The sequence below is a fragment of the Aedes aegypti genome, chromosome 2 (assembly GCF_002204515.2).
Source record: "Aedes aegypti strain LVP_AGWG chromosome 2, AaegL5.0 Primary Assembly, whole genome shotgun sequence".
NCBI lineage: Eukaryota > Metazoa > Arthropoda > Insecta > Diptera > Culicidae > Aedes > Aedes aegypti.
Genome location: NC_035108.1, coordinates 66065319 through 66126266, shown reverse-complemented (window position 1 = coordinate 66126266; position 60948 = coordinate 66065319). Strand labels below are relative to the sequence as shown.

General features: G+C 37.8%; 1 protein-coding gene across 4 annotated transcripts; it reads left to right on the top strand.

Annotated features, from left to right (window-relative positions):
• The first annotated feature begins 204 nt into the window (after positions 1-204).
• LOC5567141 lies at positions 205-20315 on the top strand. Of its 4 annotated transcripts, none has more exons than XM_001651492.2 (9): positions 205-330; positions 2294-4128; positions 4195-4319; positions 4380-4591; positions 4652-4911; positions 4969-5372; positions 18381-18488; positions 18572-18874; positions 18931-20315. In XM_001651492.2, the coding sequence occupies exons 2-9, from the start codon at positions 2664-2666 to the stop codon at positions 20050-20052; spliced, it is 3999 nt and encodes a 1332-aa protein (XP_001651542.2). In that variant the 5' UTR covers positions 205-330; positions 2294-2663; the 3' UTR covers positions 20053-20315. The 4 variants fall into 4 exon arrangements, with proteins under 4 accessions (XP_001651542.2, XP_021696787.1, XP_021696788.1 ...); XM_021841095.1 differs by lacking the exon at positions 205-330 and adding an exon at positions 822-1238; XM_021841096.1 differs by lacking the exon at positions 205-330 and adding an exon at positions 1280-1562.
• The last annotated feature ends 40633 nt before the right edge of the window (positions 20316-60948 follow it).

Genomic DNA, 60948 nt, shown 5'->3' with positions numbered 1-60948 from the left:
ATATCTTTTCTGTCGGAAACAAGCCCGAAAGTCCAATCATTCAACCTTCCCGCAACGACCGTTCGAACGGTTCGAACGCGTTCGAGCTCGCGCACCAATTTGTTTTGATGGGTTGCACCCACCGCCACACGGTTTGACAGTCGAGCACTGGCCCCGCATAATCGGGCTCGATTCGAGCGGCCATGAGCCATGAGTGCGGTGGCCCAGCGACGGCAGCGCCACCGTTGAGGAATGCAGCAAGCTCATTCTAATGTGCCAAGAGAAAAGTGGAAGTCGGACAGTGTTTTGTACCGGAGTGATTTCCGTCGAAAATCCGCATTCCAGTCGAGTGTAAGTGGTGGAAAACTATCGGAAAAGTTGTGGGAAGGGGTTTGGATGTGGGAACAGATGAAATCCTTTGGGTTTCGGTTGGGGAAGTGACAAAAATTCCGACTTAAAGTGGGCGGGAGTAATCGCTTTTGCGAGTGCTGAGATTGTGACTCGAAGATGGGTTTGGAGTGGAATTTTATGTGTTTGGAGTGCGTTTCGATGGTGCAGCATACGGGAATCAAGAGGTCAAATTGATCAAGAAGTGATTTTCAAGGTGCTCTTGAGGAATATGCGTTGCTGAAAATGTCAATGAGAATTGCAAATCGCACATTCCATTCATAGTATTTTTTCCTCTTCTCATAAATATCGTCGTTCGGTTCGCTGTTGTACACACACACACTGTGAAGTGGATTCGAAGGAACTGCGGTACACGCGTACACATACAGATGGAGCGGAGCGCAACTGGTTGCGGGCGCCGTTAAACGGATTGAATGTTTGTGGAAGGCGAAGTGAGGTCGGTGGCGGACGGTGCGATTTCGTTTCGAGAGGTTGTGGAATGCCGTTTGTGCGCTGGACTGAATTGCGGTGGTTTATTTTTTATTTTGCGAACCGAAGGACAGTGGATGGCGCGCGGCGGTTTTGGAGGCCAGAGGTTCGAAGAATCTACAAAGTGGCATGCAAAAGCTGTGCGGCGCTGGACTGCAGTGTGGTTGAGAATGCAGTAATCGAGCAGTTATTTGATTGCGCTCGAAGGTGAGGGGCGAGCGAAGAGCAGCGGTGAGAGAAGGAAGGAATGCAGAGCAAATAAGAATAAGAAGACGCAAGATGACGAAGAACACCCGTCGCATTCCACGTATTCTTTCGTTATTACAATCTATCCACATTCCTTTCCTTTTGGAGGTGAAACGATGAAGCAGGGGGTAGAGTTGGTAGGTAGCTGTTAACTGCACACCTATACTAGACGGTGCGAATTGAAACGGGCGACGGGCGACGAGTGCTTAATCATTTATGTGTAGGTAGCTACACGTTTACGTACGGAGAAAGAAAATAAACAACCCTTTTGCACAAGGAGACGCAAATGGAATGTATAGTGTAGTAGGATATGGATTGACGAGTGCAAGCATTTTGCAGCTTGCAGTGAAAGTAATTCAAATCTCGGACGACTCGGAGCGTCTCAGCACGTTGTTCAGGAGAATTAATTCAATACAGCGATTATCGTTGACGAGTACCCAAGTGAACGGGCATTGTAATTAGTAAGTGATTAGTGGCGTTATGCAATCATTTCATTCGAGTATGAAGAGGAATGTGGCGAGGCCATGATTGATTGCAGCAAACACGCAAAGCGGCGCCCGGCTTACTATCTTGCAACAGGTTCCGATAGAGTTGCTTTGTTCGGCGATATCAGTGCAACGGCGAATAAAGGTGATAGAGGATAGTGCTCCCAGGGGAATGTTGAAAGAATGTCGTACATCAACGGATTACCATAGAGTGAAGGAAGTGTGAAGCGTTGTGAGGTGAGAAAGCGACGATAATGGTCATGAACTTTGCGCCCTCACATGGGAATGGCGCCGAGATTGAGTGGAGGTAGGGCTCGCATTCTTGAGATGGAACTGGCGCGACGAAAGAGGTGATTGGTCGCCAGACAAAGACGGCGCTTAGTCAGCAGGAGGCTCGAGCCACTTTTTGCGGATGAGTCATTTGTTCTGCGGAGGTGGTCGGATTGGATAAGCATTGAGTAATGCTGAAGAAAGCCGTACTTTGTAATCTAGTTGGATACTTAGGGTTTTGATCAATTGAGCTAAAAGTTGAATTTTAGGCTATAGATATAATTATGAATTCTAATACATATTTGCCCATGCCTTTCATACGAAAAGATTGCCGTTTGTTAATGCAGCCAAACATAAGTGGTTGAACTTGTGCTAAGCATATATAATTTGAATGATTCATATTGTCCTCTATACAATGTATTTTTATTTCTTTTCAGATGGAAACGTAACTTTCGATTGGAACAATAAAAGCAGCACTTAGAGATGCCTCACATGTTACAGTAACTTGCAGTCAAGTGGAATAACATCAAGTGCATACATATCTTAGTTGTATGAACAAGGTGGAATATTATCAAGTGATCACAAACAATTTAATGTGAACGAATCGAAAAAATCGCGAACCCAACCAACAGAAATTAAGCCAACAATAAATCAAACGAATGTGAATTAAATTCCAAGTGAAATAACAAATCGACGAAAATAGACGTGCCTTATCACTCCAAGCATCGAACCTTAATTCCACGAACCGAATCCCAAAAATCAAGTGAATGCCCATAGAGAACAAACGCCGTTTCCGTCATCGCCATCATGTCTCACTCCCACGGTCTTGTCCGGTACTCGCAGTACTCGTCTTCCGGAGGGGCGGGTCCCCAGACGAGCAACAGCTCTGCGTCCAAACCGATGCCATCGTCGAGCGCTAGCAGCGGAAGACCCTCATCGGCTGCTGCTCAGCCCCCTCCAGGTCAACCGCAAATTCCTCCACCGCCGGCGGTGCGGCCTCCTATGCTGGTAACCTCGTCTGGGTGCTCGATGCTTCCGCCGAGTCCACCATTGCCACCGTCGGCCCAATCCGGTTCCGGATCTAGCAGCCCTCAACAAGCTCAACAGCAGTGCCAAACCACGCAAACCTCGGTTCCTTCGAGTCCCAAGTACTCCGCTATGGCCAGCAGCCTGTCCGGATCAGATACTGATGTGTCAACTTCCACGGAGAACCTTACCCGCGAGGAACGCTACGTACTGCGTCATGCCCGCGTTGAACCGCAAGGCGAAGAGAACATGCAAGGAAGTGTTACCCCCGTGAACGAAATCCAGGGTCGTTATATCCCTGATAAGTTCTCATCGAATACTTCCTCGGATTCGACGCGTTATGCTACTCCAAACAGCAGCCGAAGCATTTCTGAAAGCCGTAACGGCATGCATACCTACGCTAACACCGTAAACGATGGTTCTAACCGAAACTCGATCATCAGTACCGGCTCGAATCGTAACTCGCTGAAGGAACCTAACTCCAACCGGTCTTCCATGGACGTGTCGCAATCGTCCTACAACACCCTCATCATCCATGACGAAGGCATCTACTCGTTGAACCGAGAATACTCCAGTCCTCCCCCGTACATGAAGAAAGATAGACCGCGATCGTACGGTGAATCGCAACCTCCGATTCAGGAGCTGTCCGAAATCCCGGAAAAGTATCTTAGCCAAAGTCACGTACTGAAACACCTTGCTAAGGAAGTGAAACTGCCGGCACGGACTCGCAGTGACTCCAACACCCGTGACTCGGGCGTTTCGGAGAATACGGACTCTAGAGATCCACCAAAGTACGGCCAACACTGGGTTGAAGCACAGAGCGCATTCACTGATGAGTCGGCCGCTACGCAAGCAAATGCCAAACTAAAGAGTAAGAGTCAACCGGACTTGACGCGGCTGTTGGACATCGATCCGGAAGAGGTGGAAGCTATGTACAAAGAAAATCAACACCTCAAGCAACAGTTGAACAACTGTTTCCTAAAGGTTGCCAAAAGCCAAAAGCTGGAGCAGGAAATATCCAATATCTACCGGGTGCACGAGGAATTGGTGCAATCCTGTGAGCGACGCGAGCGACTGGAGAAAGCCGCCCGGACTCGTCTGCAGCAGGACTGCCGCAGACTTCAGGAGCTGAACCGAGCCTTCCGCGATCAGGTCGAAGTTCTGCAGAATCAACTACTTTCGTCGTCGGATCATCAGCTCGGACGAACGCAGCAGGACGTGCTCATCTCGCAACTGGTGACGCAAAGTAAGTACTATCACTAATGAATGATCTGACGTTGGGAATACTGATTGATGCTGTACTACTTCGCAGATAAATCACTAGTTGACGCAAATCGACGTCAATGCATTGAACTGCAGGCGCAGAACGCGACGCTGGAGGAGCAGCGAATTCACATCAACGTGCTTGATACGGCCCTGAAACGGCTGGAAGAAGAAGTATGGTGATTTGAAACCCCTAAGCAGGTGGTTTGCTAAATTCTTGATCTTTTGTTACAGTGCCGTCAGAAGCAGGTCTACGTGGAACGCTGCGCACAACTACAACACGCTTTACAGTCACTCCAGAATGCCAGTGAACGAAGAGAGCAGGCGGAACGAAAACTTCGCATGGACTACGAGAATGATCTACCGAACCGCAGCGGTAGCAGCACCAACAGCGAAACGGACAACCTCAAGTGGCAGCTACGCGAAAAGGAAGCACAGATTATGAGGTTAGTAGAAAGCTATAAAACTCTGGAAACATAAACTTAATCAACTTTTTTTTTCTGCAGACTTGAAGCCGAATGTGCCAAACTGGAGCAGCGCAACTTGGAGGAGTCGAATGTACGAAATGTCGCCAAGCTGGCGATGGAGCGCAACTCGCAGGAAACGGAGCGAATCATTGCCGAAGCGAAGCAGGAGAAGATCCGCTACCTGGATGAGGCGCATGCAGCGAACCGTAAGGTGACGGAGCTGCAAACACGACTTAAACTGGTGGAGAATCGATTGGCCGAAAAAGAGGCCATGATCCGAGCTTATCAGGGACAAAAAAGTAAGTTGTGCGGAGATGCATGTGCGAGATCTGTTTAAACCTTGTGTTCAATTGCAGTCTATGGTTCAACAAACTCCTACGGATCGTACAACCTATCGAACGATAGCTTCGCACTGAATTCACTAGGAGCATACAACTCGCAGGCGTCGTACGATGTGTCGAACAACTCGTTCGACGTGACCACTACGGCCTCTCTGCTGGACACGACCGGCTACTGTCCGAACGTGTCGTCCAGCTTTACCTCGAACTATGGACAGACCAACCCGAGTTTCAACCAAAGCTCGATCAATCTGCAGACGGCGGGCGGCAATAGCTACAGCTCGCCAAGCAGCAGCTCTAACTACAGTACCAACTACGGAGCCAGCGAGCACGCCACTATCTACGACTCGAAGAACTTTGACGCCCAACGTAAATCAATAGACGATCAGCTCAAGCAGCTGGACGAACAGCTGCTCAGCAAGGTGAGTGAACTGATGGTAGAGAAGCAAAGTAACCTGCTGTTAAAGGCTCGTGCTGCGGCGGTAGCAGCCGCCAACAAGGGCAGTACCAGCTCGATAGCTGCTTCGTCGCGTGCATCCGCTAGTGGAGCCACATCCAGCTCAAGCTCAGTGGACTCCAATGGTAACCTACTAACCGACCACAGTGTGCTTGCTAACAGCAGTGCTTCTAACAATCCCGCCAGCAAGGTAAGCACCGAACGGAAGCAAATATCCAAAACCATCTCGACACCGGCAATCAATGCTTCTGTCGGCGGCAGTGTGGCGCCCAACGTTCCCAAACTTCCTAAGAAAGCAACTTCCGTAAGTAGCGTTAAGAAGCTGATTGCTTCGTCCTGTAAGAATATTTCCTCGCCATCTTCATCGTCGGAACAGGAGACGTTCTATTAGGTGGTTTTACGGGTTTGGGGTTGGGGATCTAAGTAGGTTCCTTGTGGGAGCGGATGTATGTTAAGTGTTGCCAGAAGAGCATGCAAGGTGCTTGACAAGGAGTGGCGGGATTGTTAGTTACTATAGCCAAATAGATTTGAAACATTTATTTTAGATGCAACATGAATTATTTAAACATGAATGGAAGACTCCCAGTGAAAAACACAACTTCAAATATTCGAATGTGTTGAATTGATTTATTTATGCTGGACTTGTTATAATGATACTGACCTTGGAGTTGACGTACAAAAATGTTTTAAAATCTACTTAGTTTGTCGAGTAGCTTGCTATGGACAAATGCACGAATTCACTAATCTGACATTTGAGCGGTGCCGAATTCACTAGTTTCCATAGTATCATAAATAACACGGCACCGCTAAAACGTCAGAGAATGAACGCGTACATTGATCCATGGACCAATGCACGAGTTCACTGATTTGACGTTTGAGCGGTGTCGAATTCGCTCGTTGCCATGGTCACGTAAATAACACGGCACCGCTCAAAAGTCAGATAGTGAACTCGTGCATCGGTCCATATCCGGTTGAAGATGTTTCATGGTGACACAACTGTTTGTGAAGATCTGGCAACACTGACCATTCACACTAGTACTCCATATGTTTCCTTTTTCTCTTTAATAATTTTACATGTGACACTTATTTGAGCCACGTGAACGACTAATAATCTTTCTAAAGATACAAAAAATTGCAATCTGAGAGACTGATAGAGACTATTGTGTATAAATCTTTGTTTATGTCAAAACACATTCAAACAATACAAAAAGCCTTCAACTAAAGATCTGATTTGCAATCTAAAGCCATCAGAAAAAAATACACCGAAATAAACATTGAATGTCGAATCTTCTTTCATTTTCCACAACCACCTCAAGTAACTTGTAATGCCTGTAGACCATAAAGAGTCATATAAGTGTTTGTTGACGCTACCGTAGGTAATACTTACACGTTGATACAATCGATATCAAACGAGAAGAAATTAATTAAAATACCAAATACCAAAGATTAAATAAGACTCTTGCCTACCTGGCCAAGTAACTCATTCTCACGCGAAACAACATGGCCTACTCATTCACACATACATGCACACCTAAATCCGATGGTTTCGCATATCTCTACTAAAATGATTCAAATTGATAATAATTCGTGTGTGTTAATGATTGTGTGTATGAGTTGGCTCGCCAGTTTCTCACCTCCATTTTATTTTCCTACAAGACAGTTTATTTCCACGTGTGTCAGATCAGATTTTCTCGAAAAACCTAACACAATAACAGTCCCCATTGTTTCTCTTTCCCTCAAACGTGTAATAATAGCACCAGAAAGCTAGCGCATATCATTGTACCATATCGCTTTTCTGTTAGTTTTAAGCAAAACTAATTTATTTGTATAAAATATAAACTCTGCGAGTCTGTTAGCAAAACAAATACACTAAGCAGTGTATGTAAGCATAAACCACACTACTAGAGTTGCCTTGCAAAACACAAATCAATAATCCTAATTGACAATCGAATGTAAGCAGGATAAGCATAAGTGCCTTTTACCCCGATGCGTAATCAATAAATGACTAATCCTTATAGCTGAATCAAAAATCGATGATAGCCGCTAAGGGGGCATAAGGGTTTTTATCCGACGTTAATCATAGTAGACTTTTTCACAGATTACAAAAAAAAATGGACACGTTGTGGTCTTATTTACAGTGTTAGCAGATTGTACTAGATAGATTCCAAAAATCGTATTCTTATAAATACATATATTTTATATTTACTTAATATGCAAAACAAAAAACAAAGAAAAGGTGAAAAATTTCTGACAGTATCAATAAATATTGTTGAAATGAGTAAAACTAACTGTGTGTTTTGTTTTTCTTTTGTTTGTTAATACAGCGTTTTAAGCGAATCCCTTGCTTCACATTATCCCCTGCCTTTATCCAAATCTGCGTTTGAATTTTTGTCGTTATTTGGCTGATTGGTCTGCTTCGTGTGCCTTCAAAGTTATATCCTCGTGTTACTGCATTGACTCCTCCCCAATTGGCTTACAAATCTATCATTTGAAAGAAATCGTGAGTGATTGCATGGACTTAACAAATGTTTATAGATTGGGAGTATTGCTTTTGTTTTTGGACAACGTGGGCCTAGTGATCCTGATATTACATGAAGATTTGTCCGTGACTTTTTGGTAAAGCAAAATTTACAAATCTTTCGCCGATTTTTTTTCCTCGCCTCCCAGACAACTCAAAGACCGTATCACTCAAGATTTATTATTGTTTAGGAACTTCTCTAAGGTGTTTTCCTTATATGTTCTTTCGTAAAACTCCATACATTTCTTAAGCAGAATCTTACAAAATTTAGCACAGTAGTCTGGCGGCGATTAAAAAAAAACAATAATGAGGAAGGCGTGGTTATTATTTTTGTTGGACAGAGAGGTAAATTCTTCTTCGAAATTTTTTCTTTACGTTTTGAGCATTTGAGTATTTTCTCGGATTCAAATTTATGTGTCGCAGATAATTATTATACGTTTATGTGAATGACATCAAACTAGATATTGATGATCAGATGCTCCTGAAGTATACATTAGATTGGAAGGTCTTGGAACTCAATTAGAATTGACTGCCATTTCCTTTTTATTTGATGACATATTTCGGCGAAAATTTCACTCAAATTGTCATACAAAAACCGAGTATTTGGAGTGTCAGTCTGTTCGGAATTTGAGACAAAACGGTATCCGTTAAACATGATTGTGCTACTTTTCCCCAAATATCGTTCCTCCGAACGTCAGTTCCTCGAATGACCCTTTTCCGCTAATACCAGTTCCCCGAATGACCATTTTCCCCGAAAAGTGATGCATTTGAAATAGATTCTATAATAGTTTTCAGTGGCAGGATGGTGAACTAGAAAGAACAATGAGCAATCAAAAGAAGAACGTATTTGGTAATTCTCAACTATACACATTTTGCCAACTATGATGAGGACGGGGAAACTCCAAAGAATTGCCAATCAAATAAAGTAGGGTGCATATCAAAAGATCAGTACGTTCACTACCCTGAAATATAGTGACTATGGTGAATGCCAAACATTAGTCGGGGAAGTGGGCTATTCGAGGAAATGGGATATTTGAGGAACTGGTATTCGGAGAAATGGCGTTTGGGGAAACAGCCAATCAAATCGTACTACTAATATAATTACTTTGATTGTTAGTTATTTCAACCCGTTTTGGAATTTTTCCAGACATCATTTATCAGGTTCTTTCAGGAATTATCTTTTCTTACTAGTGATACTTCCCAAAAAAGACAAAGTCTGCTTCGCAGTTTAGTTACCCTCATGAGCAAAATAAGAGCTCTTTACGTCTATATGACACTTAATTGCTTTAGATATTTGAATAGATTTTTTGTCTTTGAATTGTTCCAGGGACTGCTGAAGGAATTTTAAAGAAAATTCTCAGGAAATTAATTCTAAAATTGAAATCAAAAAAAATCGAATAAATCAACAGAAACAACAGAAATCGTCTACCTGTTAAAAGATTGTCTAAACATTTGTTTTCAAAGGGGAATATCTGAAGGAACTTCTTGAAGAATCTTTAGAGAAATTCTTAGGAGTAATGTACGTGGAATTCTTAGAAAAAAGTTTGACCTTCAAAATGATCTTGCTTTACCGCTACGACTATTTGAGCTTCATTCTTTCAGGACTTACTTCAGCCACAACAACATTTTTTCTTTTCATATTTAATTAGAAACTTTTCCAAGAATTTTTCCGGGGACTGCTTGAGAATTTTCAAGAAAATTCGCAAGAAATTCATTGTAGAATTTAAAAAAAAAAACATCCTGATTTATTCAAGAATCCCTCAAGAAATGGTCCACCAACTGAAAGGTTCTCTGGGAATTTGATTTCAAAAGGGAACATTCGAAGGTATTTCTTGAAAAACCTTTAAAAAAATCGTAGAGATAATTTTAGTGGAATTCTTAGACAAATATATAAAATAGAGTAAGGTGGGGCAAAAGTTCGACCTTAGTGGTATAATCAAAGTTTCCAGGAAAATAATAACAGATGAAACAAAACAAATACCATACAGCGAACCTTCATCATATTGGCTATAACTTTGCTGAACAAACTTGTGTCAAAATATTTACCCATTTTTAGTTATAACAGTTTCAAAATTGATTGTCTTATTCGAACTTTTGCCCCACCGGTGGGGCAAAAGTTCGAATCTAGTGTGGGGCAAAAGTTCGTTGGCTAAAACACAAAATATCAATACTTTTATGCCAGGCATACTTTCTACCAGCCGTAAACTTATGTTTGCCAAAAGAATACACACTAAATTTTCATCAAAAAATGCCCAAAACAGGGTTAATTGTAATACACCCAAAAAATAGCAGTTTTTTGCAAAACTAAGGGAAATTTAAAATTTTTGTGACATTTTTCACACGATCAGGCAAATTTCGCTAAATTTGAAGATAATATGTAGATTTCAGAAAATTTGAAAAATTTTCCGTGGGTTTATACATGGGTCGAACTTTAGCCCCACAGATTCGAACTTTTGCCCCGCTATGGGCCAAAAATTGATTCCAACTATTTATGGATAAACTAATCCACGTCAAAGCATCCTTATGATAGGCCTTGAAACGCCCTTACATAAAATATTGAAAAATATTTTATCTTTATTTGGTTCCATGCATCGAAAGTTTGACCAAATATTACAATATTTACGTCGAAAAACAACAAATAGCCATAACTTTTCCAAATCTCAATCGATTTTTATGATATTTGGAGTGAAAGTCTCTTACTTGAATAGCATTCAAACCACCATGACATTTCTAAGTTTTGATTTGATTTGAGCTAGAAATCTTAAAAAGAAACTCTTGCCCCACTCGAACTTTTGCCCCACTTTACTCTACTATTATAAAAACCATTGAACAAACAAATGAATGAGCAGTTCTTGCTGAAACCAGGCCGCCATCGGCACCCATCGTTAGAATTCCAATTTTATGTCACTGATCGCTAGTTTTCGATAAATCTTAAGGGTGGTCCTTTCTGTTTTCTCAAATTGGTGGACCCCTCGTATGCCAGATAGCTGAACAGTTTGCGAAAAAGCCCATTTTTCGATAAATCTTGGGTACTTCTTCACGGGATATGTCTCATATTTCGCTTGGAACACATAGCAAACTTAGTGGCATCGTATAGAGAACAGATATAGCTTTCATTTAAACTTGAAAAAATTTTGGCGGCCATCTCGAATTTGGCCGCCATCTTGAATTTTGTTAGAAAAATCGATTTTTCACCATAAGCGCACCGCTAGTTTTAAATTCTGAGATCACCATCAGAAAGCTGAGGAAAAATTGCGTAAGATAGGCTACAGAAACTAGGTGAGCAATGGTATTTACCCTATCAAATGAACGATTTTCTAAATCATGTTCTACTATTTTGACGTATATGGCGAGTGCAATCAATACAAACATCATTTTTTGTACAACAAAGAAACAAGTTTTCAACCTTTGGTGTTTTATTCGAGTCGAGTAAAGAATAAGAATATTATTTTTAGTGAAAAAATCTGGCGGCCATCTTGGATTTTGACGCCATCTTGATTTTAGGTAGTAGAATTAATTTTTCAACTTGATAGCACTCAGCATGTCGAATTTAGAGGCTACCAATAAAAAGGTTACGTATACTCTTCTTCTTATTATTCTTAACTTTACTGACGTTACGTCCCTACTGGAACCGAGCCCAATACTCAGCTTTATTAGTCATAAATCCAGGTTATTAAACAGGAATTTTCTTTTTTAATGCGATTTCTGACAACAGAATAATTCTTCGACATATCTTTGAATTCAGTAATAATAAATAAATAAATTCAATAAATGAAAACCGTCAAAAAACATTGATTGTATTAAACAAACATTGTTTTACCCTATGCATTGTTGTTCATTGTATGAAGTTTATAGATTGCGTGTCGGGACATTAGTAAGCCTTGTGGTAATATCTGTAGTTCTAACGTAAAACATTGACAAAAGTGCATTAATTTATAATGAAAGTCTTAAATTTTGAAGCAAAAAACATCCTTGATTTTCTAAGTCATAAAGTATCGTTTTTAGTACCGCCCAACATGCATGTGAAAAATAGCGAAATTGAATGATGAGAAGCAGGTTTTGTTCTAATGTGGACGTAATGCCGAAAAGCAGGTGTATAATTTCGAGGTTAGAAAAACTGGCGGCCATCTTGGCTTTCGACGCCATCTTGGGTTTTAGCAGTTGCATGCAGGGATGCCAAGTCAATTTTTCAAAAATCTGGAAGATTTTGAAAATTTTTCTGGAAAAGTCTGGATCTCTAATGCCGTATATGGAGAACCTTACAAATTATTTACAAAACCTTATAAATTCAATACAAAATTTATCTGGATCTTCCAGATTTTTGTTAAATGGAGCCTCAAAAATCTGGAATATTCCAGACAAATCTGGAAGGTTGGCAACGCAGGTTGCATGATTTTTTACCACCTCAGTGCCCATCATGTTAAATTTTAAGGCATCCGTTAAAAAAAAACTATCAGATTCTATCTTTCTTATCTTATCTCAGCTGTTCAACTGATTGTTCATTTGTATCAATGGTTTTAGACCAAATAAATGAAAGAAATAATGCTATTTTACAACTCGAAGGTATGCAGAAGAATCATTCAGGTAGCAAATAAGCGTTAAAAATCCTATTTGATAATTTGTTTTTGAAACTAGTTGAGCTGAAGGGCTGGCTCTGTTCCAGTAGGGACGTAACGTGAGGAAAAAGAGGAACAAGAAGTTGAATAAGTGTAACGAAAGCATTGAAATTCAGCATGTTGAGTGCTAACAAGGTGAAAACTCATTCTACTACTTTAAACCAAGATGGCGTCAGAATCCAAGATGGCCGCCAGATTTTTTCACTCAAATTAATACTCCTATTCTTCATCTGTCTCAAATAATACACCAACGATTGAAAACTTGTTTCTTTGTTGTACAAAAAATTATGTTGGCATTGATTGCACTCGCCATATACGTTAGAATAGCAGAACATGATTTAGAAAATCGTTCATATGATAGGGTAAATACCTTTGCTCACCTAGTTTCTGTAGCCTATCTTACGAAATTTTTCCTCAGCTTTCTGATGGTGATCTCAGAATTCAAAACTAGCGGTGCGCTAATGGTGAAAAATTGATTTTTCTAACAAAATTCAAGATGGCGCCAAATTTTTTTCAAGTTTAAATGAAAGCTTTATCTTTTCTCTATACGATGCCACTAAGTTTGCTATGTGTTCCAAGCGAAATATGAGACATATCCCATGAAGAAATACCCAACTTTTTTCTAAAAACGGGCTTTTTCGCAAACTGTTCAGCTAGCTGGCGTACGAGGGGTCCACCAATTTGAGAAAACAGAAACTACCCTTAAGTTTTATCGAAAACTAGCGATCAGTGACAAAAAATTGGAATTCTAACGATGGGTGCCGATGGCGGCCTGGTTTCAGCGAGAATTGCTCAATGCAAACTGAATTTAGTACTATACCATTTAGTACCAATATAGTTTGTTTTCTTATGACAGATATAGTAATTTCTCGATTATATCACGGACCCAAAAATTTTTGGCGTGATATACCGAAGCGTGATATAATGAAAATGTATTTTCTGCCATATAATTTTCATCAAAATTTGAGATTTGTACTGCAGAAATAAAGCTAATGAAATGAAAAGCACGTAAGGCATGGGCCAAATGAATACATGTTGCTTGTTTGTAGTTGTTTTTCAATGTAAAATGTATGAATTTCATATACTTAGGCTGATACAAATATTAATTTTCTTTTATGTCAACCCCCCCCCCCCCCCTTCAAAAATCCGAAAATTTTGAAGGGGAGAAAAAAAAAATTATCATATTTTTGACATCAGTTAGGGTTTTTCATTTTTTAACGTAAAAACAATTAAAATAATGATCCAGAGGATGATTGAAAAAAGTTTAACAACTATCGTTAAAAATAAAAATTTGAAAAAATAACTATTTTTTTCATTTTTATATTTTTGTTCCTTATTTATTTTTATCCCCCCCCTCGTACCTTCCAAGTGGTCTCGGACATAAAAGAAATTTAATATTTGTATCAGCCTTATTGTGGCGTGATAAAATTGAATAGAAAACCGTGCTAAAATCGAGAGTGATATAATGAAGCGTTATTAAAACGAGCAGTGATAAAATCGAGAAACTACTGTACTCGTATTTCGACCTGAACTGTAACGCTGTCTTGAATGTCTTAGAGAAGATTCAACTATGACGTACATCGTTTTTCGGTATTTCTAGACCCCACTCCCTTATCACGATTTTTTTTTCAATGGCTTATACACTTGAACTTTGAAAAGAAAATTTGAAAGGCAATATCAAACAGTACATCGAATTTCTTTTAAAAATCCAAAAAGAATTTTCATCATTACAAGAGATTTACTACCAAGAATATCTCGAACCGATGTAGGTACAGAATGATTTAATTTTTGAAAATTTTCAATATACCCAACTGAGAGAGAGGGGACAGCTCATTGGCAGCTGGCATGTTTTCTAGCCTTCTTTGACTTCTTTTTTCAAATTATGGGTAGTGCACAACGGTCAAATGTACTTATTTTGGTCAAAATCATATATACTTCTTTTTGTACTCTATAAAAAAGGATATTGATACAAAAAATCGATGGCAGTTCGCCAACACACAACTACATTTAGGTATTCTACTTTTTAAAATGTGAAAACATCGAATATTACCTAGAAATATTATTTAGGTTTACTTGAATTTGGACGCTTTTTCACATTCTGCCCTCCGAATGTGTTGGTTTTCCAGTGATAGTTGATGACAGGTTTCCTTGATTTCGGGAGTCAGTGACAATAGTTAGTAACTAGATGCTGTTTTTCCATACAAGATATCCAAGTTTGAGGCTCTATGTCTCAGCTCCTAAATCCTGGTGGTCCGAATTGGCAGAAATATAATGAGCTTATTATATTTCAGTCATTTACCAAAGAGTATGAAAGGGTTATTTAAAGACAAAAGTAAGAAACTAAGAGATTTTTCAATTTAATTTTGAAACGGTAAGATGTGTTGTTCACTTTTGAATGCTGTACAAACTTGCAGAACACAGCAACCACTTACAACTTATCGGTTTTCATTTAGTCAAAAATCTCTCAGTTACTTACTTTTGTCTTTGAACAACCCTCTGAAACTCTTTGGAAAATTAATGAAATATAATGAGCTCATTACACAAAACTTCAGGTTCCCAGACAACCAGAATGTACATATTACGAAATCACCTTTTGCGTAATGCGATGCTTAGAGTAAGGTGGGGCAAAAGTTCGACCTTAGTGGTATAATCAAAGCTTTCAGGAAAACAATAGCAGTTAAAACAAAACAAATACCATACAGTGAACCTTCAACATATTGGCTATAATTTTGATGAACAAACTTGAGTCCAAATATTTACCCATTTTTGGTTATAACAGTTTCAAAATATATTGTCTTATTCGAACTTTTGCCCCACCGGTGGGGCAAGAGTTCGAATCTAGTGTGGGGCAAAAGTTCGCTCGCTAAAACACTAAATATCGATCCTTTTATGACAGGCATACTTTACACCAGCCGTAAACTTAAGTTTGCCGAAAAATGCACACTAAATTTTCATCAAAAAATTGCCCAAAACCGGGTTAATTGTAATATACTGAAAAAATAGCAGTTTTTCGCAAATCTAAGTGGAAATGTAAAATTTTGGTGACAGTTTTCACACGGTCAGACAAATTTAACTAAATTTGAAGATTATATGGATTTTTTACAATTTGAAAATTTTTCCGTGATTTTATACATGGGTCGAACTTTTGCCCCGCTGATTCGAACTTTTGCCCCACTATGGGCCAAAAATTGTTTTCAAGCATTTATGCAAAACCTAATACACGTCAAAGCAACCTTATGATAGGCCTAGAAACGCCCTTACATAAAATATTGAAAAAGATTTTATCTTCATCTGGTTCCATGCAACGAAAGTTTGACCAAAAATTACAATATTCACGTCAAAAAACAACAAATAGCCATAACTTTTCCAAATCTCAATCGATTTTTATGACATTTGGAGTAAAAGTCTCTTACTTGAATAGCATTCGAACCACAATGACATTTATAAGATTTGTTTTGAATTGAGCTAGAAATCTTAAAAAGAAACTCTTACTCCACTCGAACTTTTGCCCCATTTTACTCTATATGCGCAAAGCTTCACGTATAAGATGTTGCGAAAAGGCCTTATACGTACAAAAGTGGAGGCGATATACGTGCATATTTTATATGATGAAAAATAACATGCAATGCGAGTGTGTAAATTTTCTTGCGAACTAGTCTGTACTCTTATGCGACTTAATTTATCATAACAAAATTGATTTGACAGCTGCTACGGATTGATCCGACCTACTTTGTACAAGTATACGGGACGAAACGAAATAGGCAAATGAACTCAGAAAATAGCATTTTATGCGAGGAAACTCATCGATCAAATGATACCATCCACCATGTAGTCCGGGTGTGATGTAATTTGTGTAAATAAACGACTTTGTTCGTAAACTGTTATGCGACTTCTGGTTGTCTGGGTTATTTTGTAGTTCATCCAAGTTTCAGCCAATAGACCAATCCAATTGCCTGCGTAGTAGTGCAATGTTGACGAAATTTTCTTTGTTTGCTGTGAGAACTGTCACAACATTGCTTTTGTTTGCTGTGAGAAAGCAAACATAAAAAGAATTGCTGCCGAGCATTCACTTTCTTGTTGGACCAACGTTGACCGAAAGCTCAGATGACGTCAAACAAACACCGATTCTTTTTCATTCTGAGGAAATCGACTTGTGTAAGATTGATCGTGCGTTGGTGTTCGTGGCAGTTTGCTTGGAGACCTCTATTCATACAAGCAGAAACTTAAATACGGATATTCAAACAATGTAGCATCTTGTAAGCGAAAATCATCAAAAACTCGTGTTTTTTTCGATAAATAAAGTTATGTTGAAAACACCACGGTGCATCTTGCCTCCTTGTTGTGGTGCATGATGCCCCTCTGTTTATGAGCGCTTTGCCTCAATTTTTTTTTTTTTCTTTCTTTATTAACGAGATTTTTAGCCCTGGGCTAGTTCATCTCGGGACCAACGGCTTTACTTCCCTTCCGAAGGAAGTCGTCACTGAAAATTTTTTTTTTTTAGTGACTATCTCGGGGATGGGATTCGATCTCAGGTCCTCGGCGTGAGAGGCGTGTGTTCTAACCACTACACCAGGTCCGTCCTCAACTTTGCCTCAATGTTGTGATGCGTTTTGCTCCAAAAAGCGGTGCATCGTGCCCCACATCAATAATAATTCACGCGAATGAAGTGTTTGAAAAAGTTGAATTTTCCAATAATCTAGTAAAATTAGAACGAAAACTCGTTCAACACCATGTAGGATGAAAACAAACCAACTAGATTAGTGTATTGAAACACTACATAAGGTAACGTATATAACTTGGACATGCATATAATTTGGACAGGCTAGCCATTCTATGCTCATTTCCAATGAGATGGTGAGGAATATATGTACGGGAAATCATGTATTGCATTATTAATACACTATGCTACTTAATACTGACGACAATTTTCAAAACAATTACAAATTAGCTTCAAAAATATCGAAATTGTAAATTGTATCAATAGAACATCTGTGAAACCTACGAATGCAAGAGGACGTGCATTTCAAGAACATACATTAAATGCAATAATAGAGCACAGAATTGGCATTCATAAAAAGTTTAAAATTGGCAATATGATAAAATATGTCTAAAATTGAAGCTAAGTTCATCTAAAATCTTAACATGAGTATATAGGGCATAAATCAGGTGATGTCCAAAATAGATTATAGTTTTTGTTCTGTTGATATAATTTGGCCATCTGATGAAATACACTGGAATGTCGTGTGCATGCATACTTGCAGGCGTTTTATCGTGGATTTACCCTATTTACATGTTGTTTAGTCTTAATTTCGACACATTTTCCTTAAATGGTGCATATTACCCCAGGTACACCGACGTATCTCCGAACCATTACGTAAAAATAGGAAAAATGGTCTAGTACCGTATAAGGATTTGTGCGAGTAGATATTCCGAATGAATCCTCAGCGTTAATTTGGATTTCAAGAAAGTGGACCCATAACTAAGATGACGACGACTCTTGTTTTGTGTTTGTTAATCGATGAAAATCTATAACATATGTAGGTACTCAACATGTGACTTCAAGACTGTGTTACAAATCTGCATTAGAATAACCTTACAACGGCTCGTTTACTTTTTGAGCGAAATATTGTATAGAAATTAATGAAATTACGGTCATACTTTTTTGCTGTTATACTGAAATAGCTTGGGGCCGAACAAAGGGGTGAAGACCTCAAGAAACTTTGAGCAGTAAGTATAATTTGTTGTGTTTGTTGTTTAATTAAAGATTGACTATATAAATATACAAGTTGGATAAATTTCATATTCAATAACCTTCATACTTATTCTCTTCCATATACAGCGAGGACTCTGTTGCTTTCCGAGTCTAACCACGAAGAAACCCATTCAGCCGTTACTTTCCGATGAAGTATCCGTCTTATCGACGAACAACAGCGAAGCTTTCCTGCAGGTAAACTAGCTCATCTTGAGAAAACTCTCGTTGAATAATTCTCGTCAAACATCCATTCATTCTTTTTTCTTTCCAAACAACAGAATCTTACTCACATCGATCCGCGTGATCGAGAGAGACAAGATCGCCGGGATCAGGAAAGCATCACTGGTGGCACAGGTGGTTCGAATGGCAGTGGCAATGGTGGTGGCACTAGCGGAAACAGTGCCAGCGGGCCCAATTCAAGTGGAGCAGGGAGTTCTACCAAACCGGAGGACATGATGCTCCTGGAGAAACAGGGACGCTGCTCACAGAAGCTACGCAGCAATCAGTTGAGTAACCTAGCGCACGTCACCCAAACGGTTGGGCAAAATATGACCGATATAAGTAACATAGGAGGGAATAAGGTAAATTACTGAAGAAATTATTGCTTATGATGTGTTTATCAAATCCCACATTGCAGGTTCCTAAAATTCTATCCAACATTGCCCAACAGGCGGGAGGTATCCTTCCCCCACGGAAGGATCGTGGTGCATCGCTACCACCAAGCGCACTGCCAAGACCACCGCGAAGTTTGAAACCACCACGCAAAATTGAATACGGAAGGCTCAGCGATTCCGAGGGTAAGAAACGTGCCGAGACACCTCCTGCAACAGACCCGCAAAAGGAGTACGAAATGAAGGCGTCCAGTCTGAAACGGATGAACGCTGGGCCGTTTAACAAACGAGAATTTTCGCCCGGGAAAAGTTACATCGAGATGAAGGATCCCATTCAACTCGCAGCCAAAGACTACGGAACGCTCAAATCCAAAAACTTCGGCTCGCTCGGAAATACCTCAATTCCATCACCAAGCAAAAATGAGAGTAAATTTGGCTTCGGGACAAAAACTTCCGCTTCCGCAGTCAATAGCGGAGAATTTTCCAAGCCAGAATACACCTCCACAAAGAACTATCATCGATTGGAGGAACCGAGCTTACAGTCCCGCAAGAGCTCCCTAGACTCGGCCGGTATGAAACGTTCCCTGTTGCCTAACGTGCGCAAACTAAGTTCAACCACTGTCAAGGGATCTCGGGACTCTCTGAACTCCGCCTCCAGTGGATCCAACAATTCCAACAACTCCAATCACATCTCCAGAACGAGTCCGATGCACTCTCCACAAACTCCACATCCACCAACCTCGCTGGTCTACCACCTACATCACGGTCGAACACCTCCACGGTTCATCCACCATCAACAGTCAACGTCGGCTGAGTCGACCAAGTCTTCACTTCCGTCGCCACAATCTCCAACGGGAGCGCTGCAAAATTCTCCGTTTTTCAACAAACTGGCACCCAAACCGTCACAGCAGCAGTCTCATAAGACTAGCAGCAGCACATTGCCCAGCGCGAGTATTCTTCACGCGGCCGTTACGGCTTCGGCTACTTCGGCCATTGGGCAGCAGACTACGGCTTCGCTTCCACCGAAACCTGCCACGGATGGTGCGGGGAAGAATGGAAGCGGTGGAGGAAGTAGTAGTGGTTCGGGCGGTCAACGAAGAGGGAGCAGTTTGACCCGAAGCGAGAACAAGTACAGGATACAGTTTTAGGCGAGTGGTGGGTCTCACGAGGAAGCGGAAGTATTCATTGTATTAAAGGGGAAATTTTTGTAAGAAGGATAACTTTTTTCGATGTGAATAGTTGTAGGCATAAAGTAGTATTGGAAAGTATTCTTTTTCGATGGGTCAAATTTGTACACTTTGGAGTTGAAGAGAGATTTTGGATCTGATTCTGGTTGTTCAAAATTGTTCTAGTTTAGTTCCGCAGAAGAGAGGTCAGCTGTGGTAATATATTGAGACAGCAATATTTGAAATATGTGATGCCATTGTAACGAAAATCCGAATTCCAGTATCGATTATAACACAACGGAACAGAAATAACATTTTCGCATGTCGCTAAGATAAAGTTGTATGTGTCCAGTAAATTTGGGGCTGCTGAATTCTTTGCCGCTTTCAGGAATGGTCCATCACGTCATATATTTTTTTTTGCAGCAGGTTCAACCTTCCTTAATCCCTAACAAAAAGTAACAAATTGTGATTTAGGGTCGTTTTAGACACGAAAATTCAAACGTCTCGCAAAAATAACATGTCTAGTTTTAGAAATTCTCCAAGAGATCATGAAAGATCGCATTCATACCCGCCTCTGGAAATCCGGAAGATCCGATACCTATTCAAAATCATGAAAATTGAGCCGCCGCATGGCTAGTTTTGGTACAAAAACTGAAATATCTCCCAACACAGGTTTCTTCGGTTATCATTCTTTGATTATTTCGGCGACCACAATGAAGCAGAGTGGCCATTCACTCATTATTGTATGAGATGGATCACATGAACATTTTTTGTTGGTTAAGACTGGTTGAGCCGATAAAACCAAGAAAGAAAGATGCTCAAAAACCAGAAAATTGAACCGTAAAATGCCTAGATTTGATACAAAAACTGAAATGTCTCGCAATACGGGTATCTCCGGTGGTGATTCCTGTATTATTTTGGTGGTCAAAAAGAACCAAAGTGGTGGTGGTAGTGATCGAAAAATTTACCTGGTGGATCGGTAAGTAGATCGACTGGACGGATTGGGCGGTATGCGGGTTTCACTGGCGTATTCCCTCTTGGACTGGCATCGACAGGCTCCCGGACAAGGCCGGAACGACTTTGCCGAGAGGGTTTCTCCCGTTAGAACACTCTAGGAGCCCGAGGAATTGCTCGTTACCGTTTATGGCCTTGCAAGACCAGGGTGGTACTAATATTTTTCTTTCATGCGTAACGATCAACTAGGGACTACTAGGCTGAATCGTTTGCTTCACCAACTTTCGTTGGCATACAAAATGGTAGAGTAAGGTACCACAAAAAGTTCTGTAAGGGTTCCACCCACCCTCCAATTTCTTCTCGGATCCATGAGGTCGAGGACAAAACCTGGACAAAGGACAAAAGGTTCTTATAAAAAAGTAATTCTAATAACCTGCGGTGGTTAACACCGTCAAAGCTCAACCTGTGAAATTCAAACACCAAGTCATCTTTCGAAGAAACCCATCGATAAAAAACGACAGATTCACCAGACTTCCAATAGTTATAGGTCGAGCACTGATCCAGGTGGGATTGATCATCGAACGACTAGCACTCTGCTAGTTACCGACCGACCACGGAGCCACGTCGTACTATTGTTCCGGTCTTCATCACCGTCAGCGGCCGTTATCATCCAGATTATACCGAGAATCTAGAATCCATCCTCAAGACACATTACTTCGAGTACTCAGCTATCCAATCGTCTTACAGGAAATATCGCCTACGTCAAGTAGAGTCCACGTTCCGTTTCCACCAGGTGATTATGAGACCCATCTGAAGCAGGCCCAGGTATAGCCGCAACTAACTAATTTTCATAACATGGAAGAAAAAAAAAAATAGTAAAATGTAAAGTTGCATTAGAATACTATCTGATGCATGCCATTTGGTTGATGTGGTACAGTTCCATTTTCTTTGCTGCATTGTTAAGTGCGTGTCCGATCAGGTTAAGCCGACCTTGAGAAAATGAACCCGATTGTGCTAGTCAAATGTCGCAAGCTAGATGAGCAGACGATCAGAATCAACGTTTTTGGAGATGCCAATAGCCTGTTGGGCCCAATCTACAAAGCTCTGACCGCAACGGCGCGGTCAGTGATTGTCATTGGTCAACGACGAAGACGGAACAACTGGTTCGATGCAGGGTGCCAGAGAGTGACAGACATAAAGAATGTCGCCAGAAACCGTATGCTTGTGGCAGGTAACCAACGGTACAGAGCAGCGAGAGCCGAATGAAAGCAAATCCACCGCAAAAAGAAAAATGATCTAGAAGGGAATTTGCTGACCGATAAAACGGCGGAGGCTGCCAGGTGGAAGGAGCACTTTCAGCAGTTGTTCAATGGTGAAAATGGAAATGTAGCGTGAAAGAGGATGAACATTGATGATGACGATCAAGCTGTGTACCCGCCAACCATAGTAGGTTAAAAAGGCAATCAGCGAGCTAAAGAACTGTAAGTCTGCCGGGAAGCACGAGATCCCGGTCGAGCTTCTCAAGCGCTGATAAATCGATCCATCGAGTACTTTTGAAGGTATGGGAGGGCGAAGAAATGCCCACCGGTTGGTTGGATGGCCTCCTACTGGAGTGCGCCAATTACAGAACAAATACCGTAATTTCGGGTGAAATTGATCATTTTTCACTGTTTTCTTGATATGCTTTCTAAACTGTTATCAATACCATACAAGTAAATGCAGGAAAACAAGTACGACGGTGAACCTCATTGGCTCATGTACCGAAATTTTTCAACAAATGTGATGTTAGTGCCAAAAATCTGGTCTAAAATTAAAAATCGGGGAATCCCATTTCAGGGTAAAATTGATCACTTGTCAATGTTATTATTGTTAGTTTCGAAATCAACTTTACATACTTAATTTGGGCCTCCTGAATCCAAATCTGCTTGGCAAATTCTTAACAAGACAATATTTATGGAAATAATCAATAATCAAATTTCAAGAATACCGCGAAAAACGCCTAAATGTAGGCAATTTCCAAAGGATTTCCCTACTTTGTTGCAGAAAATTGAATTTTTCAACAAAACGAGCAAATTGGTAAGAGTTTTGATAGTAAAATCTGTTTTGGAGATATATTGTAAGCATCCTTACAAACTTTCAGATTTACACCATGTCCAAATCCTTGTTTAGAACTAGAAGTTTATAGATGACGATCAATTTCACACTAAACTTGATTCTAGAATTTTACATTATTTTCATAGAAATAAACATTCTGTGGCACAAAAAAACTTCACTATACACAATTAGACATTATTTAAGACAAACAACGTTCATTTACTAAAAGTTGCAATGAGCTTGGTGCACTATTAGTAAGAAATAAAATCGCGTGACACGGTGATCAATTTCACCCTACTGATCAATTACACCCGAATTTACGGTACCCTGCTGAATTTGGCGTACAAAATACTATCACGCATCCTGGTTAACGGATTGGGACTGCTCGAGGAGTCCTTCGTCGGTGAAAACCAGGCTGGTTTTCGCGTGGGCCGCTTGGCTTTGCGGACAATGTATCATGTCAGTGCAATAAAATAGTTTATATTATTCCTGTTCGGGCCCGCTACTCCAATTAGTTTTTAGGTCTATTGTGACATTGCCACTATCCTTTGTGGGTAGTGCATGTCGTTTATTCAATTGAGGGTCAATAAAGCATTGATTTCGATACCTACAGTTCTAGTTTTGTTCCCTCGAACAAATCTGAACGTAACATTAATTGTTAAATGGTAATAATAACTTTATTATTAGGTTAAATAGTTCCGCATTCCAGATCCTTCACAGAGAACTAACTATACGAGAGCACGTTTCTTATCAATCATAACTGATTCATTTTTCGTGAAAAAAAAAAAATAGTTTTAGTAGATATTTGGCCAAGCAAACTTCCCTCATCCTCGCACTGCTGTTAACCCGTATAGGCCTGAGTGAAAGCAAAAATACTGAAACCCTCACCGCTCAGAGAATTCTTAACGGATTCAAATTATTTTTTGTCAGTTCACTGGCCTACATATCTTGTTTCTAGAAGTGACCAGAGGAACTCGGAAATATTCCTGTGGCCGGAGTTATTCCGGTGGGTCACTGGGTCAAGTCGGATAGAAAAGGGCTATTTTTTGGGACATGCCAAGATACCTTTCTTTATTTGCAATGACAATCGTTTTAATTTGCATAAATCATTAAGATCTGACATTCAACATTATAAATGAAGAGTTTTGCACCGTTTAAAATATACCGGATGTAGTCATTCGGACGTAATTCCCGGAAGAACCGGCTATCGATTTGTTGGATACTAATTCGTTTCAATTCACGAAAAGTAGAAATCAAACATAATTGTGCACTAAAATACATTCCCATATGCTTGGCACAGATGTTCAGATACAATTTGGCCACTTTATCGTAAGTTTGAGGTGTCCCGGGACCTGAAAATGGTCATTTGTAGGATTAATCAAATGCAATACTCATAGTTATCCAATTCAAACGTTTCTCAAAAGGTGTACACTGATCCAATTTTCTTAAAATTCCGTCATGTAGTGGCCACATTATAACCTACTCCGGAAATTATCTGTGACTTGAAATTTGACTACCTTCAGGGGCACAAACGCACAGTACCCTTCTCACCCGACCTGACCCAGTGATCCACCGGAATAACTCCGACCACGGGAATATTTCCGCGTTCCTCTGTCCACTTCTAGAAACTAGATATGTGTGCCAGTATACTGACAAAAAATCATTTGAATCCATTAAGAATTCACTGAACGGTGAGAGTTTTAGAATTTTGCTTTCACTCAGGCCTATATGGGTTAAATATCCCCAGAAGATAACGAAAACCCGAGACTTCTTACTAACAAAACAAAAAGTATTTAAAAAGAGGAGGTTTGATCAGTAATGAGAATTCTCGCATATCACTTGAACGCCGGCAAGGATCTATCTTTAAAGAGGTTACATTTAGAAATCCCTAACCCATTTTGATCATTAGTGTTTAGTTCAGCCTTGGTTGACTCCAAGTGTTTCAACCCAATTTTTTTAGATAATTTCCAAAAGGGCATAGAGCCTGGGTCCAATTGACAAATCTTATTTTCAAAATTTTTGTTCCTTAATTGTGAAAAACGTTTTTTGATTTCTTTCTGCATATCCTGTCATATAATTTTCATAGCAGGATCGCGAGTGTGTTGAAATTGCCCTCTTCTCGGGTTTTTAAGACTTCAAATTTTATTTCACATTTTGGAATAGTAATTTGGCTTTAACAATGGAATTTGTCAAAGTTTAAAGAGCATTGTCAATATCAAGTTTTGTTTATAAAGAAATGAGTCTATATATGTTTCATATATATTCCAGTCGACTCGAAATAATTGAAAGTGGAGCTGATAGGATTAAGAATCGCTTCATGTGATATTTGAAACGTAACAGGGACATGATCAGACTCAAAATCAGCATGAGTAACTAATTGGCTACAAAGATGACAAGAGTCGGTTAAGGTTAAGACCAAATCAAATCGTAGTCTAGAAGAGGAGAAACACGTAGGGCTATCAGGGTATTGAATTGAGAAATATCCTGAAGAGCACTCATCAAATAAAATTCTGCCGTTGGAATTACTTTGCGAATGATTCCATGAGTGACAATGACAAAAAAAAAATGACAATTAACTTGCTGCCCAGACATAGAAAAGGATTGGTTAGGATGGTATTGGAGCTGAACTCAGGCCCGTATAAGCTTACTAGATATTGGCTTTACAGGCTGATAGGCACTACCGGAGTACTGAAGAAGTGGTAGAAAAAAGAAATAGGGGAAGATACGTATTCTCGGCAGTCTTAGCTGATGCTGTGCTTCATTTGTAATTTTCTCGGACATCAGCAGACAAATTACGTGTTTGTCTGTATACATTTGTGCGCTGTTCAATCCTCTATCGATTCTCACCGACGGACTTGTTAAAATGTTTGTGGAAACGTTTTTACAACGCTGCGAACATCTCTTGTCAGTGTGACTATTATCGGCAGCCTCATTTTCTTCGGCAGCTTTCCCATAAGAACCGCTGGTGAATCTTTTCGGCACCTCCAAATCAGTCGCCTTTTGAGGCGTGTTCATATGAATTGATGACATCTCTGGCGATATTGTTAGTTCATTCTCGGAAATTTCGGAAAAGCCGACGGAACAAATAATCATCTGAATGTTTTCATTGGTGTGTTTATTTGATAGACAAATACTGTGTAATTTGCCTTTTAAGGTGAAGATAAATCGAAGCCAAACTTCAAATTTTCAAGAGCATGGATCTGGAGAACCAAACATCAGTTTAAGCTGAAAACCTATTCGATTGGTCACTAGCTGGTGGTGACCAATCGATTAAGTTTTCAACTTAAACTGATGTTTGGTTCTCCAGATCCGTGCTCTTGAAAATTTGAAGTTTGGCTTCGATTCATCTTCACCTTAAATTTGGTTGCTGATAAACGTCGAATGGTGCCGAAGCCGTAAGTCTCCCTACGTCCCATTTACAAGTAAAGCGACAAGTTGGATTGTCCTTACCAGCGACCATAATTGTAAATACGTCCTTATAAATTACATATCTATAATCATCCGTCATCTATTGTAAACTTCCCTGGGAAGTTTTCAAGCATTCACGTGAAGCTCAAACGCTCAAAAGAACGTTCTCGAAAACGTGAACTGTCAAAAATACACCATGAACTACCATCATGTTTACATGAACTTTCTCGGAACTAGGCAACGCGTTCATATATACAAGATCTAGTTCACGGTGTATTTTTGCTTGTTGACGAGTTCACGACTGCTGTTCACGGATACAAGAACGGATTTTTTTTCTGTGCACAAGACTGATAAGAGACGGACGTACCTTCAAGATGGAAGGATATGTGGTCAAGTGTTAAGTGATTTTTGATCAAACGTTCTGCTGTCGAGATTTCGAAAAAAAAAAATAATTCCGAAAACTTGCGAAACAATCAATTTTCAATATAAATACAGTCAACTTTCTCTTACTCGATATTCCCTTACGCGTTATCGAGTTAGAGAACCATAGTAAAATTAGGTTTTCATGGCTACCTCGATGAGCCCTTGGATCTCATTCGCACTTGTTTTGTGTATTGTTACTCGATACCTCCCCATCTCGATGGTCCCTTTAATACTGAGTTATGGAAAGTTGACTGTAATTGCAGAAAAAGTGTCCTTCACTCCTTTTTCAGCAATCCTCCAAATGTTAATTTCATGATCACGAACAAATCGTGTTGGTGGCTTCTCCCAAGGTCTGTCTCATCAACTTGATCTATTCCCTCCAGGTTAACCCAAGTCTCGTCTTGTCGATCACAATCGTGCAGCTTGAAGTCCACAGCACTGTCGCAACGAAAAGCAGAAAAATAGGAGAATCACGCTCTGCTCCTTCGCGTCAAGGTAATTTGGGTCATTGAATGGAGTGCGCCTCGCACTATCACCATCACCGATCACCATCGTCATCATCATCACTACCACCAGAGTGCGCCATCTGGCCTAGCTGTTCCTCAAGACTCAATTTGCATTCCCCGTTCGCGTCTTCATCGCCATCGAAGGCAACAAAACGGGCAGTGACTGATGATGATCGCAGGAGAAATATTATCAGACCATGTGAAAAAGATAACCATCACTAGTACATTCGAAATCAGCCCAAGGAATAATTCGTAACGAGCAATAATTGAGTATAAATTAACCATTGAAATTCCAAAATAGCAATTAAAAATAAACTTTTCACCGAAAAAATCGCAAAGAATAGAAAACAAAAATCAAAAATTACACTGCACTTTTGTTTCAAAAATTAAAATACCGCAATTTACATAATTTAGGATTCCTGAATCCATTGCCGTTTTCAAAAATACCATATCATCACGTCTAGTGTTTGTGATACTGGCTGTTGAAAATGCATTATTTAATGATTTTAGGCAACTTACATGCACCTTTTTCTTCTATATGGACATAAAGATCATACATATTACTTTATTTACAGTTTTGATTGGCAACTTTTAATTGCTTAGTTTCAACTTGTCATTGAACTTTTTGGTGCTGATCACCTGCTGGAATGCTCTAAATGTTTTTGTGGCTAATTTTTTAATGCTGATTTTAAATTTCTTATTGCCTTTTTACATTTACTCATAGGTATATCGGTTATTTTTTATTGCTAGTTTCCATTGCTTATTTTTATCGATTAATCGGTAAAAATATATTGTTTAAACACTCGTGAATTTGGCTGTCGTTGATCGCTTGCCGCGGTTTGCTATTTACTGAGGGGTTGGCCGTGAATACATATTGTTGCTGATCATAGAGTTACACGATCAAGGAGGAGGAATCATGCTACACAACACATACATTCACGCCTAGATGCTTCTCCCCTTTAAACAATAATTTATCGCTTGACGGTGGCGATGATTATGATGATGATGATGACGAAGATGTTGCAAAATAATGCATTAGCGAGACTTGAATCCAATTTACAGCGGTTGATGCACAAGGAATGCTTGTACCTTTCAGAGACACGCGATCAAGTTATACTTTACTACCCAGAAGCGGCTGCTCAAGCTGGCATCTGGCATTTACAATTCAATTGACTCGTTTTGCGGTGTGAATTGCTCACGGTGAAGGCTAAGGTCAATGAAAGAAGAGCTGTGACATCGCTTCTATGCAATTCGAGGATGTTACCGGTACATCCCTACTAATCTTGTCAACTAAATTAGATATTCATATGGAATGTGTGACAAACACCTCTTTTCATATTGTTTAGAGCTGTTAAATCCATTACCGCTGTCAAAAATATTTAAGCAATTCTAGTTTTCACAATATTGACTGTTAAAAATACATTATTTAACTATTTCAACCAATTTGTTTTACAGCTTGTATGGCTTTTTGTTTGCTAAATTAACAACAAAAAGTTATTACTTTATGTGTTCAAGAAGATTTATCAACAAAGTTCACAAGACTTTCGATGCTCAAAAGATATTTGTTGATGCTCATAAAAGTATTATACCTTGCCATTTGAGAGAAATTGATGACCAAACCACAAAAAGCTTCAACTACACCCCCAAATTTGTTCATTCGGACATCTAGAAGCTACTGTGCAAGTTTTAGGAGAATACGTCTACTCTGAAGGGAGGCTAAACCAGTTTTAAATTTATATGAAAAAAATTGAACAAATATATGGGAGTCAAAGTTGATGGATTCTGCTCAAACTTTCCCAGTAGCTTCTTGAGGTCCCAAACTTTTGTAAGATGACTTCAATGGGTTTTTTATTGAAAACTTTTTAAAGTTTTTCTTGCAAAATTTCGCAGGTGCTTCTCAAAGAATATAAGATTACGCATGTAAAGCCGCATTGATTTGTTATATTGGTCGAGTTAATGCTGAGAAAATCCGCCATGTTTGTTTTCAATGTAATTTTTGAAAAATGTCACAGTTTTAAGTAAAAACTTAACAAACAGGAGCAAAAAAAGTCATAAATAGTTTCAATTGGATGAGTAATGACAGAGATATGGGCAAAACATTTTGTGTGTTTTTAAGGGCGCAGGAGTGTCAATATTACGAAATATGCAATCATCAAACCGTATAAACTTAATCAGGTCAAACCATTACAATTACTGCTACAGCAACGTCTTACTTCTTCAGTGCGAGCAAACGAAATATCTGGGTTATCCGGTCAAGGTGATTTATCTCACCGCCACCGACCTCGTACCGGTCTGCTCAAACCTTTTGGTATATCTAGGATCCAACTTGAACGGCAAGCGGCATGCTACAGCATTCCTACTGTGCCTTATGCTCCGACTGCATAGCTCTTAACTAGAAGCCAGCCGGTTTTGCTTTTCATCGTCATTCTTTGGGGGGTGGTTATTCCAGTCTTGCCCCATCATCGAATGCTTGTCTTGAAACGCGAGAGGAAAATTCCGGCAAAAAAACTTTTTGGCAGCTCGACCGGTTTGCCGATGCTTCAATTGTTGTTTGTTCCATTATTCGTGAGGCTGTTATTGAGTGGTTGATAGGGTGGAAACATTGCATGTAATACCAACGAGGTTTCATCATTTTCGAAACTGAACCGTCTTACTAGTCGCTTGGCATTTTTATTGTCAATTACTTCAAACTATCCTCATAGTCGTGCTGGTAGTGATGAGGAATATCAAATTATAAATCTATTGACTTAATTCGCACACATCTTTAACCCTCTAATACCCAACCCCGCCTTTAGACGGGGTACACTTTGGAATTTTGTGTATTTTTTCGTAGCTCGCAAATCAAAATGATTTTATTTTTGGCTTATAGTTTGACTCATAACACGCATATAAAAAAAGTTTTTTATGACTTTTGAAACTTTTTTGTATTTTTAGAAATTGTTTGAAAAATTGCATTCTTATATAACCTACAAATGCCTGAGCTTCATTTAACGTGTAATATAAAAAATCATACCTTTTATATTTTTCTACGATTAACCTATCACAAACGAAGAGCCTGGTGGTATTAAAATCATTTCAAACCTGTTTTTCCGTTAGTTACACGGAAAATAAAATACGCTCCGAAAAAAAATTAAAAATTTAATATTTTTAAAAATACCGTAACAATTTAAATTTTTATTATTGCCAAAAATCAACAACTAGAAAAGGCTTCAAGAAAAAAAGAAAAATGCTAGGGATGTTCAAAAATAAAAATTATAAAAATCAAAAACCAAAATTTCAAAATTTGCGAATAAAAATAAATAAATGCCCAAAACGTGTTTAGAACGATTTTAGATAACGAAAAATAATACTTAAATCGAAAATAAAAATTTGGGTATTAGAGGGTTAATCTTATCGTGAACTGTGATCATTTGAGATCGGGCGTAACCATTCTTAAGTTAACCCGATTGAGGCTAGCTTAAGATTTGTTTTTCAAATTGTTATTGTGAACGTTGTATTCAAATAATTTACACCCGATTTTCATGACATGCAAGCCAAAGCCAGAAGTTGGCATTTTTTCGCCATTGCCAAAGTTATTCTGGTATTTTGGTCGGTTTAAAATTTGAACACTTCAATCGTAGTAAATGATGTTTCAACCGATATCGGTCTAAGTTACATTACGATTCTATGGAAGATCCAAAACATCCATTAAAGTCTTAAAAGAAAAGTCTTGAAGAAACACTGTATTTAAAAGAAATGCGCTCGGCAACATGGTCTCAAAATGTTTACGGGAACAATTATGGTATTTTAGTTCAGAAAAAAAACTACGTTTTGTAGTGTCCGGAGGGAGGAATCGACACTTTCAAAGTTAATGGCTCAATCAACCGAATTTTTGTTGTACATGACAACCAATAATGGTACAAACAGACGCATTCCGAGAAGACAAGGTGGACAGACGAAAACCAAAGGGAGGACGAGGTGAACTGAACAACCAAAATAGAAAATGATCAACTGAATTGCAACAGAAGCAATTCCAGCGCAACTTTATCGCTCGAAACACTTTACAAGACTGACGTGTCATTCCTTTCTTCCCGTTGCTTGTTATTGAAACTATATGCCCTTCTGCCTAGTGTATATATTCTCTAGTACCCCTCTACAAGTCTACCTACGTTGATTTGTAGGTTAAGTCCACTTTCTGTAAATGTTCCAGCTCTACCTGAGAAGCAAAATTGGTCATTCAGGATCAATGGATAGCGATGATTCGATACAATTCTGAATGCAAATCGTTTAAAAAGAAATCACAGCTCTTTCAGAAAATGTTCTGTATCTTCCGGAGGACATCGTAGTGGTTAATCAGGATCAGACGATAGCGATGACATTGATGCAAATTGTTTGGAAAAAATCGCTGTTCTCTAGATCAAATGTACACTTATCTCTTACAGATATTCTGAATTTCCCGGTGGACCAATGAGAATATATACTAAGGTGTGGAAGAAGAAGCAATGGCTACGTATTAGTAAAGAGAAAAAAAACGTAAACAAAAATAACTACGTCACTAATTTACCCGGCCTCTTATGGGAGCTCGCTTGCTTGTAGTTGTGAAGCATTTTGCACCGTACACGGATGTCACGCACACTAAATGTCGTCTTCCTCACCTCGGTATATATTCTCATTGCCGGTGGACCATAAAGTGTTCATTAAGGATCAGATAATGGCGATGACTCTGCCGTCACGAATGCAAATTGTTTAAAAACTCGCAGCTCTTTGTGTCTATTTTCAGGATGTCCATTTTTTACGGTTGTCCTGGATTTTCCGGAGGGTCAAGAAATGACCATCCCAAGTAACATTTTTAGTTTTTTCATTTACTACAAGCTGTTGTTACCACCATATCGTTAAAACTCATTTTAGAACTTATTAGTCTTAATAACCTTAATAAACCTTTGATAAAACTCCGTTAAGCCCGAAAAGGCCCACACTACAGGAGGTTGTTAAGACTATACCTTAAAACCGTTTCTAAACTTCTTAGTTTTGTATCGTATGAATATTTCTACCCTTGTAGTATGCTATAAAACATTCATAAGAGCTATTGTACAGCCTTATTGAGCTCAACTAGCGGTATTAAATCTTTTACGATATCCTAATACACAGAATAAAACCAATGTTAAGAGCATATGATTGAACAAACATCAACCAATAATTTGTTTATAAACCATAACCTTTTTTTGATATTGAAACCATCATGATGTCTGCCGAATCATAATAATAAATTAAAATAATCATTTTTTGCGTGGCAGAAAATTTCCTTACTATCGCGTGAAATTCCTGCCAACAAAAATTTACTGGTGGAATAACATAAAATTTTTCGATTTACAGCAACGCGCCACAATTACGACATCATTATTGGCTATCCAATATTTTATTCCATTCCATTTTCAGAATGATTTCATGCTCATCTCAATCATAAATTGGAGTTTCCCACGCATATTGTAATTATCAATCCGAAATGGCGACAATAAAAATGGATTCCATCCAGTTAAATCTTGCTGGTCTTGTCTGAAATAATAATAATAATAATCATTCATAAACGCATTTGATCTTAAGAACCCGTGCGCAAAACCCTCACTGGCTAAAATATTCCTAAATCAGAATATTTGTTCTGCACTAAGACAAATTGGTTTTTTGGGAGCCTTGACTTAAACTTAATGCACTCAGGAAAGCTAGTGCTGTCAAAAAGGTAAATAAATCGGAAGATTCAATTTTGTGATGTAATTCATTTTATTAAATTTGTGCCGTTATGTATCTAACTGTTTTATTGGAATGAATTGTTATTATAAAGCCCGTCGTGCTTGATCGGTTGTATTGATGCAGAAAAGTGATAAGTGCCTGAAAAATGAAAGCTTTTATCGTCTAGCTCAGCTGTTGTGTGCAGCATAGTTGTCCCACTAGAACGGAAAGTTCAGGCAAGTATGGGAAAAATATGCGATATTCTGTTAATTCTTCGAGAAGAATATTTGTCATTTCTATGTTTGCGTTCTGAATAATCCATAATTAACTACGTAATTATCATTATCAACATTATGATATTGATAACCACACGCAGACTGCAATCCAATAACATGCATCAGACAGTTGAGATTTAAGAAGGCTTTAATATGACTTAGCGTAGTCTTAGGAGTTTTACTAATGCCTTGACAAGACAAGCAAGATAAGGTTTTAAGTATAGGTTTTAATAGACATCATTTTAAAGTGGGTTTTACCGAAAAGAACGTTTGGCACTTTGCAATGCTTTCTTAAATCTGTTAGGAATGGATACATCTTTAACAAAACCTCCATAAATAACATCTAAGATCAAAAAGCACTGAAATTGTTACTTGGGATATAAGTTCATTGGAGACAACGATGTAGAACAACTCGGAGCCCATTCCTCTTACTTAGTCGTTTGGATAAAATCGCTGCACTCTAGGCAAATTATCAGGAAATGACATTAATTCGAATTTGAAACCACAAATGCATTTTATTTTAAATATCAGCTTTTTACGTCAACTTTTAGGATATGTCAATTTATATGCATGTTCCAAATTTCCGTAAGACCAAGAAATGGAAATTAAAGAACAAACAGAGACAACATTGCACATTGGGCAAGACCGCAAAATTAGGAGGAAAACATTATTTTAACTGTGAAGATGATTTTTAGAACAAAAGTGTCTTCGGCAAAAGTGTTACACATGATGAGGACTACATTTTGAGATTTAGTGACATTAGGGTGGTCCAATAAAATACGGAAATATTTTTGCCAACTTTTATGCTTTTCATGTTAGCGCTTTGACGTGTTCTAGGAAGTTGTTCTTTGTTTAATTTTTAACAACTTTGCCGTAGACGCCAACCTTTCTATGACGTTTTTCGTAATGTAGAGTAGGGTGGTCCATGAAAAATTGATATTTTGCCCATAATTTTTTATTTCAAATTCTATCAAAATTACGACTACTACAAAGTTTTATAACTAATTGAAACGCGCATTTTGATAAAAAAAATTAAGTGATTCTATTCATTCGTTCATGAGATATGACCATTTTTATTCAAAAAAATCATGTTTTTCAAACGTCAATATCTCAAAAAGAGGGAAAAACGGGGATGCAATTTGCGCAGGATCTGAAAGGTATTACTTAGAGGTTCAAATGGTATATTATATCTCTGGAGGATATTAGAGGATTTGCAGTATAACTCTGATGTGAAAACGAGCATTTTATTTTTTACTGAAAATTCATGATTTTAGTTGAAATATTGAACATTACGGTAAAATTCTATATAAAATTTGTTTAAAAACTGCTCAACTGAATATTTTTCTGCATATTATTCTTATTTATGTTATGTTTAGATTTATATTCCGAACACTTGCGGCTTACACTGACTTGAAATGCAACTAACAGGCAAAAATCAGCCGATATATGTATGAAATATTAAATTTCTTTGCATAATTTAACCGTGAACCGTGAAGTTTCTCCTGAATTGATAATAAAAATATTAATATATCTGCTTAAATTGTAAGTTTTTCGCAAAAGTATGGAACAAGATTTTGTTCCATTGCCGAACGCTGTGATTATTCCGCCACATATTCCGATCAGTGTGATTCAAATTCCGAACAGCACTAATAAATCCTATTCATATAAATAATTTTGCAAATAAATTAATCTTAGCTGGTTTATCTAACATCGAGCTAGAAAATCATTACTACTCTCAGGGTATAAAGTAGGTTCAAACACATTAAATTTGAATTGCAATTCACATCACGCCATACAGAATCCGCGTGTTCGGAATTTGTGTATGATTGTTTTATGTTTTAAATCATTAACGAAAAAATGTTTTGATTCGATGTACATTTTCAATAAACAGGCTGTGTATGGTTGAAAGTGATTAAATTAAATTTTAAAAAAATTACACTATGCAATTGGCATTGCTTTTTGGATTTGTATAACATTTACTTTGAACATTGATAAGCATAAGCTTGAGCTTGGATCAGTTTACATTACAAAAAATAAACATTCAGCTTCATTGAACAGCATGTGTAAATGCTTGTAGAAGTCATTTTATAGTGGCATAACGACGCCATTGATATATACTTTGATAATCTCGCTTATTCTATTTAATACATTTCATACATATTATTACTGATGCATTAAAACAACTGTTGTGAATATAAAGTTGTCATCGATCCCTATAACAAAAGGTTTGTATTCATTTTAGAACAATATAAAAAGAAATATTCGATTGAGAAGATTTCCGATGGTTTTGACTTTGTTTTAACAGCACACATCAATATTTCAGCTAAAAACATGAATTTTCAGTAAAAAAAATGCTCATTTTTCACATCAAAAAGATACAGTAAATCCTCTCATATCCTCCAGAGATATAATATACCATTTGAACCTCTAAGTTATACCTTTCAGATCCTGCGCATATTGTATCCCCGTTTTTCCCCCTTTTTGAGATATTGACGTTTGAAAAACATGATTTTTTGAATAAAAATGGTCATATCTCATGAAAAAATGAATAAAATCACTTAATTTTTACACCAAAATGCGAGTTTCAATTAGTTATAAAACTGTGTAGAAGACGTAATTTTGATAGAATTTGAAATAAAAAAGTTATGGGCAAAATATCAATTTTTCATGGAATACCCTACCCTTTTTTTTTTTTTGTTTTTTACAAGGAGGAAATCTGCAAACAGATCCCCTGAGAAGATAACTCAGGGAATGCGGGGATGACGCACCAACGACGACCCGCTAAAACCAGCCTATGCACTGTGCATGAGCAATTCATTTAGAATTGCTCAAGTGGTGAACAGTGCATCGACATGACCCTTGGACTCAGACCCTCATCTCCCCGGAACCACCTTACGGTATTTCTTCGGGAAGGGACCAGTGCATATAGCACAACACGTGTAGCAGAAGTAGCCTAGGCAAACTGCTTCTCCTAGCCGACTTAAACAATGTTACAAGGGACCAGCCTCAGCAGGGCTAATCCTCTGCAGCCAACTCTTGGTCGGCGCGCCATAGACGCTGCAATTCTAACATAATGTGAGTGACAGCCGTAGTTACTGCATTCCAGCACTCGGCATCCGCACACATTCTCTCAATAATATTGTCGGGGGACGTGTCCTTTCCGCATGTAGTGAGCATGCGACCTCTCACAACAATGAAACGGGGGCAATCGAAGACGACATGCTCCGCTGTTTCCTCTACACCAGCACAATTGGGGCACGCAGGAGATTCTGAGTGCCCGAACCTATGCAGGTACTGTCTATAGCAACCATGTCCTGACATAAACTGCGTCAGGTGGAAGTTCACTTCCCCATGGCTTCTACCATACCAATCTGACACATTTGGTATTAGTCGATGGGTCCATCTACCCTTAGTGGAATTATCCCATTCCTGCTGCCAGCTTCTGAGCGTTTCCTCTTTACACGTGTCGCGGACTCCTCTGGTACCCCTTTGGTTGAAGCATTGAACATCTTCCTTGATGATGAGCCCGATGGGCGTCATCCCGGCTATGATGCACACGGCCTCTTTAGATACCGTCCGGTATGCACTTGCTACTCTTAAGCACATTATCCTGTACGTGCTTTCCAACCGCTTTAGGTTTCTATTCGTTCTAAGCGCTTTTGACCAGATTGGTCCCCCATACCTTAGTATGGATAGCGCCACGCTTGCCAGCAGCTTGCGTTTGCTGGCAATTACAGCAGAGCTGTTAGACATCATCCTCGAAAGCGCCGCTATAGCCGTAGATGCCCTTTTACAGGCATATTCAACGTGGCTAGCGAAGCTCAGCTTGTCATCGATCATTACCCCAAGATGCCTAAGGGATCGCTTCGACTCTATGGTGCAATCACCTACCGAGATAAGCGCCCGTTGCTCGGACCTGCGGTTGTTGACCACCACCACCTCAGTCTTGTGACGGGCCAGTCCTAGTTTCCTAGACTTCATCCATTCCTCAACCAGGGAAATAGAGTGCGCTGCTGTCAACTCTACTTCCTCCATCGATTCACCATAGACCACTAGGGTGATATCGTCGGCGAAGCCAACAATCTTAACACCCGTCGGAAAGGGCAGCCTCAGTACGTCATCGTACATCGCATTCCATAACAGCGGGCCCAGGATTGAACCTTGAGGTACTCCCGCGGTAATTCGAACGCTTTTCTGCCCCTCCTCTGTGTCATACAGTAGAATCCTACCATCAAAATAGCTTTCTAGAAGCTTACACAACTGCACCGGTACCTTGAGGCGATGAAGCGCGTATGCTATTGCTTCCCAGCTTGCGCTGTTGAACGCATTCTTCACATCCAGAGTGACAACCGCGCAGTAACGGATGCCGCTCCTTTTATGCTCGATTGCCACCTCAGCTGTTTGAACGACCGACTGGATTGCGTCCAGAGTAGATTTACCTTTTCTGAATCCAAACTGGTTGTTGGACAGGCCGTCCGCACTCTCCGTATACGGTACTAGTCTGTTGAGAATCAACCTCTCCAATAACTTGCCCGTCGTATCTAGTAGACAGATAGGTCTATACGCCGACGGGTCACCTGGAATACCCTACCCTGCATAATTGAAAACGTCATAGCAAGGGCTACAGTAGACTTACAAGGTTGGCGTCTTCGGCAAAGTTGTTCAAAATTAAACAAAGAACAACTTCCTACAACACGTCAAAGCGCTAACTTGAAAAGCACAAAAGTTGGCAAAAATATTTCCGTATTTTATTGGACCATCCTAATGTCACTTAATGTCAAAATGTAGTCCTCATCATATGTAACAATTTTACCGAAGATATTTTTGTTCTAAAAATCATATTCACAGTTAAAATAATGTTTTCCTCCTAATTTTGCGGTCTGGTCTGGTATAAAAACGCGGAGCTCGTAACTGCAAGTTGTTTGAAATAAAAATCGCAGTTTTCTTGGTAATTTTTTGTACGAGTATTCCGAATCCTCCTGGAAGACCCCAAAGCGGCTATACATAATCAGACAATGACGATAATATAGATGCAATTCAGAGATCTCAAATACTATGTCCATTTGAGGTCTCTGAATTGCATCAATGTTATCGTCATTGTCTGATTATGTATCGCCGCTTTAGAGTCTTCCGGAAGATTTGGAATACTCGTACAAAAATTTACCTAGAAAAAAAAATGATAGGTTCTCAATAAGCGTGGTGTTCGTTCAGGGATTTTCCAAGCTCAGAATTTCAAAAAATGTTGTGACTAATGTAATGCTCTCTCTAAATAAAACTTGTGACGAGTCTTTACATCTCAGAACATAGAGTATCTTTGAGCTTGTTGCAATATACATATTTGAAAACAGAAAATTGGCAAAGAAAGTTCGCAGTTATTCATCAAGGGAGCGCTCATAGAATATTTCGCTGCAGATCAAGCTCTGTCCCGGTTTGGACGTAACACTTGATGAAAATTACTTGATAAAAGAATGGATTTTTTGCAAAATATCAAAAGCTCGAATCCAATGTGACTTAATGCAAAAATAGCCTATATACGAGAGCAGATTACTTTTCGTTTGATATGTTTAAGGCTCTAACGCAAAAAAAATCTGTTCACAGCATAGCTCAAATGAACAACACATCTTCAAAAGAAAATATTTGTGGCAAAACTTTTCAACGGTTCAAGGAAGATCACACGTTTGCCCCAAAAAAAAGTATATGTTGAATATTGGCAGGTTCTAAAGTAATTATCATTCTAACAACACATCTGGTAAGAATTGATAAAACAGCAAAATATAAAAATGGTTAACATTTAGCTTTACTTAATAATAAAATTTAAAACAGTATGAACATAAAGAACAGCTTATTTTTAAAAGAAGGTAAAATTTATAATTAAACTAATAGAAGAATGGACGCCAAAAAATATTGCGGCATAATAGAACGAAAAGACATAAAAAGTGCGTTCAGAATCATTGAAGTGATTGTGCTACTTTTCTCCGAATGACTGGTGGTGATTTTTCCCCGAAAAGTGGTGACGAGAAAGAACGATCAACAGTCAAAAGAAGGAAGTATTCTGTCATTCTCGGCTATATACATGGTGGCAAAAGTGCTGAGGACGGTAAAACTCGAAAGAACCGCCTATTAAGTAAGGAAGGGTGCATATTAGATGGTCAGTTCATCCACCACCCTGAAATGTATAAAGTTACGACAATTATGAGTGCTAAAAACCTTTCGGGGAAGTGGACTAGTCGGAGAAACGGGGTATTCGGGGATCCGACATTCGGGGAAAAGTAGCACAACCCATCGAAGTAACTGCAGTAATCGATTTCTCTTTTCGCTGATAATTTGAGCAGATCAATATTATCGATTACCGCCCTTTTGTCAGTTGGAGACAAAAAAAAAAAAAAATACCTAAAAATATAGCTCCAAAGAACAGCCTATGCATAAAAGAAGGACAATTTTATTGAAATTTGAAATCAACAGTTTTCATACTTATAATTATGGTTGCATCATATATAGAAAAAAAAACAATTAAAAGAAGGGTAAATTTGTGCTTAAAATATAAAAATATTCAGTGCAAAAATTTGTTCCTTGTTCCAATAGAGTAACTCAAAAGAAGAATTAATATTTGAAAGAAGGATAATTTATGGATAAATAAAAAATTCTATTGGCAATAACTTTCCTAATATGCATAAATTTATTCAAGAGCGAATAAAGTGTTATTTTGTATCAATTGACTCCAAAACAAGCCTGATGTCATCAGAAAGATACAATAGAAACGTAAAAACAATAAATTGAGAAATTCTTGGTTTCAAACTCATTATGCCAAACGACCATTATGCCAAACGACTTTATGCCAAACGGCTTTATGCCAAACGACCTACAGGTTGGACTCGATTATCCAGAGTACCGATTTTTTTTTTCATTCCGGATGATCGAATCCTCCGGATAATCGAATCACTTAAATACCGTAAAATCGGGTGTAATTGATCAGTAGGGTGAAATTGATCATCGTATCACACGATTTTATTTATGCGTAATGGAGCACAAATATTAATGTGAACAGCAGTAAATGAACGTTGTTTGTCGTAACTATTGTCGAATTGTATGTTGTGAATTTTTTTTTGCGTTGAAGAATGTTTATTACTATGACAATAATGTAAAATTTCAAAATCATGCACGGTACAGTATTGACAAACACCGATTAACTTCTATTTCTAAGCAAGGATTTGAGCATAGTATAAACCTGAAAGTTTGTGAGGAAGCTTGAGATATATCCGCAAACTAGATTTCATCACCAAAACTCGTACCAATAAGCTCAAATGGTTGAAATAATTGAATTTCTGTTAGATATCATTGATTTCCTTAGGAAATTGCATACATTTAGGCGTTTTCCGCGTAATTCTTTAAATTTAACTATTCGTTATTTATATAAATATTGCATTGTTAAGATATTGACAAGCATATTCGGATTAAGGGAGCTCAAATTTATCATGTAGAGTTGTTTTGAAAACTAACAATAATGGCATTGACAAGTGATCAATTTCACCCCGAAATGAGATCCCCTGATTTTTTATTTAAGAGATATTTTTTAACACTAAAATGACATTTGTTAGAAAATTTCGGTACATGAGTCGATGAGGATCACCTTCGTACTTGTTTTCCTGCATTTAGTTGTTTGGTATTGTTAACATTATAGAAAACAGACTAGAAAAACCGTGAAAAATGATCAATTTCACCAGAAATTACGGTATCTAGTCTCCGGATTAATGGAGTCCGACCTATATAACTATTCGGAGCTCATCACTACAAGTTGTTTGGAGAAAATCGCAGCTCGCTAGACCAATTATCAGGAAAGGTCCACTTTTCCTGACGTTTTGGATTTTCCGGAGGACCACGATCATATTGATGCGATTTGAAACCACGAAAGCAAATTAGTTGGAGGAAATTGTGGCTCTCTAGATTAAGTGTCCTCATCTTCGTTGAATAACTCCATCAGAGCTTCAAAACTTTATATGATTGATAACAATTGAGAGCATATTGTAATGTTTTTATTGGATTTATGCTTATACCTACTATTGGACATTAAAACAATAAATATGTAATATAAACCGTTTCATTATATGCTATAATACATTTATCGAAAATATCATTTAACGCGAACAGTAGTATGGTGAGTTACATTATGACTCACTCTCACAACTTCAAAGGAATTCCCGGCAGTGCTCCGAAGGAATTCTCGGTGGTGCTCCGGAGACCTTTCTGGAAGAACTGCTGAGAAATTCCTAGGGGAGCTCCAGAGAAACTTCGGAGGAATTGTTTCCTAAGAAATGTATAGAGGAATCCCTGGAAGGAGTGTGAAGGATTTCCTGTAGAAACTCTGGAGGAATTCCTGGAGAAACTCTGGCCCAGAATTTCCGGAGGAATCCCAGAAGAATTTCTGGAGGAGTTCTGAAGGAATTGCTGAACTCATGAGGAATTGCAGGAGGAACCATGAAGGACTTCCGGTGGAGCTCCGAAAGACTTGCTGGAGGATTTCTGAAGGAGTTCTTAGAGGAACTATGAAGGCGTTCATCTTTCCAAGGTAATTCCGGTGAAATTCCTGGAGGAACTATGGAGGGACCAGAAGGAGTTCCCGGTGGAGCTGAAAACTAAGCACCAGGGATTTTTTTTCTATCTTCATTAACGAGATTTTTAGTTCTGAGCTAGTTCATCGAGCTCCTCGGCATGAGAGGCGTGTGTCCTAACCACTACATCAGGTCCGTCTTCGACCGAGGAATTGATGGATCAAATCCAGAGGAATTGCTGGAGGAACTCCGGATGAAATTATGGAAGAACTTTGGAACAATTCCCGAGGATCTTCAGATGAATTTCTGGAGGAACTTCGGAAGAATTTCTGGAAGAAAAATATTCCTGGAGGAACTCCGGAGGGATTCCAGAAGGAACTCCGGAGGAATTCTAGGACAATTCCCGGAGGAACTCTGGAAGACTTCTCGGAGGAACTCTGAAAGATTTCCCGAAGGAAATCTAGTGGAGTTCTCGGAGTAATTCCAAAGAATTTCTAATGGGACTCCGGAGGATTTCCGAGGAATTACTGGAGGAAATCTGAAGAAATCCTGGAGAAACTCTGATTAAATTCCTGGAGAAACTCTGATCAAATTCCTGGAAGAATTATGAAGGAAATCAGAAGGAATTTTCGATGGAGTTGTTAAGTAATTTCCGAAGGAAATCTGAAGGAGTTGCGAATACATTCCATGAAGAACTCTGAAGAAAATCTTGGAGGACCTCCAAAAGAATCCCTAGAGTAACTCCGAAGGTTTTACTGGAGAAAATGTGGGTTAATTTTTAGAGAAACTCAGAAGAAATGCATGAAGGAACTATAAAGGAAATCCCGGAGAAACTCTGGAGGAATTCCTAAAGGATCTCCAGAGGAATTTCTGAAAGAACTCCAAGGAATTTCCGGAAGGAACTTTGAGGAATTTCTAGAGAAACTCCGAAAGAATTCATGGACAATCCATAAAGGAAATCCTAGGAAATTCCCGGTGGAGCTCCAAAGGAATTCCCGGTTAATTTTTTTTAAAGAATTCCAGGAGTTTTAAGAGAAACTCCGAAGGAATTCCTGGAGAAACTCCAAAAGAATTCCTGGAGAAATTCCTAAAGAATTCATGGAGAAACTCGAAAGCAAATCCTGGAGGAACTCTAAAGAAATTCTTGGAGGAATGCCCGGAGTAACGGAGTTGCCTTGAAGGAATTCTCGGCGGAGCAGTGGAGAAAGTCTGGATGAATTTTTGAAGGAATGCCCGAAACAACTCTGAAGGAATTCCTGGAGGAGCTCCGGATGAATTGCTGAAGGCACTGCGGAGAAATTCATTGGGAAAATCCGATGGAGATATTCCTGAAAGAACTACGAAATGATTCCTAAAGGAGCTATGAAGGAAATCCAAAGGAATTTCCGGTGGAGCTCTGGAGGAACTTCGGAGGATATGGTGGTTAAAATCCGGAAAAAATGCTGAAAGAAATCCAGAGGAATTTCTGGAGGATCGAAGGAGGAGTTACTGGTGAAGCTCCGTAGGTGTTCCCAGAGGAACTGTGAAGGAATTCCTGCTGGAACTCTGGACAAAATCCTAGAGAATCTCCGAAGGAAATCCTGGAGGAACTACTGAGCAATTCCTGAAGGAGCTTCGGAGGCATTCCTGGAGAAACTCCGAAGGTGCTTCTGGAGGAACTCCAAAGGCGTTTCTAGAGGAATTCCGGTCTAATACTGCTGGACGGACTTCGGAGAATTTTCTGGAGAAACTAAAACTTACTCTGAAACTAAAACTAACTCTGAAAAAATAACTTCCTGGAGGAATTCCTAAAACATATTTTAAAATATTCTCATCTTTCCTTTGAAATTCCACACTGCTTTCCTTCGTTTCCAGAATGTTTCCGAAATCTTTAGCTTTCCTCCGGCATCCTTTGCTTTCCCGCCTTCCTTCTTAAACAACTCTCAATTGGTTAAATGTGTTAAAGCAGATTTGGAACAGCTCAAATACAGTTTATACAGTTTATACATGTTTCTTTAACATCACAACGATATGAATGTTGCGAGTATGGATTTATTCAATGAATGACGGTTAGAGCCAAGCAGAAAACAAAATCTGAATTCAGTAAAAAAAAAACGGTAAAAAGGCGAGTTCGAAGCAGCACGGTATTTTTTATTTTTTATTTACAAAAAAAATAAACAACTTCTAATGTTCCGACACACGAAGTGTCGACGTTTTGTTCATAAACTGATAAAGGATTATTTTGATTCATAATTCATGATTCGAATCACTTATCAAATTGAATATATATGATACATCTCTTGAACGCTGTCTACTGGCAGAAGCTCTTTTGTTATAAGCATGCAGATATTAATATGTGTATACCCTTTCTCCAATAATGAATGAGTAGCAACTACGAATTGTATGGTCATTAATGTTCATGCTCATGTTCATGGTCAAAATTTATTGCTGTTTGCATTTGGGATGCAAATCTAGACTAAACGTCCTACAAATGCGGTAACACAAAACAATCAAAGGACACCTAGCAACGATTAAATGAAGCACCGCCGCCCTAGCAAGAAAAATCTATCTTTGACATCGCATTTCTTGTGAAAAATCTTACCGTGTTTGGTGTTCCCGTATTTGATATTTGCATTTCAAATGCACACAGCAATAATAGAACTTGGTTGAGAAATGATGTAAAAATCATTAATAATTGTAGGTTTTCAGTAATCCAAGTATTCGATACTTATTTGCCAAAGCTTGATGATAATACGATATATCAGTAACAAAACAATGGTTTGTTCCGATTTCTGAAGTCGCGGATTTAAAACATTCACGTCCGGTACATTAAAAATACAACCAATTCCAGATTCACGAATGAAGAGGCAGCGCTTAAAAATGTTTACGACTTTGAAACGGGTTTCCACGATGCGCAAACTCTGTACCCAGCAATACCAATTCCCAGCCAGAACAAGAGAACGAAAGCAACGCGAAAAGAAACAGATCAACAGAACAACAACATGCAGAATATTGAACGTAAAGAAACAACAACAAAATCAGCAACTTACCTACCAAGTGAGCAAATAATAAAAAAAAGCAAAGAAGCATTAAAGTACCGTTAGAGGTTGGCGTATTGTGAGCGCGCGAAATGTTAAAAAAGAAAAGCTTTGCCTGGCTGCGTAGATGCCCACTACCCAAGCTCTGTCCATAACTAAGGCTAGGATGGCTGCCTTATTCCAATGTGATTGAAGCCAAGAACGCAGACATTGCCCGTACAGCTTCCCATTCGGAATCAGCTAAATTAGCAGCGTAATCGAACCGGAATTCAGTCCCATTCAGTATAGGCTGCTCGCAGCTCCTTATTCGCGGAGAAATTTCCAGGGCTGTTACGAAATAAGTGCTGCCATCAGGGTTGGCCGTATAAAGAATGATGCAAACTTTTAATTTCTTCGGCGCGGGTTGCGACAGTGCGCGTGCCGTGAGGCACGAATGACAGCACCGAGATGGAAATGGTGTCAACCGAGAGGAGAAATATAACGGTTGTATCACGGGTTCGCCGTCGAATGGCAGAGGGGTATGCGATGTCTCGATTGATTCCGTCAAATCATAGATGGAATATTTGACGGAATATTATTTAATTTATTTATAAACTTTCATTTTAGGTAATTTATAATTAAACTCAGTATGATTAATGATTATGATTAATGATCATGATTAGCCCTTACGTGCCTGAGTCAAATTTCAAAAAAAAAAAAAAAGTTCAATTTCAGTTGCCTTTAATGGAATTCAGGATTACTGCTTGTTGACGTTAACTACGTCTTACGGCAATGTACTGGGTGTTCAAATGCTGAAAATCACTTGGCGTACACACTTAAAATAAAACGCAGTATCCAGTGAAATAAATCACCGAAATTGAACTGTAAACAACAAAATTACAGATTTTCCTGTGAAATCTACTATTTTACCGACAAAATCCGTGAAATTAACTATTTCACCGGAGAATATCCGTGAAATCTATTATTTTACCGGAAAAATCCGCGAAACAAACAATTTTACTGTAACCCTGTGAAATACTAACGAACAGTTCGGTAACAGCATTATTTTCACCGAACTTCTGTGAAATCGTGTGACAGTCGCTCTGGCAGGCATGAGCTTCCTTTTGTGGTAGTTTTTGCACATCACTAACAAGCAGTGTAAGCAGGCTTAGTGGTAGCAAGCCTACTTCCTGATCGGTAGGTCGGGAGTTCGATTTCCGGTCTGAGCCATTTTCTTATTTTTCTTTATGATCTCGTTCAAAGATTTTACAGATTGTTCGGCGATTTTTCATCGAAGCTTCAGCTGTTGAGATTACGGTGAAATTTCACCGTAATCCGTAATTTTTTTTAAGTGTGTAGTTAACGTCATGCGGTCATGTCTTGTACACAACCCCTTCTGATTTTTTTAGAACTGCGGTTATTGATTCGGAAATTACGGTGGTTTCGTATTTTGTTGCGGGGAGTGCTGGAGTAGCTGCATTAGAGATTCAGTACCGTTTTTATTTATATTACGGACAGCTTCAAATTCTGGATACTAAACTTTATATGAGAAAAAATTTACACGAAATGTTTTAATTTTTGCCGTTCAAAAGTTCTCACTTTTAAGGCTCATTTAAGAAACTATTTCCATATACATCTATGAAAGCTCATAATGCCCATCTGCCTTAGACGTCTCTTCAGTGGTTCAAAGTCATTCAATTATTGATTTTATAATTAATCATTAATTAATGATTAATCATTAATTAGCTCATGATTCAATGCACGAAAGCAGGTTTAATATTTCAAATATTCCTAGATTATTTTTTTCTGTGCACTTTTTTTTTAAATATATCCCTCAAACGAACTTCAGGCAACTCATAAAGGCCTTATAAAAAACTATTTTCAGATCGGCAACTCCGTGGAACTTAACTCCTTGTAGACATCTCTTTCAGGCAAACCATAACCTCACTGGTAACTCGTTCAACTCGTTCTTCTTATCGACCAGAAATACATTCTGTAGATAATTCTCGGAGGATTGATATACATATTCATGTTTTTGTGCTGTAGTCAAACATAGACCCCTGAAATACCTAAATCAGTATATCAGATAAACCATAACAAACAGAAAAAGGTTTCTGATACAGTTTTCGGGAAATTGATGAGTACACTCATCAAAATCCATGAACAAAATCGTAACATCTGAACATGGTTTGTCTAGATAGCATTCCTAGCCTTTGAAAAGAAATGCTTGTGTTTTGTCTAGACAATCTATAAAATATCCGGAAAGCTATATTTTTCACTCAGTGCGAACGTATGAGGAAAGATGTTGAGAAACCAGTCAGTAGATATATGTACATAAATGGGGGACCTAGGGTAATATGCAACTATTAAAGAAGATGTGCCGAAACTAAGACAAAACAATATGTATGCAGTGCTTCAATACACGAATATAGATGGTTTTTATTCACTCTGAGCTGAAAACTCATCCTAATTATACTTGATTACTGGAAAATTTATTTTTTTTCGAACACTACTTTTGCGTGTATTATTATTTATGTGGGGCACGATGTTAGTTCACTCAATCATCTCATCAACTAATTACCTGGTCTCTAATCATTTCTTCTATGGTTAAAGTTGCAAAAAAAAAAAAAACAATTCACAATTTTTAAAGTAACAAGTGATATGATCGGAAAAGTTTGTTTATTTCAGAGAAAATGACAAGTTGTGATTTGCCCCTGTTATGTCTACCTATCTCAGTGGCGCGGTAGTACATGTATTACGTACAAAACACATGGGTAGAACAGTCAAAGGATTGTCCTATCTACGATTCAACAAAAAAAAAAATAAAAATAATTCAGCAAGAAGGTTGAAAAATAAATTAATCTAATAGCATATGTTCAATATACATACAAGCTGAAAAACGATTGAGAATGTTTAGAGAAAATCCTTGGTAATTAACTGTAAGAATTGTTACAAGAAACTTCTTTACCCGTTAGAAAAAAAAACAAATGGAGCAATCCTCTATGGCACTTCTGAATTCACCAAAGGACGGTTTCTTCAACATATCTACGGCCAACCTTGTAAATGTTCTGGGACAAATTGCCATGATCATTCCTGAAAGTAATTCTTGAGAAGATTCTGGAACTTCCATACTGAATTATCAGAAAGTTCTTGAATAATCTTTGGATCTTAATGGATTAATCAAAGACCAGTCCCATCGTGCTATAGACAGCATGGTGTCATGGTGATAGTGATTCTGAAAGACTATCAAAGTATTGCTGAATTTCTTAGCGAATTTCAATGAAATTTCTATAGAACTTTCACAGTTTGTTCCTGAAAAAATATGTCATCAAATTCCCACTGATATTTGAGACAAAAAATATATAGAGCAGATTATGACGATTTTCTGAAAGTTTTATTGCAGCATTGTTCAAGAAATTCCATTAAAATATTTGGTGGAGTTTATACGCGATGAAACATTTTGCAAGAATCTTCAGTTTTTTCAGAAAACTTTTGATATTGGCCGGGTCAGGGGTCATTTCGATGAAAAGAAACTACACGAATTAAGGCTAAGTAGCCCGTCATTCGTTTCGGCAGCAATGATGACTTTTCAGCTTGCATTTCAAAGTGATAAAACTCAGTCTTGATAGTTTATATTGACTTGGAAAAGGATCACTGTACGCGCTAACATGCTTAAAGTATGCTGATACTTTTTCAGCTGTGTCAGTGCAAAACCAACTGATTTTCTTTGATCCGAAATCGTGAGATGAATTAACAACAATCATCAACGACGCGTAAAAATTTCAATGATGGCCTACTTTGCCTTAATAGACTTATTGCTGTTCATCTATGTTTGTCAAATTTGTTTGATAAAATTGATATAAAAAGGATATGAATATGAAGGATATTCATACATATCAATATGGATGATAATACAAGTTGAACCAATGAATGATCCTAAGACAGGGCTAATTTCAGGTTTCTTGGTTTCTATTTTGCTACCACCTCCAGCAATTTCTTCAGGTATTACTTTGATTTTCTCATCCAAAACTATTCTAGAACTTCCACCAGATTTTTTTCACTAATTCAACTGTATTTTCCAGTTACTACTTTAGGTGAACTTCCTAGGATTTCTACAAGATTTCTCCGAGAAAATCCTCAAAGGTTTATTTCAAAGGTTTTGAAAACACATAACTGAGGAGTTTCAAGAATCTTTCAAGAATTCCTCCGCCTGTTCATGTGGATTGCTTCCAGAATCCATCCACAATTTCTTCCAGAAATCTAAAATTTCTTAAAGGGGTTCTTCAAAAAAATCTTTTTTTTTCCTAGGAATTTCTCTTGCATTCCATCCAAGTATTACTCCTGCAGTTTTTCCAATCTCTCCAATCCCAATCTATCTGCTCCAATAGTTCTAAAAAAAAATCTCATGCAATTCTTAAGTTTTTTTAAGTTTTCTCATCAACTAGTACTACAACAATTTTACCAATAATTCCTCCGATCATCCTACACAAATTTCTATACAGATTCTGTCTAATGTTTTTCGGGAAATTGCTTTAGACAAATCTGCGTAATACCATCCCCATATTCGATTGAGTCTTTGTTTCGATTATCTTAGTAAATTATCTAGAAAATCTTCTTAAACTTCCTCAAGACTCCAGGTGTTTTTTCAGAGCTTATTATTCATTAAGAGAGAATTTAAAATTTCCACTTGTTTCATATGAGGTTACTTCATGGTTTTCTTCAAAAGTGCCTCACGGTTTTATTTTTCAGAAAAAAACCCTGGGTTCTTCCCTGAAGAAATTCCTAGAAAAAAGCTTTGAAGACTTATTTGAGATAATCTCAAGGAATTACAGGAGGAATTTTTGCAAAAAAAAACCTCAGAAGGAATCTCTAGAGCACTTGCTGAAGGTGACATTAGAGAAATCTCTAGTTGAAAACTTATGTAAACTCTTAAGGACAGTTTTATAGAAAATCCCTAGAAATTCTTGGCCACATTTCTGGAGAAGTTATTGATTGCATTCTAGAAGATTTTTTGACCGGAAACCTCTGAGGATGTCCCAGGAAAATCGATGGATGAATCACTGGATAAAATCTGAAAGGAGTTACGACTATCTTGAAAAAAAAAAATACAAAGAATTTCTGAAGGAATTCTGATGATTCCTGAAACAATCTTTGAAGAAATTCCATTTCTGTGGCTCTCTCTGGGTAAATCCAGATTAAATTCTTGAGGCATCCAAAACAAAATTCTTGGAGAAATTCTCAAGGAAAATTCGTCATACTCTTTCTGGAGTACGTAAATTGTAAATTTATCTGAACATTTTATCTGAATAAATCTCAGATGAAATTCCTAACACAAATAATGAAAAACATCCCGGCGTCGACTACGACAAGGTGATGGACTTTCGTGCCTGGTTTAATAGCCGGGGTACGATTTTTACGAGATCCAGTCAATTTGTTTGCATCACGGATGATATGAACATTGTTGGCCGTACATTTGAAACGGTGGCAGACCTGTACATCCGCCTGGAACGTGAGGCAGCAAAAGTTGGACTGGTGGTGAATGTGACCAAGACAAAGTACATGCTAGTTGGTGGGGCCGAGCGCGACAGGTCTCGCCTAGTTAGCAGTGTTACGATAGACGGGGATACCCTTGAGGTGGTCGACGAGTTCGTCTACCTTTGATCCTTGCTGACAGCTGACAATAACGTTAGCCGTGAAATGGGGCTCTGCCCTGTTTTGATTTTGCATCGGATTTTGATGTTTACAAATTTTATGAAGGATTAAATGAGAGGGAATGATTTTTGTGCAGAGCCCCATACGGAGACGCATAATCAGTAGACGCCAGGCCTACTAAGACCTCCACAAGAAGCTGCGGTCAAAAAAGATTCACACCCGCATCAAATGTACCGTCGATGAGGGTGACAATGGGTCTGGGGCGATGTGGGGTATTTAGAGGTGCGGGCGAACATCAAATCAGTATTTGTGATAACATCAGTTTTGAAGTGGTAGTTGTGCAATGCCAACTTCGGCGAGCCGAAGGTTCACGAAGCAGCCGAAGATGACGTCACGTTGAGGAAACTGCGAACAAAATTTTTCGCAGCCTTGTCGTCACCATCAGCTGATCGTTTGTTTACATCTTTTTCGTGACTAATACAAGCAAACACATACTAAGAGCCGGACCTGTTATATATGACATTGGGTCTGGGGAGTGAGATTGGGTCAAAATGGAAAAATATGATTTATGAAATATTTCAGCTAATAACGCTGATATTATTAAAATTTATAGTTCATATGTTAGGGAACATATTATTACACATAATTAATCACAATATAGGGGGAGATCCCCCAGTACCGGATACTTAAGCCACTATATTCATAATTCGAAAAATATTGATTTTATGGGCTAGTGTTTCCCATTCATGATAAATATTATCACTAATATTATTAGTGTACAAAAATAAATTTGAAAATATAAATATGAATTTTGACTTTGCATTTTGATGATGTATTTTAGTACCAAATTGATCGATCTTGAAAGGTGGCACCCAATACCGGACACGATCTGGAAATGCCTCGAATTCTATAAATTTGAACATTATTGAATGTGTACACTATTGGAATAGTTTATAATTACCAATTAAATGCATTTGCAACATTTACAAGAATAATTTGAGTTTTTCTTAGTTTGCAAGATGCCTATCAAAAACCTCTTCCATATATGATGAAAAATAGCACATTTTACGATGTTGTTCTGAATGTTCATTCTTCTTAATTTTATTGCATGTTTGATACCATGATCGATGGAACCCATGAAAAATGAAAGTATTTTGAGACACTGACGCAATAATTACAAAGATATCATATAACAAATCAAGCTGTCCGAAACTGAGGGACAGGAGGTGCTTAACGAAAATTGTAATTTGTTCATATATAGTTCAATCATGGTACAAAATACATTCATACTATCAAATTAGGATTATGTTCGATCATGCTTGCGTGATCCAAAGTATTTATTCTTATTCAAAATAATTACTAAATAGGCTCAAAATTAAGGAAATACGTCAATTTTTTAAAAATTTTCAAACTTTTGTACTTTTTTAAAAAGGCATGCATATTTCAAGGATGTGTTATTCTACGCAAACATTAGTCTCCATAATAGCTTTCTTTTCTACTAATACACCATGATTTCTCAATGTTTCGACTTTGTCCGGTATTGGGTGCTGTCCGGCACTGGGGGATCTCCCCCTACATTTTTAGAAAAAGTAGTTTTTGTTTAATAAATCAATAAACTTTGATGTTGAAACTAGAAAAAAAATACAATATTAAATTTCTCCTGTGCAAAGTATAACGCATGTACTTTAATTTCTATTGTTATATTAGTAGAATGTTTAAAAGTTTTTTCAGTACACTTCACACGTATTTTCCGGAATCTATTTGATTTTTCCACAAAGATTTTATTTTTTTCGGTACGGTGTCTAAAATATTTAAAATGAGGGTGAGATTGGGTCAAGGAAGAACGATGGTGAATGAAATCACAAGTCTACTTTTTTGTCGTTCTTCGGTGTCATGATTACTCCTTCTTCATTGATATGTTTATTCTTTCTAAATATAGCATCGCAACAAGTCTAGTCGAGGATTCCGTTCATTGAATAACAATGCATCGCATTTTGACTACTTCTCAAACCAGCAACTGTTTTTCGTGCGCAACAACATCGTACTATTTTATCAAATGGTCTTTTCTTTTAATTTAATTATCTCTTAAAATATGAAAACATATTATAGAAACATCTCACGGAAGTACAAATTAGTTGGATTGCTGAAATACCGGGACTATGACATCAACATCTGTCTGCTAAAGTATTGATCGTAGAATGTCGCACCGAAATTTAACTATTTGCGAAGGTTTAAAATAATCACTGTTTCTGTAAACCTTTGGGGAAACTGAATAGGTTTAATGGCAATGGGGATGAGACTTCAAAGACAATTTGAGGGGGAAAACAGCGGCCACGAGCCGCGTATTGTGGCGTTGATTCAGTGTTATCTGTTTAGATGTTAACTAAATAAATGAAATGTTTCACTCAGGGCATTACCAGTGATGGAAATTCGGTGTATCGTTTGGTTTCGTATCGACATGAAAAATACGTATCACATACCCTTATAAATGGCGAATGGCGTATTTACAGCGAACCCGCGCCTCGCCCCCACTCGACAGACGACGTTCGCAATGAGTAACCCTGCGGAGCGTTGTTGCGAATGAGAGTGTGATTCAGCTTAGCGTCAGCGCGTGGTTTGTTTTGGCGTTTTAGCATGTCAAGTTCAAATATGGCGGACGCGGTTTGCGTAGCTATATTTATTATCCAATCGGGTTAAGTTACCTTCCCTGATGCGGCTCCAATTCAAACGAATCTCGGTAATCCGATAACTCCGGAATGCGGCACCATAAATCGAGATTGAAAACTTTCATCATGATATTGAGAAGTTTATCACCGCGAAAGGAAAACCTGTTTCCCTTACCTACCTCGAAACGAAACGAAGCTTTATACTTTCACTCGTGGTCGTCATCGTCGTTCAGAAATAGTTTGTTTTGCTTTTGTTGTTCTGTGGCCGCTTTGCTGGATTGGCCCAACCGGTAGTTGTTACGACGACGAAACGACGTTGGCGATGACGGCGACGAAACGACGAGAGCCATTCTCTTTTGACCTATTTACGCGGAGGCGCTTGAAGCTTTTATCTTGAACCATGTGCAAAATTACTGTTTAATTCTTGTGCGCTGTAGAAATTAGGCAATAGTGGTGGTCAAGAACAGCATAACGCGAACAAGATTGAATCCGGTTTGGCCAAGCTACGTGCCATGTGAAAATGGACGGGTTGAGATTGACCTACTTAAATTGAAGTCTCATATTCATTGGTATAGCTGCTTGGCATTACGTCTCCAGAGTAGTTCAGCTTAGTGGTTCATGAACACTTACAGTTTTTTATATAGTGTTGGGTCCTTAGATTGTGTTGCTTCCTTCTGTGGGGGCGAGTGATAGAATTGGGTATATCACGCATCCTATTAGTCATGAATATATAAAAAATCACATCATCAACCAAAGGTTGCTCCTGTGTTCTTACCAAAAAAAAAATCAAAAACTCTTCTATAGACTCACTTAATCTTTGAGTCGCATGACCGATGTATCCATAAAAAGTAATATGGAAAAATCATGGTCGATACCTTCTCAGTATGTGTATTAGACTGATGCAAATTTTGAAGTTTTTGCTCCCCTAGGCTTTAACGGTACCAATTATGATGCAAATAGTTCTTTCACAATTTGTGAAAGTGATTTGGAAGAAATTTGGTTTTATACACGCCAGATTAAGTTTATGTGGAAATTAATACAGAAATGGCAAACCTTTTGTGTTCAGTTATCTAACTGCTCGTCATAATAATGTGTGAAAAAGTGTTCAAACTTTTCTCATGTGGAATCTTCCCAGCTACAGCTTTGTCGAAGATCACATTTTGACGTAAAGATAATTTGATATTATGACCGATAACAAAATCTAAATCATGCTGAGTTGACCATTCAATTATTTTCAGAGCAACACTGCTTTTTTTCTGTTAGAAACATGGTAACCTGGATTACTTTGATCTATTAGTTTAGTTTAATTTAGTCTAGTTTATTTATTTCGTCAATCATTTGTAGACTACATAGTTACAAAGTTTCTCAAATTCTAAGATTTCCTAGTGAGTTAAAATATGATTTCAATTTGGTCCGGGGCATACTTAAATCAATCATTTCACAGTGCACATTGTAAACAGACATCATTTGCATTGGCGTAGGAACAGGAGGGGGGCAGGGGGGCCTGCCCCCCCCCCAGAATTTTTGATGATAATACAAATAAAAAAAAAACAATTTAACATGAAGTAAAATTTTCTGAATCAATGTACGTGTCTCGTGTTATTGATAAAAATCTCTTTAGTGGTTACGTTATTTTATGTTGTTCAACTATAGTGAGAAAACCTCGGTTGTCTTACACAGCATCAGCGATGCGGTTCTGACTTTGGTGAATCGCACGACACCCGAAAGCTTAATCATGCGGCCGTCGATCAATTGGTTACTCTTAGTACTAGCTTCTTGTTTCTTGCATAAAGCAGCATATTTGATTTTTATATGTCTAATATAACATACAAAAGTATGATTTGTTCATAAGTATCAGTCTGTGCGACTAGTGCGAAGAAATGTAATAAATAATAATTAAATATTCACTGCATCCTGATTTCTCATGTTTTTGGAGGAAACCTTATTCGAGCTGTCCGGTGATGATGATTTCCCTTATGAGAATTCACACACAAATAGATAAACTTCAACTCGTATAGTATCCGAAAAAAACAATTGAAAAAAGTTACCAAATTCCAAAATAAATTTCTCAGACAAAACAAACCGGGAATTTTTGTTAGCTTAACATTCAAGGAATTTCGACATGGCCAAGTTTTCGTCAGATGAATGTTAGAAGTTTAGCCTTGTGTGAAAAAATGAAACAAAATCGACCATAGTGTTTTATTCCAGCAATAAGCTCTCTCATTGATTTTGATTATTTTTTTTTAGTATTTTTGCATGGATACATTTATTGCTTAAGGTGAAGATGTATCGAAGCCTTATTTCAGATTTTCAAGAGCACGGATCTGGAGAACCAAACATCCATTTAGCTGGTGGTGACCAATCGATTAGGTTTTCAGCTCAAACGGGTGTTTGAATCTTCAGAAGTGTGAAGTTTGGCTTCGATTCATCTTCTCCTTAAACTGCTTAAATATTTTTCCAGGAAAATTATTATTTCATAAACTATTAGCTTGATTTCCAACACAATTAGAACAAAACTTTTCAAAAAACTTTTCGACGTTCTTTATAGAATTTCAGTACAGTCAAATTCCTCAGAGAATATTGAAGGGTGGCTTAAGAACTTCTGCAAATCTCTTGGAAATTATTCAGTTAATATTGTGGGACTTATTCATACTTTCAAAGCGAATTCCATTCTTTCTATGTCTACTTCTTATTTGCAAATAGGTTTCCGGAAAATGTTCCCGGTTAACCTAAAGAATGTTGAACGGCTAATCAAAAATTCAGTTTTCCCTCGGAATTCCTCCAAAAAATCAATGATTCTGTCAAATCTAATACTAAGTTATTTCGTTGAAATTTCTATTACAAATTCTGTTGTAAATTTCTTTAAAGTTTTCCCAAAAATTACATTACAAATTCTTAATCCAAGTTCATCAAAAGCCTTGAGGAATATTACAAAAATACTTCACATATTGCGTCAAAAATTCTTCTATATGTTGCTTCCTAAAAATTTTGCTTCAGATCACCGGATTATTCAAGAATTGGAAAGAAAATTGTTATTGAAATGTCTCTTGCCTTCACATCTTCAGAGTATTAGCGGTAAAGGAATCTGTAAAGTACATGTAGAAATAAGTAGGAAGGGCAAACATTTTATTTGATTTAAAATTTTTAAATTAAATTTGTTTTGTTTGCAGATTAATTGGATAGGTTTTAACTATCCTGTAATTTACCTCTAATGAAAAGGTTATGAACTATATTTTATTGTACCATTGCCCTACTTGTTAAAACATTTTGTTGTATCTCCTTTGACGCTTCGAAACATCGAACAAAAATCTTGCCATACCCCAAAAAGTGTTGTTTTCTGAATTTAAAGAAAGGCAAATTATAGGAGTTATTAAAAAATTGCAGAATCCTTAAACGTTTGGTTTCTGATTCCTGAAAGTCCATCGGGAATTCCTCAACATTTTTTTAAGATTAAAACTAATCAAAATCTCAAATTACAATTTTACCATAATACATCGTATTTTATTTTCGCGATAAATTTCTACAGAACTTCAAAATAATCGACAATAGACCCTTCAAAAAAGTTTGTTTGGAATTTCTAAAGGTATGAAAAAAAGAGTTCACCATAGTATCATTAAACTTCGGAGTTCATAAAATAAATTAACTATGATTTTAGCTACAAATACTTTCAGTAAAAATTCCATCCTTTTTAACACCAATCATTTTCTGTTATAAAAGAAGAAGAAAAAAGAAGAAGATTTTTTGTAGTTGATCCTACAAGGACCACTTAAGCTTTTCTGTGAGGTACATTATCAACAAGTTTTTGAAATTCTTTGGTTTAATTCTTGAATTAGACGACAGGAAAATAGGAATTTTTTTTCCGAATTATATTCAAGCTGAATTTAAAAAAAATACCAACAACGCTTTTTCAAACCTTTTTTTGTATGTGTTTCTTTTTAAATTTGATAAAAAGTGATTCGTAGAGGAATTTTTAAAGCAATCCCCAAAAAATGACGAATTCCTGGTGTAATTTTTTAAACAGAAACTATAGAGCGGATAAATTTTTAAAAGTAATTTATGGAAGAATCCTGAGATGATTAATCGAAAAAATGGAGTTATTCAAAACACCGGAAAAAAATACTTGATGGAACTCCTGGAGATTTTTTTAAAGAAGTACAAGAATGAATTGCAGAATCTAGCGACAAATTTTTTAGGAATTATCCCAAAAGATTCGTTATTGCGGTTCAAAGAAAAAAAAAATCTGGGAAATGCTAGGATGAATGTTTGGTAAATTTTTCGGAAGAATTTTAGGGAATCAATAATATAAATCTCAAAGAAATCCCTGAACAAATTACTCGAGAAATGTTTGAGTATTTTTGATGAAGACAGGCGAACATTTCATAACTAGGCATTAAAAAATCGAAAGCGTTTTGAAGGAAGGCAAGATGTTGCTCTCTGACTTTGAAGAAATCTAAAAAAATAATTATCTGTGATAAAATACAGATAGATCTGCGGAGAACTTGTCTGAGAAATCATGAATAACATTTTCCCAATTGAATTCATGTTAATAGCTCATGAAATTTTTGTTGAATATTACGAGGAATCTTTACAGTAACACCTGAAAGAGTAATTTTTTTTTGCAGGAAGTCTGTATAATTTTTGCTACGATTTTTTCAAACAATGCTGTAGAGAAACTTTAGGAAGCACTTCAAAATTAAAGTTGGAAGAAACTGTTGATGAAAAAAGTTCGTGCAAGGAAACCTTGCTTGATGATCTTGAAGACAATTTTGGTCTTCTCTGGTGGAATACTTCATGAATGTTTTTAAGCAAGTCGATAGAGATTCTTCGAAAAAATTTCTGGAGAGATCAGAAAGTCTGGAAATGATATTCCGTGGGAATCCCACGACAAACTCAGTGAAAACTGGAGAAAGTACTGAAAAGTACGAAAATTATTCATGAAGAAATTCCAGTAGTAATTCTCAGTGGAATCTCTTCAAAGCGAAACGAGACATAATAACAAACAAATAAAATCAGTAATAATTTGTTGAAACTACGAAATTTGTGAAAATTGTGGTTCTTGGTAGATTACTTCCGTAAAAGAAGTCTTTGCTAGGCCCCCCCTAGGCCCCTCCAGAAAAAAATCTTAGCTAAAGCTGATCTAAAGTAAACAAATTTCTGTAACGCAATTGTCGATTAGGAGCATAAAAGTTAATTTGGATAATAGCTCAGTTGAGTCAATACGTTGTGAAACGATATCGTTAACAAATGCGTTATATCCGCCATTTGCTCCACTGTTGCCTTCCGAACGGGTGGTGGAGCATACTACATTAGAGTGGTTTATAAAATTGTTTTTGCTCCACACCGCTAATTCGATGCTAGATCAAATTCTGAGTGTCCTTCCTAAATTTGAGCTCATTTGGATGAAACTGAGACTGCACAAGCCCTTTAAAGTTTATATGGGAATTACTATGGGAAATGTAACCAATTCAATCAATCGGTCATAGTATTTGCCCATGTGCTCTTGGAGATTAGAACTACGTCGATACTATGAGATACATTCATCAGCCACAACTTTGTAGAAGACCGTTTTTACATCGGACGCCCTAGTAATTAGTTATAGATTTTTGAATGAATTGTAAAACTCTGGCTATAATTATTGGGCTGCTCTGCAGGCATCACTGGATATATGCAGTAAAACATAGTAGCCATGATTCTGTGCTATCTAGCGTTGGGCAAATTTATCCAGAACATCGATGTAACTTAATCGATTCGAATTCGAAAAGTCGAATCGATTCGCCGATTTAATCGAATCATTTTAATCGATGTTTTTGAATCGATTCAATTTCCAAGCTCATATGAATATTTACAAAAAAAAAAACTCTTAAAATAAGATCAAATGCTTTAATGCTTAATTATTAAATTCATTCAATCAAATAACATCTGAAATTAAAGATTATAAATTCAATGCTTCAAAACTAGGTTTAAGATTCATCAGCTCATTTTGAAATTCTAATCAATTTCACTCTTTTGAATCGAAACAAAAAATTGAATGAAGAAAATCGATTCACTCGATTTTGAGTGATCCTAACATCGATTCAAAAAATGTATTAATCGAAACGAAAAAATCGATGTTCGGAACATCGATTCAAAATCGCTCATCACTAGTGCTATCTTTCGCGTCAGGTGCAGCAATGTTGCCTGTTCAGAACTGAAAAGAGTACTGCTGAAGAATTTGTGACTGGATATAAATCAATAACTAGTTACTAAAACGTTGAAAACGGTCTTCGGCAAAGTTGTAGCTGATGAATATATCTCACAGTATCAAAGTAGTTCTAATCTCCAAGAGCACATGAGCAAATACTATGACCGATTTTCTCATAGTAATTCCTATATAAACTTTAAAGGGCTTGTGCAGTCTCAGTTTTCATCCAAATGACCTCAAATTTTGGGAGGACACTCAGAATTAGATCTAGAATCAAATGAGCGGTGTGGAGCAAAAACGATTTTTTGAGCCACTCTAATACTACATACAAACCAACTTAAGGTGAAGATAAATCGAAGCCAAACCTCAAATTTTAAAGAGCACGGATCTTGAGAACCAAACATCCGATTAAGCTGAAAACTTAATCGATTGGTCACTCGCTGGTGGTGACCAATCGATTAAGTCTTCAGCTCAAACGGATGTTTGGTTCTCCAGATCTGTGCTCTTGAAAATTTGAAGTTTGGCTTCGATTCATCTTCACTTTAATGATGATGAATAACAATTTTTCCTGACGTCCAATCAACAATTGATCTTCGGCAAAGTTGTAGCTGAAAGGATTTCTCATGAGAAGAGTTTTTTTACTTTTATGACGAAGAGATAGGGGGTTGAACACAAAAGGTTGGCGTTTGCCATAGTAATCTCCATATAAACTTCAAATGGCGTATGCACAGTCAAATTTCTTCCTACAGATGCAGGAGATTCTTCGGTCTCTAGTACCGCAAACCGGGGGCAAATTGATCAATTACATTTTTTTGAAATATTATTCTTAGGAATAGAAATATTGCCAACCGTATTTGACATGTAAGCCATTCGTCAGAAAGTCATTCCCCAGAATCGCTTTTTGTAATTAATTTTTAACCTTGGCAAATTTAGGAAAAAACTAAGGCCTTTTATTTTACGACATTTATTTAGTTTATTTCGTGACAATCTTTTGAATATAATTTTACGCTAAATTCTCAAAGTAAACAATGTGTGATGCATCTGACGTCAAATTGTCTTTTTTTTTTGCTACATAGCTGATCTGAGACGTTTGAAACAAATGTGTTCAGTTGAACGGATGTTTGGCCGAATAGTGTATCTTTACGAAGTAATACAAGACAACTCCAAACTTGATGATGAGTTTGACTATCGGATACCGGAGATATTTAGAAATTTCTTGGAGGACTGCTACGTGACAATGATCCATAGTTGTTTCCTAATAATCAGTCACTTGCTGTTCAAAATAACATATTAGTGGGCAGCCAAGAAACCACCAAGCACTTGATACTTCAGATCAGCGGTACAGTTCTAGTGCAGGGATTATAAATAGTTCAATAGTTCCAATATACATGATTTGGCGAAATAAAGGACTCCGCGACCCAGGAATGAATACCTTCAATCGACAGGTGTGATAAGCAATCTCTTGAAGGTTTTA

What these genes read in the sequence shown, in the direction of transcription:
- LOC5567141 (XM_001651492.2), top strand. Translation starts at nt 2,664, where the DNA reads ATGTCTCACTCCCACGGTCTTGTCCGGTACTCGCAGTACTCGTCTTCC. An exon ending in TGAAACGGCTGGAAGAAGAA is followed by an intron (nt 4,320 to 4,379) that starts GTATGGTGATTT and finishes CTTTTGTTACAG; the next exon opens with TGCCGTCAGAAGCAGGTCTA. An exon ending in AGCTTATCAGGGACAAAAAA is followed by an intron (nt 4,912 to 4,968) that starts GTAAGTTGTGCG and finishes GTTCAATTGCAG; the next exon opens with TCTATGGTTCAACAAACTCC.